Source organism: Coenobita brevimanus, chromosome 6 (assembly GCF_032717465.1).
Source record: "Coenobita brevimanus isolate Jiangsu-jjx chromosome 6, ASM3271746v2, whole genome shotgun sequence".
Taxonomy (NCBI): domain Eukaryota; kingdom Metazoa; phylum Arthropoda; class Malacostraca; order Decapoda; family Coenobitidae; genus Coenobita; species Coenobita brevimanus.
In genome coordinates, this window is record NC_136959.1 from 22,682,252 (window position 1) to 22,754,340 (window position 72,089).

The window sequence follows — 72,089 nt, forward strand, 5'->3', positions numbered from 1 at the left end:
TCACATTCCCCAACCACCATACCATATTGCTCCACTTTCATACCATACTTCTAAATCACCATACTTCTTCACTGATGAGCAGTTAGCTATAATTTATAGGAGTCATGTGTGCCATCAGTTTGAATATTGCTTACCCTTGTGGAATGGATGTGGAGATGTTGCATTAAAACAACTAGACAAAATTCAAAACAAAGTTGTTTTAATTATTAATAACCTTGCTACTATAAACAAAAGATCTCCCCCTCAAGTTAGAAGGAATGTTGCCTCCCTTGTATTATTTTACATATATTTTTATGGCAAATGCTCTGACAAAGTTACGTACCTCTCTAGGCCTTCCCTCGTGCTACTCGAGCATCTGATAGTGCTCATGACTGAAATGTCACACAGACATATTGCAGAACTTCTGCCTATCAGAATTCTTTTATTCCCCGAACTGAATCTCTCTAGAAATCGCTTCCCCGAGTTGGTTCCCCCCAAACTTCAACCCATAGCTGTTCAAGTCCAACTGTTACAGATATTTTGTGAATGGAGGACGCCAGTAATTTGGTATTATTGTTTTTTTATTCATTTGTCTTTCCTTCCTCTGTTCCGTTATTAAAAAAAAAAAAAAAACACCATCACCATTCCACAACCCTCTACCATCATATCACACCCCACCACTATCATATTGCACCACCTCCATCATACCACACCTCTCCATTACCATACCACACCACCACCATTCCACTTCAGCCAATTACAATAACATGCCATTATACTGCATACCTCATCCCTTCTCCCTATTTTCAGCATAGAGGAGTATTCGCATCACGTAAGTTAAAGAAAAACAGAGGGATACAGAAGCATCATAGTAATCCCCCAATTATCCGGACGTCCAGTATCCAAACAACCCATTATCTGGATGCTGTGATCTGGCTGTTTGAATGTACTTGCTTTTGTGGCCTAACATACCCCTCGACCCATTCCTTATACATACCGTTGGTGCTGCCAGTGTGGTGGTGTTGGTGTGTTGGAAGAATACGGCTTATACCTGCCTTAGTCGTCATTAACAGTTGTAACAGACATCATCATCGTGTAACTGACATGAAACAAGTAAGCTTTGTAACTGGGACATAGAAAACCAACTAGGAGAAAAACAAGTCTATGTCACTGCATATGTTTAGAACATGTTGGTTTTTGCATTTACTTACCCACTCAAATCAGTTTAGATATGGTTTAATTAAAAAGAGTAAAGGAATATTCTGTTGATAGATTGTGCAATACTGGCATGTTATTTTGTATGCAGTCCCCTAGTATGGAGTCAATAGATCATCTTAATAATCATAACTCTCAGGTCATATTGGAACACAAAATCGTAGAATATGTCTGAAGTACAGCAATAATTCAGCTTTATAAATTACGGAAAAGAGGAACATGAAGGAGAGGGGGACGGTGAAGAGAGTGAAGTTAGACTGGAATGAAGAAGGGAGGGAGCTGAGAGAGGAGCTGAGTGCAAAATGTGTGTGTGTGTGTGTGTGTGTGTGAGAGAGAGAGAGAGAGAGAGAGAGAGAACAATCCCTCCGATGTCCAGATTAAAGCTGGACCCAGGCCTCCACTACACACCAGCCCAGCAATCAGCGTCGGGTGGCTGGTTTATTAACACTATCCAGCCAGGTTCGCCACACTGAGCTTGGTTCCCCCCCTCCCCCCTCTCTCTCTCTCTCTCTCTCTCTCTCTCTCCTTTCATTTCTTTCTTTTTAATCCACTGTATGGTGACGTTGCCTGACTTAGTTTGGCTGTCTCTTCATAACTATCGTCACCATCACTCTTACTCAGCACTAGTGTCATAACTGCAGATAAATCTGCCTACTAGTGGCCACCCTTTTTATGGCACATTTTTTTTTTCACGCATTTTACTAATAACGTACGCGGAGAAAAAACACGAAATATATTTATCTTGTGTTTCGGACCCACGGGGTATGGGTCATGCGTAGCACAGGTCGATAGAAACATAAAGGACTTGAGTTTATTTCTGGTATTTTTCTCCCAATCATTGTTCCATTTGTCATTATGAACGTCATGTAAGTTCTAAGGTTCATAAGTTCTTCCTTAAGAAACATTTAACATTCTCAAAAGTGGCCGGACAGACGATAACAATAGGAACATAAAATAAGGTACACATCAATAGCATATTTTACCATAATGTATCAGTTGACAAGTATGCCTGATATAGGTAGAAGGAGATAATCATTCCTTATTTTCCTCAGTCACAGTCACTGCCTAACATTGTCATCATTTTTCCCTCCTTCATCACCAGATCATGTATTGACTGGTCGTCTTCATCCTAACATGTCGTCATCGTGATATTTCTCCCCAGCTCATAACCAGATTACATTCTCCCCACACCTCATTAATCATTCACACTCTACTCATTCCCCAACCCCCGATAGGATATTGCAATTCCCTGTGTTGTCATTCCCTGTGAGAGATACGCTGTCTTTTCGCATGCCTAGCCGACATAATCAGAACTCTCTCTCTCTCTCTCTCTCTCTCTCTCTCTCAACCACAGTTCTTCCAGTTTCTTTATCCCAGCTCTTCTCTCCCGCCACTCAAGTCATCGTCTCATGTGCTTCATTACCTCTGCAAACGAAGTCAGTGGAGGTTGTGCATTCACCTATGTTTGTCTCTGTTTGTTTGTCCAGACGATATCTCTAAAAGTTCGCAATGAATTTCAATGAAATTTTGTGGAAGAGTCGGGCATGGGACAAGAAACAATTTACTAAATTGTGGGGGGGGATCCGGATCCGTCCCTAATATCTTCACGGATCCGGATCCTTTTTAATGACTGTCATTGGCGGAGCTATGCGCTCTTTGAGTGCTTTCTAGTTTTATCCTTGTACCTCACTCTCTGCTTTTATTTCCTTAGTATCTTATGAATAGTTTTAATGTTATTTTTTTTTTTTTTCAAGAAAACCAAGGAGATTTAGCGAGTATAACTTTAACAGTGAGACACCTTCGCCGCGTGAAATGTGTGTGTGTGTGTGTGTGTGTGTGTGTGTTAAAAGCCCTGCATCATATAGTATGAGGGAGAGTGGTATGTGAGTGACGCAGGACAGGGCCACATGACTCTAAGAGAGAGAGAGAGAGAGAGAGAGAGAGAGAGAGAGAGGCAATTTGCATAAATGCATCCTGCAGGTGACAACGTTAAAGAAGTATTTGCTTCGCAGGTGAAAAACTCTAGCGCTTTTTTAACTATTTTCTTCCCCATGCTTTTATCGAAACAATGAATTTTAGAAAAAGTCCTTGTGCTGTTGTATTTTCTGCTATCACTTGTTAGATTAAGAAGCTATGTGAATGGTGGTTCAATGAATTCCATAACATTTTCGCTCTAACAGAGTTATTGCAGTAGTGTTATAGTACTGATATGGATCGACGCAGATGCAGTCTTAATTCTGATGTAAACGATAACAGAATGCTAATTAGCCATCATAAAATGTCAGTATTTTTTTTTTTTAATGCAAGGAAGAAGGAACCAAAGACCAGGAGCTCACAAATTGTTCTCTCCATGAAAAAACAAAAACAAGATAACAGAGCCAAATTCAAGATCCGTTCACACCTAATTTCAAAATATTGTAATCCAGTTTTCCGGCTGTATTTACCTGATTATATGAATAATTAAACATGTCGGAGTATTGTCTAGCTTACCCAGTTTATTTTAAAAACTGAAGAGTAAAGCGAAATGGCTCGGTGAGATGGATGTAATAATAACTGATGAAATACGCTGACTGTACTATCTACCTGTGAAATTAACCCTAGTAAAGCCTGCCTACCTGTGAAATTAACCCTTGTAAAGCCTGGGCATAACGTCTGACAATATTCAAACTGACTGACAGGAATACAGGCCGGTATGTGGATAGGCAACCAAAATTATCTCGTTTCTCTTAGGTGTGGTATGAAGAGTACTGTACCCTTGATTATGGTATCATCACCCACTAATTCACCTTGTGTGGCTATTCTCACTACCCACCCTGTCTGTCCATCCCCACACAATTACCCATCATGCCAACACTCACACCACAATCCACCAGTACCCCTTCTTTGCCAGCTTCAACCACATGCTCTCTGTCCATCCCCATCCATTCATCCATCTTGTCAACGCTCTGTACTCACCAATACATCAATCTGCCCACCAAACCCCCAGGCTAAACATTGCATGAGCGTATAGTGTTTACCTGCGCAATTCCGCCAGCGTATTGTTAGGTATGTTCCCTCTCGTCCAGTCCACACCCAGAAGTGAAGTACAAGGTCAAATTTAGTAAAAGGACTCACATCCTTCCAACGCAGGAATTAAGTGTGAGTGGGAAGTATCTGGCCTCTGGTTCATCTTTGGAGTTACACACACACACACACACACACACACACACACAATGGTTCTCTTAATGGGATGGATAAGGAAAAGGATTTTTTTTTTTTTTTTTTTTTTTTTGACCGTGGCCATACAGGGACATTTTCCAACACTGGCAATCTGAGAGATAATAGCAAAACCACTGAAATTCATCATGAGATGGTCACACGAGCCATTTTATCACAGTAGGAAAAAAAAAGTGAGTGTCGTCATGCAAGTGAGAGACAAATGACTGTCTTCTTTCCTTTAAGTCCTACTGATACGCGCATGAATACACAATAGAAACAGTGAAATAACGATTACGAGGATGCTGTTACTGGTTATATTGATGCTAATGATAATGAGGCCGAATACTACTTACAAAACTTGTGTGAACTCGCAAGTAAGCGAAGTAAAAGGGAAAATTAGGACCTGAATAATAAAATGGTCAAAACTTAATCTGGAGGGGAACAATGAGGCAGGGGATAAGACTCAGAGAACCCCAGTATCTTCACCTGTTGAGTGTTGTTTTTCACGTTCTTGACAAGGAGGATATCAAAGTGAGGAAGTTCATGACCTTGATTGGGCGGCGGACTTAACTTAGATATAAACAAATGCTGGTCAAAGCAACATACAACCTTCTGCTTTTTATATTGTCTATTATATCCGTACTAATAACGACATCATGTGATAATGAAGCATAAAAATGAACATTACAGTTTGTGTAATTTAATACGAACTTTAGCACGCATTTGCCCCCGTTTGCTGCTGGAAGTCTTTTGTGTTCAGACGGACACTGTTAATACTCTTGTGGGATTGAATTTACCCGGCCAACCTGCCTTCTTTAACCATCTCCTGTTAAACTAAAATAATCTAACTTACTGGCCATTAAATGTAGAAACGAATCAGCACTCGAAAGGAGTTGTGGTTGCATTCATATGACAACAATCCCGGGTGAGCTATGTGGGAAAACGTGCTGCGACTATCTGGCAAGACTGTGTCAGGGGTCTCTTCTCTTCTCCACCTTTTTCCACACTGAATGAGGATAAAATAACTGTCTCTTCCGTGCTAGTTCTTTCACAAACAATGCTGTGGACTACTTTTGAAAGGTTAGAGGGACAGAATATTCTAACCAACGCAGCCACACCAAAAACGACATAACAGACTAGTTGGGCTACGCTAGGTGAATGTTAAGTAAGATGTGGGACTACTGTTTAAAAAGACTCGAGGTCAGTCCCAGGATGAGGCAGGGAAACAGTTGGGTATTTGAATTTCGATAACTCCTTGGATCAGGTGACGTATAATATTGTTAAGTTCTTGCTACCACCAGGCGAAATTACTGGGCTTAGTAAAGACGTTTTGTAGAGAATGAGGAGAATGCCATATCTAAGGTGCGGCCACACTTACCCGAAACACATGATCGACAAGATGAAACAAAACGCCGGTTGAAGTCCCTGCAATATCCAAGTCTGAACGATGGACGGACCCCTGACCCTCGTTTCATTTGGTCGATCACATATTTGGAGCGAGTGTGGCCGCATCCTAACCCATACATCGTGTCCCTCTAACATAAATCAGACGAAGAAGAAGAAAAAAGTTAAGTTGTACGTAGTTGGGCTTAAGTGTGTGTGTGTGTGTGTGTGTGTGTGTGTGTGTGTGTGTGTGTGTGTCAGTTAGGCAGAACACATGACGTGAATGTATTTGTATACTGTGTTGACATAGCACTTTCATTTCTTTTGCCCCTGTTTGCACTGCCTCCCGTAGGTGATGTTTAAAGCTGTGTCCACGTGAAGTGACTCAGCTGCGCCATTCTCTTTCCTTAAGCTTTATGCCATCACAACCTGAAATAAGACATGGACTGGAAGCGAAGGTTTACGTCATGAATCAAATATTTCATTTTCACATATGTTTGTTCCGTGCCTATGTCAGTTCAGTTTTTTACGATCACGTAAATGATCGAGTGCATAGCTTGTTCGTCAACCACTTGTGTATTCTGGCGATATATTAACTATGGTCTGTCAGTCGTGTAATAGGATATGTTTCGACTTTTACCTGTCAGAGTTCGCACCGTGGCTACATAGTCTCACCCATATACACCAACACTCAACATCAGCAAGACGCATGTACACATTTCCACACGGTCATCGTCGTCTAATGGTAAAAGTAATTACCTCTGAAAACTTGGGTAATTTATGCAACTGCTTTTAAATACCATCAATTACTTTTCCAGCAGAAAGAGTTAAGTGTTGGTGTGATGTGATCTAACTATATACCGGTAAGTGAGTTGCCTCAGGTCAACGCTGGCAAAAGTAACCTTCCTGTATTCACTCCAGCATGCTCAAAGGCATGAATAAACAATAAAAACATGCAAAAGTTTATGTAGAAGAGTTTAACGTACGTGTTTTATTCAGTGCTCTCGGCCACAGAAACGATAATCATTCCAGAAAAAAAAAAAAAAAAGGTACTGTCTCAGCACCCAATCCGTATCTCCAAAGTGTCACAGACGTTGCTTATTGGGAGGGTCTACAGGCACTTCTGGAGGGACTGAGCAGTAAGGTGATGAGATTGTGGTGAGAGGAGTCCAATGGAGAGAGAGAAAAAAATGACATTAAGCAAAAGGATTAATTGTATGGAAAAGGTCAAGTATGTGAGACCTCCAAGACGGTTTATGTGCTGTACAGTCGCCCTTAGAAGTGATGACAGAGTATCCATAAGTTTTCGATCAGCGATAATGCACACACAGTACAGAGTGACAGAAGCATTCTGAAACTCTGCCACTACTTCTTGGAGCGACTGTACAAGCTGCTTAAAGTTATTTACGATGGAAAAAATAATGTAGGCTTGTTCATCCGGTGGCTCAGTGAAAGGAGAGGAGGGCCAAAGATGACGATGAACATTGAAATGGCTTACGAGGGAGATTTTAGAGTAGGGAGAAATTATTTCTCAAATTACGTAACAAATTATTTCGTTTACAGTGCACTAATAATACACAACTGATAAACACTGAGCATATCGAAAACTTATATCATTATGTAAATCAGGCTCTTAGTTATGCAATACTCAGTTTCAGTAAACATGGTCTTATGCAAAGTACGACGAAAACTCGGTGTATTTTACTGGTACAGAGGCACTCGTATCATGGATGCCTAGCTACAGCACTATGAATGTTAACTATGTCCATTTTCAACTTAGTAGCTGTGTAAAGTTGAGGTACACATCACTGCAAAAGCTTCTGGAATCCTCATGCGTGTAAACTGTATACTTAGTTTGCCTAATATACAAGCAAGAGCAACATTTATCGGGACACTTGAACTTAACCATATTCATCGTTATTGCAGTTTGGAGTATAAGCAATAAAACGAAGCAAAAGAGAGTACTTTGCTGACAGAAGTGCAGTTGGTGGGACGTGGAGGTCTTACCACGTTACTCCACTTTTAGAGGAACTACACTGGTTGAAAATTATCTGAGACTTTCTATCAACAGTGTACCACAATATTTAATACACCGAGAAACAAGATTTCTGACTAGCCTTTTTACACTTCCTACTGCTCAGAACAAACATCATGCAATCATAAGGCAACTAAATCCACTTTATGAACCAAAACCAACACTAATTATAGTTCAAGGACTGTGTTAATCAAGGCTCTTGAATTATGAAATGCCTTACCTGCAAGTATAAAGCACAAAATTCCTGAGTTGATTATTAAGAATCATTGATTAGTTACCGACCTAATTATGACTTAACAACACACACTACTGCTTATCTTTACTCTGTTTGACTAGGTTTCTTAGAGTAAATAATGTGTGTATGTTGTACCCTTGGCGTTATCTATCGTTTTTTGTTTACAAACTGCATGAGCAGAAATAGCATAAGAAAACATTCACGACGCTCTTTCTCTCTCTCTCTCTCTCTCTCCCTCTCTCCTGTTCCTTCTTTTAATCCACTGAATGGGGTGAGGTTGCCTTATTTTCCTGTCTACCTCTTGATAATCTTCATCACAGTCACACTCATCTTCAACAGAATTCAGACATACCAGCAGACGTATAGATACAGAATGAGGGGTAATGGATAACAATGTGCTGTGTGACTTCTATCTATTTATCTATATACCTAGGCTGCTTCCCCCAAGGAAAGGGAGGTAGCCGAGACAGGACGACTCACTCTCCATTTACTCATCCATTCAAACACATTCATTCGCATCTTAGTGTGACTTACATAAGGAAAATACATGCAGACAAGAGTTTCCGAAAGTGTTTCGTGTGATACCGAGAGTAAATAGAGAAGGATGAAACAATGTGGTGAAAATCAAGGTTTGAAAAGAGTTAATCAGAGTAGGGAGTTGATACGAATTGCTGTCTTGGACTCTATCTTAAGAAAAGGTGTGTGAGGGAGTGTGGATGAGGATGGACTGAGTTATGTGATAAGGAGAACGTGGCGTATGACGTGTTTGTAAAATTAGAAGAAAAAGATAAAGAATGAGAGAGGAAGCAGTGGCAGGCAGGACATTACTCCCTTACTAATACAGGCACCAACACACGATCCCGTTAAATTAAAGCCTGGAGTAAATAAGCGTGTGCAACATGTGATGGGTATAGGTCAATATACACATCAGAGGAAGGGGGAGATATGATGCGTTGTTCTCAGGTTATTGGAGAGAGAGAGAGAGAGAGAGAGAGAGAGAGAGAGAGAGAGAGAGAGAGAGAGAGAGAGAGAGAGAGAGAGATTGGAAGTCAGTTGGCTACGAAAGGCAGAAAATAGGAGAAAATGGGAATAAAAAAAAAAAAAAAGCTCGCCTGGAAATAAGTTTGTACCAGCCTGAGTGAGAAAAAGGAATAAAGGATCACACACACACACACACACACACACACACACACACACATCAAGGATAAACGTGTCAGGAAACTTAGCAAACTGCGTATCAAATATGACCAAAAATAGTAAAATTATACGGTAATATTGGACAGAAATCACAACTATACATCGTTTCTGATTAAATCCATGTTATCAAATTTTTGCAACAATAATATTTACGAATATCAGAAGACCCGCCGACATGTAGTAAAAATACCCCCACTAATACCAATACACCAGTCCTGTATGAGACAGCCCTAGCATGTATTCAATATGGACGGTGGGTATTAGCGCCGAAGTGGTGACATGTAGAGAGGTGTATGATACGTAGGAGGACTATTGGGCCTTGAGAGCAGGCTGTGAAGCCTATGCCCAGGGTCGGACATATAAAAAAAATAAAAAAAAAAAGGTCGGGTTAGAAGTCACTGTCTTTTTGCTTTTCTTTACATTTCAGTCATTACTATTGTTATACCAAAAATGTGTAATGTTAGTATGTTACTGATCTGATCATATATTATTGTTAGTGATCTCGTTATGTATTTCCACTTATTTCTTAGTTTCTTCCTGCCCGTCATATAATTCTACATCACGTATGTACTATGGGGTATTAAATGTTCCTAACACCAAGCAACCATAATGAGGATCTGAATCATCTAATTTTCATCCCATTACATAGCTATATGCATCTCCTATAGATGTTTGTGGATTAAAATTCATATGATTATCATTGGACTCACTATGGTGTTGGAATGATGTAATGGCATTTTGTTCCTGGGTTGGTGGAAGAGACTTTTGTGCAGGATAGTACGTCACTGACTGAACCCATATCCTTCCCATCATCGTCACCATCATCCTTGACAACAATCCTTTTACTAATCGCATCCTTCTCTTGTCATCCTCAAGTAATATAATTTTCTCTTGATCCTCCATGATAATTGGGAGACGATGTGGAAGTGTGTGTGTGTGTGTGTGTGTGTGTGTGTGTGTGTGTGTGTGAACATTTTGTATTCCCTTTTCGTATTTATTTCACTTGCAAGCCTCTGTTTCACGGTGGTGCACATTTTCCTTTTTTTGGTCCCTTCTACTTTTCGCAGTATTTGAACTGCCCATCTCTCTCTCTCTCTCTCTCTCTCTCTCTCTCTCTCTCTCTCTCTCAACAGATTATACCTCTGCATACACCTGACAATTTTATATGCATTTTGCTCGAGATCCAGTTGTAAAGCTTGAAACTATTATTTCCCTTAATATAATGAGGTGTTGTGATGTTATAGCATTACACAAATAATGATCTGTCTATTGCCAGACGCCTTAATCTCGTAAGGGGTGGCTACAAACTAATCGCCTCCGTGTCAACTGGTCCTCCGCCATTTCACTGCCCTGCTCCCAGCTCACACATCCCTCCTTCATATACCCCTCCACTCCATCCCTCCATCTCATCCTTGGCCCCCCTTTCCCTCTCCCTCCCTCCACTTCACTCACATTCACTCGTTAAAAAATGAGGACCAGTGAACACGTCTTTCACTAATGATAATAATAATAATAATAATAAATAATGCTTGAAAGTCCCCAGGCCTGCGAGAGCTTGTAAAAAATGGCAATTTCCAAATTCAAGGGCGAGAGCTGAGTCCCGCGGAATTTTAGGAAAATCAATAAACCTTAAAAGCCATGATTCCTCGAGAAACCTAGGAGGCGCTAACCCCTTCCTGAAACTAATCTATCAAATTTCTACCTTATCTACCAGTTCCCAAACGCTAGGAACCAAATTTTCAAAACACAAACTTGCAACAATGCTCGTGTCCAGCAGTGTGACAAGCTGGCGAGTGGTTCTGTGTGCCGGGCTGGCTGACATTAATCAAATCCTAAGTACTTCACCTACACTGGCGTACCTTCAGCCCGAGGGAGCGTGTAGCAAACTAACTAATAAGGCGATTAAATAATATATTCAAAGCCTAGGAGAATCAGGTTGTATCAATGCCCTGACTTATGATTTTGTGATGTGGACATATGTGTGGTGTGCCTTGTGGTTCCGGATGCAAACATATGGTGTCATAAATAAGTGTTGGCAGTGCATTGTTTCTGTAAAGTGCGCAGTTGCCAGGTGGCTGCTGTCCTGAAGTCCCCACATGGTATAAGTGGGAACAGTTGGTTTGTGCAAGAGTAATGCTGCTAGGTGAGGAGTGTGAAGATTGTGGACTTTATACATAAACACAGCCCAGACACGTCCTTGCATTGCTGTAAGGACGGGATACTGATCATTCCAAGGATAAGCGTCTATGACGAACCAGCTGTTGTGTTTTATTTTAAACAATGGCCAGTAGGTTTACGTACGATAGGAGAAGTGATGACCGTGCAGTGGGGTAACTATTCCATTACGGTGCTAACCTGAATCTTGTACAGCATTGCCATTCCTTAACTATCCAGATGTGCATATGATGGACGCAGACCAGCTTCCAGGCTGCATCCTTGGTTGACTTGACTGAGGTGTCTGATCAAAGAGTGTGACTGACCTCAACCCCAAGGATGGTGAGCGACCTCTGATGATGTCCTTGTCTCAGAGGGATGAACGTTACTTTGGTTTGCTCCGGATCGAAAGACACTTGCCAGTGCTACTATGCATGTTAATGGGCTGCCAGTAACGTCTACCACAATGTAGGGAGAGTATAGTCACCAGCGTATGCGTATATCTTAGGAATATGTTGTACAATATCATTTGAAATAAATTTTCCAGAGCACAGGAGTCAAGACTGCTGCCCTGTGTAACAATCTCATTAACTGGGCACTCACAAGAAGTATGATCATTAAGCACCATTTGCATGGTTCTCTTCTGGAGATGGTCGTAAATATGTAAAATCAGATTACCACACACACCATGATTCCTCAGCTAGGTGGTGGTGAACTGGTGCCAAACTGTCAAAGGCGTCATTTATGTCATGTGCCACAATGACAGTGTTTTATAAAATATCAAGTGACTCATTCCATCTTGCTGATCTGCAAAGGAGCAGATTTGCTGCATATCTAATCTGCCTGAAGCCAACTGCTAGGGATAAAGGTAGATGGTGTTTATCATGGAATGGTATCAGTCTGGTTGTAAGTACGGATTGAAAAATTTTGCCAAGTACAGGGAGAAGTGAAACAGGTTTGGTTGATAGTCCTCACGATCTGCTCCGATGCTCTTTTTGTGAATTACTACACATCTTTTACCCTTCCATAGGACAAGCCATTCCATAGGACAAGACAGTCTAGCGATGAAAGAAAACTGTAAAAATTTTTAGCAAGGGATTTTAACGAGTAGTACGAGTCTCTCTCCCTCTCACTCCCCTTCCCTTTCCCCTTTCCTCTCCCTCTCCCTTCTCCCTCCTCTGTCAGTCTGTCTGTCTGTCTGCCTCTCTCTCTCTCTCTAGCCAATTTTCCATTCGTGTTTACCTCATCAGCAGGGAAAGTCACGCCCAGTCCAGCCTTCATTCATCCTGATGTCAAACACACACACACACACACACACACACACACACTCGCCTGGCCTTTTGGGTATTCATATTTTGTCCCGGTTCCCAGTGCAAAAATTTACACTTTTCCATCATACCAGCGCCACCGCAGCATCCACCTGCCACTGCACCACAATTGTTTTCTTTCTCTTGCAGTTTCTCATTTACCATTTTCTGGCTGTCATATTTTGTCCGTCTCTCTCTCTCTCTCTCTCTCTCTCTCTCTCTCTCTCTCTCTCTCTCTCTCTCCCTCTTTAATCATCTGTTGTTATATTCTCCCATCCAACTGTCTCTTTCCTAACCTCCTCACTCCTTGGTTCTGTTTTTTTTGTTTAATGCTTTTTTACCTAATTTCTTCCGCCTTTTTTTTTTTTTTTACTTTCTCTAGTGAACGTTGCCTTCATTTAGAGCTGCATAGAATCTGACATGGATGTAGTTCAGACTGTTATATTTCCTCTTTTTTTTCTTTTTTCCTGTATCTTTTCTCTTTGTGTTTCCTTTAACGTCTCTCATTTTTCTCTATACAGTAGTACCTTTCTGCTTCTATTTTTACAGATACTTCACTGTATTTTGTCCAGCCAACTTCGACTTCTTTCCAGCCACTTCCAGTAATAGATATTGTACTCTGGATTATTGAAACCTAGACTTACTTTTTTTCTATTTTTATTCAGTTTATTCTTGTTACCTATCCTTAGTTTATCTTTGTTTCAGAGTCAAAAAATTTGTTTTTGATTTCGAGAATCAAGAGTCAGAGCCAGGGTTATCTTTATTATTACCTCCGCCAGCGAAGTTGAAGCAGGTTATGTATTCACCAATGTTTGTCGTTTGTTTGTCTACACGATATCTCCAAAAGTTCTAAGTAAATTTCAGTAAAGGCTGTGGAAGGGTGGGTCTTGGCCCAAGAAAGAACAGATTATATTTGGGGGCAGATCCGGATCCGGATCTGGAGTCTATGTATCCCGCACACTATCTCCAAAAGTTCTCAATAAATTTCGATTAAATTATGTGAAGGAGTAAGCCATGGGTCAAGGAACAATTGATTAAATCTGGAGGCGTATCCGGATCCTATGTATTCCACACAATATCTCCACGGATCCGGATCCCGAACCGGATCCTTTTTAATAGCAGTGGCATTGGCGGAGGTATGAGTTCCCTGAATGCCCTCGTTATTATTATTATTATTTTTATTATTATTATTATTATTATCATTATTAATTATTATTATTATTATTATTATTATTATTATTATTATTAATTATGGTTATAATTATAAATATAATTATACTGTAATTATTATTATTATTATTTTTTTTTTAAATTTCTACAGTATCTTTTCCCAACTCCCACCATGCCTGTTTTCTCAAGCTACCTTAAATAACTTCTAACTTTCCTTCCACCATTCCCAATATCATAATTATAAAGTTTACTATCTTACCATCCTGCAGGACCCAACCAAAGCATTACAGGAGAGTCCAGTACGGATCAAGACTGAAGGACTCTGACCAAGAAAAAATCCTGTCGCAGTCTAGGAGTCCTAAGTACTGTATGATACCGTATGTGCCTCGAGGACCTTTATCGCGATTCATATGGGTTTTATAGACCTTCTTATATATAGGGGCTAAATACGAAGTCTGACAGAGAGAGAGAGAGAGAGAGAGAGAGAGAGAGAGAGAGAGAGATGAGGAATCCTGAGAGAATTTCGTCGTCGGGCATTAATTAGAAAAGCATTCCCAAACCGATTACTTTCTGAGAAGCTTCTGTGGGTCGTGACTGAGATCTGATACAATTTTTATATTTTAGTTGAGTGTAATATTACCTATATGATTTTAGCCTGAACGATATTATTTGCAGACATTTTAAATAACAGTTCAGGCTTTTATGTATTTTTTCCTTACACATATATATTCTTGTTCGCAGCATTTTCATGTCCTTATCCTTTGTCATTCTTATCTGTTTGACGGTATCCGATGTTCTGGAGAGGGTCCAAGCAGTACTGTCCCTATTAAGTAACAACTTTTCCTACCACTACCTCCCATCAACCCTAAAAATCCTTAAATTTTTCCTTACATATTAATATTTCAGCTTTCATTGTATTCTCCTACACTGTTATTCTTTTTCCCTACTTTTTAAGTCCCTCCTGGATGGTAATTCTGACGCATTTTCACACGTCTTCTCAACCTCCTCCTTTACTGTGCCTAAGCTGATCATTTCAAATTGATTCCTTTTATTTTCGGGGTTATCTCGGCTTTGTTTCATGAGTACCATTTCTTTTGACATGGCTTTGGACCCGAATGCATTCCTAAAAATCTTTCTCAATTCTCTTTATTTCGCATTTTTTCTGATATTATCTAGCATTTTTCTGTTTTTATTCCCTTTTTCCCTCTTCATGCATTTCCAGTATTCCATTTTCCTCTGATTTGCACTTTACCATCTATTATTATGCATTAACTATAATTATGCCTTCCTATCGTCTGAGTTATAGGACAGTTATAGGTAAAATGTTATTTTTTTATTCCCTGCCAACACAGAGAATTAATGAGATCGACTGGAATTAATGAGATCTACTGTGCTTCACCTGTCTCACACATAATGCCACCTGGTCCATCAGTTTGTACAAGACAAACAAAAGAGGAGGCATGTATGGAAGATATATTTAAAGAATTACTTAAGGATAGTGAGTGAAATTGTGAAAGGAGCATGGAAACGAAGAAAATTATACCACATAGAAGAAGAGATATATACGTAGAGAGAGAGAGAGAGAGAGAGAGAGAGAGAGAGAGAGAGAGAGAAGAGGCATCAGCAAAAACAACAGTAACAAGCATCACTTTTTTACCACCAGCGTGCTGTCAGCTGTCTTACTGTAATAGCCAAAAGGGATAGGTCTAGGTCGGCTCATAGTATCAGTATTAGTAATAGTATTAGTGTTAGTATCAGTATTTACACTTTAATCCCACCTCCGTATACGATGCCATAAGGTAAGTGTCACGAGGTTTTCAAGAATATCCAATATTAATGGATAATATTTAATAGTACTGAGAACAAGACAAATGAATTGTCTTGTGAAAATCAAGCAATGATTACTTTATGCTGGGTTGCTTCGCCGATTCTCTAAGAACGAGAATTTATAAACTTTCTCAACAGTACACAGCAGAGACTAATTCCTCACAATTGCTGTTTGTTAGTACTGTTAGCCTCTGGAGAAAGTGACTTCACCCCTGACAATCAATAACTAATGCTACTAATGATATCAGGTTGTTGCTGATGCATTAACTCCTAGATGGCACAATGGATTTTAAGCTTAATACAAAAAGACTGGCCTAAGTTCAAGTTATGAATAGCAAAGCGTTTATGCAAGCTAGGAGCTGCAACTAGAAATAAGCTTAATATGGAAAATAAAACACGAGTTTACATTACATTAAGCTCGAGAAAAAGAACTGTTAAATTTATTGATTACATTTCAAAATGAATTCAAAGTAAGGATATTGCACTCACTCGCTCACTGAAAAGCTAACTATTAAACCTGGGAAAAAAACGAAAAGAAATACTGGTCAAAGAGTGGACTAAGCAGATGACTGGGCGTCGTTACTGGAAGGACACTGCACTCGCTAAGTCTCTCGCCGATTCACCGTCTAGGTGGAAATTCAGGAACTGGACAAGGGCAGCACTGCTATGCTCTGGGCCCAACCAACCTGCTTTCACGGCGTACAAACCTTGCCTGACTTCAAATCGTGGGAAAGAGGCGAGCGTACCGCATTACTAACGGCTAGAATGAGCGAAACACGCCCATAATAAATCGCTCAGCGGAAGTGCTAATGTCTCGCACAAAGACGATCATTTATGACAGTGAAAAATTGTTATAAAAACACTCCCGACCGGGTAAATACGTAGCGATTAAACTGAACGATAAACACTGGGATTCCACTAGAGTTTGCTGTTTCCCACCAAATGATGTCACGAGCCGACTCGTGACATTACGCCCCATCAAAAGTTGAAATTTTTTTCTCAAGAATAAAATTTCAATGTACATTCATATAAATCCTAACTCAGTCACACAAAATTCACACTGTGGTGTGTGTGTGTGCTATCCTGCTACAGGAGAAAATCACAGTCGCCAGTGAGCGAAAAAAAAACTCGTATTTACGTTAATAGAAGCAAGCTTGAGGGGAAAAACTCCGTGACGATTGTGAAAAATCCTGTACTCAGGTCAAACTGAGCGAAAAGTTCGCTACATTTACATTAACAACTAATAGTTATGTAGCATGATGTATGTAATACATGGTGTAAGTGTGACAGTTGTGGTGTAACTGTGCCTACATGTAAAATCATGTAATACAAATTTTAGTCAATAATAACGAGGCAGAAGAGAAGGGGCGGCAGCATGCGACAGGGACGACCAGCTGATCTGCACGGCAATGCTGCACCCACCAGCTGCACCTGTGAAAGGAATTAAGGTGGAGCATCAAAGTGTCATTTCTCTCTCTCTCTGCCTAGCAATCAGTACTTATGTCATTATTAACCAGGAAACGTAATTCTTGAATTCACAAATTGCTTAGAACCCTTATGTGTTTACTGGTTAACGCTTATTAACTAGGAAATGTGCCAGTTCTTGAATTGCTCAACTCTCTTAGAACGGGCAGTTTACAAGTTAACCTAACATTATTAACCAGGAAACGTGTCAGTTCTTGAATTGCTCAAATCTCTTAGAACGGGCAGTTTACTGGTTAAGCTAACACTACACTTACGACTAATAACAGGAAGCTGAGAATCCCTACGCAATCTCGGGCAGATCACATTTTAACACCCACCGTGGGTGTGAACACTCATGTGGATATTGTGCATTCTCCGGGAATCCTCAGAGAGGCCCACAGCTCGAGACGTTCCACAAGGTAATTCATACACAGCCTCGGACTGTCTCTGCGGGGTTCTCAAACTTCCCCCTTAACTTACGGTACATATGTATGTACAGGCCCTGGACATACTGTGTCCTGTGGGGCCAACGGGTCAGACGTCAGGTCTACACTTTTAACTGGGAACCAGGCTGGTCCTTGGATTACTCAAATCTCTGAGAATGCCTATCTTACGGGACCCAGCATACCACAGTTGCCCGTGTTAGTTAGCAGTTAGCAGGCGAGACATCAGGTCTACACCTACTTCACCACTGCCCTGTCTCTCAACTGACTCAGAGATTATGGGTGTGGTTTCAAACGACGCAGGAAGGACGTGTCCCTGATTAGTGGTACGTGGACATACATTGCAGGAACACACAAAACTATCTATTTCTCGTCCCATCCCTGGCCAGAAAAAGTCAGCTCGGATACGGCCCTGGGTCTTCCTTTTCCCCATGTGACCTCCTGAGGCTGAACAACTACCCCATTCTAACACTGCTTGGCGGTACTTGGCAGGAACGACAAACTGCAGTCGAACTTCACTCTTCGGGTGTTCGTGACTCACGGTAGAGCCGTCCTTGTTTGCGAAGGAACTTGGCTTGACCTCCTCGTGAATACTTAATCACTCTACCCTTTTGCTTCTTTCGCACGACAGCAAGTATTGGGTCGGAGTGTTGTTCTTGAACAACAATTTGGCTACACATCAGATCTTGCAGCAATTCAATGGTCACAGGGGTGACACAATTTGGAGCTTCAGCAATGGCTCGTGTTACTGCAGAAAAAGTCTGAGTAGCGTCATCTTCGGTGCAAATATCCTTGGGACCGGGAATATTGCCTATGATAAGGTCAAATAAAGGTTCTGGCATGACAACCGCGACTGTCGTACCAGTGTAAAATGGAGATGCCACCTGGGTACGTGCCTCAGGGAACAATCTCACTGATCCATCAATAAGGTTAGCTTGGATCTGTCGACCTGTGTACTGCTCAGGCCGAACTAAACTCTGCCTGACAGAGCAACCTGAGGAACCATTGTCTCTCAGGACCTTCACAAACCCTGGCTGAACGAGGAAGGCACTGTTACCTGTGGGAGGGCCTGTGGAGGAAGCAGCTAGCCACTGATTAGGCTGATGAATAAATGATGCGGCAAACATGGTGCCCTGAGAATTTGATACTTGAGGGGTTGTACTCACTGCCTGGGGAGATGGAGCACTGGCCATCTGTGGAGGGGGGTTCACTGTCGCTGTGGGACTAGAGAACTGTGGGGGAGTACCCGTACTGGTAGGGACGTGACCACTGTGCTACTGCTGAGGAATGAAGGCTGCGTTTGCCTCCTGCCTCCTATTCACTTGAGCTGGTGGTGAAAAGGACAGTCCCGACGGTCGGTTGCGTGGCTGATATTGCTGCTGGTTAGGGTACCTATTGTATCTCTTCCACTCAGGTTTCTGAGTGTTTTGCCCCTGGTCCTTCCTCTGTGGTTTTGGACCTTGGCCATTGTCACAAATCAAATTCGCGACATTTCCCTTTTGTGAGAAGCCACGAACTATTAGTGGAAAACTCACTGTGTATCGCTCAGTTAACCGTTTCTCTCTCCATTTCGGGGTATACTTTTCAAAACATTCGTCACTGTTTCAAAAGTGACCGATTTAATGCACGTCACTAAGTGCTCTACTGAGCGATACTATTGTTTCTTTATTGTTCGCCCCTGCTTGCCTCAACTGTTAGCCACGCCTTCTTCCGGTGGCATGTGCGTCCTGCCCATACATCATATTTTGAAAGCAGTCGAGTGTTTGTTGTGACGGAGAGAGGTCCTGTGCTCCAGAAGTGTGAGAGGAGAGGTCAGCTAACACCCAAGCTCCACTAGTACAGTTCCCCAGTGCTCCCACCCTTGTTGGGTGATACACCGCATTCATTGACTAGTATTTCTTTTCGTTTTCCTAGACTTAAGAGTTTAATTAAAGTGTTTTTCCTAGGCGTAAGTATTGAGCTTTTGCGTGAGTGAGTGAGTACGATCTCTTTATTTGAATTCATTTGAAATGTAATGTTAAATTTATTTTTGTAATCAATAAATTTAACAGTTCTTTTTCTTGAGCTTAATGTAATGTAAACTCTTGTTTCATTTCTCCATAATTAAGCTTATTTCCCATATAGCTCCTAGCTTGCATAAACGTTTGCCTTTCATAACTGGTACTTAGGCCAGTCTTGTGTATTAAGCTTAAAATCCGTTGTGCCTCCTAGGAGTTAAGCATCAGCGAGAACCTGATATTATTATTAGTATTAGTTATTTATTGTCAGGGGTGAAGTAACTTTCTCCAGAGGCTAACAGTACTAAAAAACAGCAATTGAGTAATTAGTCTCTGCTCTGTACTGTTGAGAAAGTTTATAAATTCTCGTTCTGAGAAAATCGGCGAAGGAAGCCAGCGTAAAGAATCACTGCTTGATGTAGCAAGACAATCATTGTCCTTGCTCTTCAATATTATTGAATATTATTATCAATTAAATAATATTTAGCTTTTATTTATAAAAACCCCGTGACAGCCATTATTCTGAGAATGGTCTTGTTGCTGGGGTTCAGTCTGAGATGGTTTCCCAGATTTATCAGCTTTACTGTTCCAGGTATGCTGCTTGCGAGTTTGATACCTGTATGCAGTAAAGAATGCGTCAGCCTTCTTCACAATTTGGCTGGCATCTCTTACCTGGCAGATCTTAAGCTGACCCATAAGTTCAGTAGGCCACGACTTTTCTAGCTGCGTGCACAGCAAAAGGTCAATTATCCCCTCACGGGTAGAAGGAGTTTCATCTTTCTCCATCCACTCATCTAATTAAGCGGTAAGCTGGTCAAGAAACTGAACGGCAGTCTCTTTATCCTGTAAATGCGCCCTCATGAACTGACTCTTGGCGTCGTCAACTGTGAGACCGTACGCTTTGACGAGTGCGGCCTTCATCATCTCATACGTGAGATTGTCTCCACGAATTCTATGGAGAACATCGAGGGCAGGGCCCTCAAACAGGCTAAGAAACTGAAGCCGCTTAGCTGCATCATCCAGCTGGTAAAGTTGAGCCATGTCTTCAAAACGAGCTATGTATGGCTCGATTTGCTCGCCATCTTTGTATGGGGGAATCTTGATGTGTGGGGTCGCCATAACATGTGCAGGAAGAACGCTCGTGGAGCTTGGGCCAGGTGCACCAGATGTGTCTGATGCCAAGGAATCTCACTTGAGCTTCAGCTCTTCAAGTTCATGTTATTCGCGTGCTTCTCGCTCGGCACGTTCGTGTTCTCGTTCTCTGTCTCGTTGTTCACGCTCATATTTGCGTTGTTCTTGCTCGTATTCGCGCTCCTTTTCGCGTTCTCCACGCTGAATTCGACGCTCTTCACGAGCATCATTCTCGCGCTGCTGTTCGTAATTAAACCGAGAGAGGACAAACTCCTTAATTTCAGTTAGGTCTATAAGACCCATATCTTTGGCTTCCTGTACATAGACGCTGGTGGACATGATGCTAACTCAATCTAATAAACTAGCGACTCAGTACTGACTGCAATTTTTTTTCAGAGAAAGATGACAATAATCGAGAATAAAGAATATAGGCACAGATTAGTGGTGACCAGTTTTATCTAATTAAACTGGTAAAAAAAAAATTAAACAAACAACTGACTGTAAAAACTATTATGTAAATTAATAAAAATTAATCAATAATCACCAGTAAGGTAGTGCCTACAGACTTTAATGATAAATACCTAAGTATGAACAAGTGAGTATTATCTCGTGAATAGCTTTAGAGCTAGGAGTTAATATCCTGGAATGAGGTCGCCAATTGTCACGGGGTTTTTAAGAATATCTAATATTAATGGATAATATTTAATAGTACTGAGAACAAGACAAATGAACTGTCTTGTGAAAATTAAGCAATGATTACTTTATGCTAGCTTGCTTCGCTGATTCTCTGAGAACTAGAATTTATAAACTTTCTCAACAGTACACAGCAGAGACTAATTCCTCACAATTGCTGTTTGTTAGTACTGTTAGCCTCTGGAGAAAGTGACTTCACCCCTGACAATCAATAACTAATGCTATTAATGATATCAGGTTCTTGCTGATGCATTAACTCCTAGATGGCACAACGGATTTTAAGCTTAATACAAAATGACTGGCCTAAGTACCAGTTATGAAGAGCAAAGCGTTTATGCAAGCTAGGAGCTGCAACTAGAATAAGCTTAATATGGAAAATAAAACACGAGTTTACATTACATTAAGCTCGAGAAAAAGAACTGTTAAATTTACTGATTACATTTCAAAATGAATTCAAAGTAAGGAGATTGCACTCACTCACTCACACAAAAGCTAACTCTTAATCCTAGGAAAAAACGAAAAGAAATACTGGTCAAAGAGTGGACTAAGCAGATGACTGGGCGTCGTTACTGGAAGGACACTGCACTCGCTAAGTCTCTCGCCGATTCACCGTCTAGGTGGAAATTCAGGAACTGACAACAGCGGCACTGCTACGCTCTGGGCCCAACCTGCTTTCATGGCGTACAAACCTTGACTGACTTCAAATCGTGGGAAAGAGGCGAGCGTCCAACCGCATTACTAACGGCTAGAATGATCGAAACACGCCCATAATAAATTGCTCAGCGGAAGTGCTAATGTCTTGCACAAAGACGATCATTTATGACAGTGAAAAACTGTTCTGAAAACACTCCTGACCGAGTAAATATGTAGCAATTAAACTGAACGATAAACACTGGAATTCCACTAGAGTTTGCGGTTTCCCACCAAATGATGTCACGAGCCGACTCGTGACAGTGAGAAAATGTCAAATTGCTCTCGGTAATGTCATCTCAGGAAATGCCAGGTAAAATGTGTGTGTGTGTGTGTGTGTGTGTGTGTGTGTGTGTGTGATTATACTGTTTTGCAAAGAAAAAAGAACTAAATTCTTTGCTCCTGCAAATTTGTCCCTTTAACCCCCCCCATCCCGACGTTTTCTGGGCAGTGGTACGCCCCAGTCCCGACATTTTTGGACTTATTTTTTTTTGGCTCAAACATCCGCTTTTGGTGAGAAACATCGAAAATTCATAGAGAAATCGCTCACCTGAGGTTTAAAATACTCGATCCAGGTAGTAGTACCTCCTTACCTTACAGGGTTTTCTATCAGGCTGGCTGGAAAGAAAACGAGTTCTATGGGAGGATAACTATTCCACACCACTCATAAACGGTACTTATTTATTTATTTGGTACGAATTTATATGTAGTACAAGAGTATATTGGTTTTCAAACGTTAATATAGGCATTGTAAGCATTGTTTCACTCACTAACTCATCACCATTCCTGACCTTTTTTTGCCACATTACCTGATCATCATTTCTGACTGTTTCTTCCTCTAATGTTTGTCCTCCACATTGTCATCGATTGGGGAATCACTCTGGCCCTGAATTTCGTACCGTGGCATGACATGGCTTTACTGGCCAGGTCACTGATAACAGGTGAATTGCTGAGAAAAGGGTATGCAGGGGGAGGAGGACGTCATGCTGGGTAAGGCATTGTCCCTGCCTGGCATCTTGTAGAGGAAGGTGTCCCGTGTATACGTGCCAAAAATCACTCGCAAAAATTGAAAATTGTGCAAATTAAATTGAAAATTGTGCAAATTAGGGACCTTGCAATGTTGCCGTGTTAATTTACGTCTCCGGGATATGAGTGCACATCATGTGAGGACGTGAATTCACGTCTCCGGGACGGGGCGGGTTAAGAAAATTGAAAAGAAACACCAAGATCAATTCATTTTTATATGTCTGGAAATATTGTGTTAAAAAGAATGGAGGTCATAGGCGGAGGGAAATACAGATTTAGGGAGGCAGTTCTAAAGTTGACATTTTGCGTGCATGAATAACTGAGAGTATTGGTTAATTCTTGCATTAGAGAGTTGGAAGAGAGGTGAGAGTGCACTGCCAGACGGGTGCCATGAGCCCCCCTTATTGTAGGAGGGGTGCAAGCGGATAGTTCAGAAGAGCAGTGGCTCCTGGTAGTAAAAAGATAAAGATGCAACACTGCGGTAAGAAATAGAGAGGCTGAAGTGTGTCAATAAGAACAGATGGAAGCTTTAAAAGGGACCGTCAGTAACCGCTGCTACAGAAAGAGCAGACATCAAACCTGAGACGAGGGCACGGAGAGATGAATAGAAATAGTAAAAGGGCAGTTTGGAAATTAAAGATTAGTGCCGGACTTGTCAGAAAGCTCTTGAGATATCAACTGCGATGGCAAAGGCTTTGCTAAGGTACCGAGAGGAAAATTACGAGTATCAAGAATTGAAGGTGAGAAGATCGGCTGGGGTGTATCCTTTCCAGTACATGTTGACAAAATAGGAAGAAAAATTTGCCTCGGTATCAACAGGTGCAGTACCGAGGACCCCCACAATTGTTAATCAGTCTCTCGTCATCGTAGTGAAAGTGTAAATACTGAGTTAACGCGGTCGGTCACGTCATTCCCTATATCATCATCATCATCATCTGGATCTCCTTTCCCACCCTAGGAGTCCTCTAATACTAAATATATACGTGTCTATCACAGCCAGCACTGACAACATATACTACCACTACCACCACACAACATGTCTAATACAACCAACACTGACAAATCTCTACCAACAGTGCCACCACCAAAGCGTTGCCGCAAATCCTTAAGTAGCATCGGTTTTCTGAATATTCTGTACTGAATTGGCACCCAGTTTTATTCCACTGTTACCTTATAATACCATGAGTTTTGTGTTGTTTTAAAGCCTAGTCTCTCCAATGTTATTTCTTTCTGTCATTTTATTGCCTGACGTAACATCCAGTAATTGGTGGCCCAGACAAAAATCCCTCCAAGCTTTCTTGATTTGTTCAGTAACAGTCTCCTCCCACAGCACAGCACCCTCCACTATATTTCCTACTTCTTTTCATTGTTGTAGTTTTCTATTCCCTATTCTTCACCCAACCTCAGTTTAAGAAGAACATTCAGAGAGTACATACCTCCACAAAGCAGGACCATACTCCCTTTCATTTTTTTTTCTTCTAATGACTGATATTGCACAAAATTTAATCATTTCCATTTCTAAAAGTCCTCAGTCTGATGCATTTGTATCCAGTAGTTTTTCACAATACCCTATTGCTGACAGACAGACAGACAAACTGAGCTAAAACATACCCTTGGCGGAGGTTACAGCACCAACTGCTTGCACACAGGCATGTCAGTACTGTTTATGAGACGTGAAACATCACAAGTTAATCCAGCAGCCATCCAGTGCTGCTGCAACCTCAGTGCCTATCTCAAGTGCTCCAACAAATAACAACAGAGGCCTAACTAAGAAAACTTAGTAGATGGATCAAAGACGACTGAAGACATTACACCAGTTCCTGCTAAAACATGAGACTACAGCCGCTTGTTACAAGAAGTCAAATTCAGAGAAAACAAATGTTATCTACTGTACAATAAAAAACAACTTGACTGAAATATAATAGACAAGGACATCCATTCACATCCTGCACATACACGTTTTATCAAAGGCAGCGACAGTATAAAACACAATGCATATCAGGCAAGCACGGGCGTTTTCGCACACTCCTTCCCCACACCATCTATGAGTTATTACCCAGTTTTGACATCTATATTCCTACCTTCAGTTATTAATCCCTCATACGATTCTTGCACGCTTTGTTGACCACGGTTAGCCCTCGGTGAGTCGATAATCAAGATCAAGATTAATAAGGATGTCATACCTCTGCCTTTCCCTTCACAAGGTAGGGATGGGTAGGAAGAATTTTGGCTGATTCCGGGTGCAGACTTGTTCGAGTTTCACGCCAGATTTACTAAAAAAAAAGAAAAACAGTTCTGCTTGTGTGTGTGTGTGTGTGTGTGTGTGTGTGTGTGTGTGTGTGTGTAAATTTGCAAGTCATCCTACTTTGTGAATTTGTTGGCCGGACGGATAGATTGGTGGGCAGATGGATGGAATGGGTTGGTGAGTGGGTGGGTAGGTGAGAAGGTAGGCTGTGTGGGTGAGCAGGGTAGGTGGGTGTGTTGGATGGGTGGTTGAGGTATATGGGATGGATGGGTGAGGTAGATGGGATGAATGGGAGAAATGGGTAGGGATGATGGCCAAGGTGGGTAGGAGGATGGGCAAGGCGAGTGGGTGGGGGAGGGTAGAGGATAGTTCATGGGGATTAGTTCCATGGTGTGAGTAGGTCCATGAGAGGAACAGGTCCATATGGGAACTAGGTCCATTGGCTAATAGGACCAAGCAGAAACATGGGTCCAATGGGTTAAGATAATGTCACTGGGGAAACAGGTCCACGGGAGAAAATACGTCCAAAGGAAAAAATGGGTTCAAGGAGAAAAGAGGCCGACGGGGAAAAACGGGTCCATGGTGAAAACAGGTCCAAGAGGGAAAATAAGCCAATGAGGGGAAAATAGGCCTAATATGGAAAAGAGGTTCATGGGAAGCCACAGTTCAACAGTAACACAAACTCCACATATTAGGAGGGTTCACAGGCCTTACTGGAGTGATAGAACAGATTACTGAGACAAGGCTGTGATTAGAGGAGCCCAACGGAGAGGAGACTGGCAGAGTAAACAGAATGAATATCTGTAAAAGATCAGATATGTTGGAACTCTCTTCAAGGCGATCAGGTATGCATGTTGGTTACCATACAGGCTACTCTGAGTTAGTAAGGATGGAAGAGCCATAGACTAGTTCGCCAGATGGATCACTGCATGGAGAAGAGACTGAAAGGTAGTGGTGAATACTGAAATAACCTTTGGTTAGAGCAGGGAGGAAGAAAAAAAGGATATGCCACATTAAAAGTAGTCACAGAATTTTATAAAGTCGGTAAAAGTAGGCGATAAGTAAACACAGATTTATTATAGTCTGAGAACAGCAAGGGGGGCAAAGCCAGAAAGATGTCGGGAATCCACAATATCCAAACTCACGAACGCAAGAGCAAGATATATTTGCATACATCCATGCAACGCCAACTTTGACTTGGAAAAGAGTGTAGGGAAAGAAGGAGGATACACAAAAGGAATTGCTGCCAGTCTCCTCAGGCAAGTGAGTCTCAATGAAGAAAAGAAAGTTTGGTCAGAAATGGTGAGGAAATTAAACGAAAGGCCTCGAACATTAGAGAAATTGATAGAAACAATTTGACGGTAGTGTATCAACTCATGAACTCACTGAGTGTTTAGGTTTTCGGATGAAAGTAATGGGCATAACAAAGTCCCTGGGAAGGCATGTGTGTGTGTGTGTGTGTGTGTGTGTGTGTGTGTGTGTGAGAGAGAGAGAGAGAGAGAGAGAGAGAGAAAGAGAGACGGTGGAGGTTTTGAAAGACTGTGGGAAAGTTTGATGAGGTGTGTGCGTGAGGGAGGTAAGGATTATTCGAGCGTTAATGACTTGAACAAGTAGTAAGTTCACCCAAAGGATAACATTTTCACTCACACTGAAATAATTGCACACACACACACACACACACACACACACACACACACACACACAACTGGGAGGAATGGCGTTGCTGGCTGGTTTTGAAAGTTTGAGTATATGAATTTTTCACAACTCGCGCTTGGGTGAACTGCACTAACGTTAGACTTTCAGTACATATTAAATGCGCACTCAGATAGATAGACAGATAGATAGATAGACAGATAGAAATAAGCAAGGCAGCCCGTAAACAGCACTCGGTACTCACGAGACCCTATCTTCTGTGTTGCAAGGACGGCTCAGTCGGCTGGTGTGGGCGTAGTTGTGGCAGTGGGAGTAGAATACGATTAAATGATGCAGGGTACATACTGACAACAATGAAATAGCCGTAACCGTAACCACAATACACGAGCCATGGCCCGACGGAGTGGATGTGGAACGATACAAATGGACCAACATACTTTCAGGGAATATGAATCGTCTACTGTATGTCAGAGAGAGAGAGAGAGAGAGAGAGAGAGAGAGAGAGAGAGAGAGAGAATGGATATTGAGGGGAAAAAGTCGATATATGGTTTGTAGGCAGATGTGAATGATGAAAGATGGGGACGTGCAAGGATGAGTTACCGTGCTTTAGAGGTAGTGTGTCTGTCTCCCATTCTGCTTGAGTCTTGAGTTCGAAAACAAAGTCATGCTGAATATATGACCTTTTTTAGGGCACGGTAGCACTGAGGTAAATTATTTTGGTTACTGTCAGGCAGGTTTTTTCAGATCTAAAAGACTCTCGCCCAGGAAGGTACAATGGCATATCGTGTCCAGTGAGTGCTGGCAGCATGTCTTGTCATTTCACTGAATTTTTCACACCAGGTCAGTTTATATAAATAATGCACACACACACACACACACACACACACACACACACACACACACACACTCAATACATCTCTTTGGTTTTGTCGTACATCACATTCCGACAACCATCCCTCTTACTGACTCGTACTCGGCCAGCATGGAAGAGCTTGATTCTGGTTAATATTCACTCTCCGAGGATGAAGTTCAGTCTAGCAGTGGATCTCAGACAGCCTGAAGAAGAAACTTAATATAGGGAGGCAAAAGGGCGGCATTTATGGTTAAGGGGTGCAGGGATTTTGATATAAGCAGGAACGTTTAGGCGGGGAGAAGGAGTGACAAATAATGGCCTTAAGGGAGGAAATGGATGAACGGTTTTGGAGAGAATGATAAATATGTCATATGAGAAAAAGGGAAAGGGGGGTGAACGGATAGAGAAAACAAAAGTGGAGAGGGGTTGGTTAATGAGAATGAGGGAAGTGATGGGGAGGGGTATGGAACAGAGAATGAAAGGGAAAGTGTGAATAATGAAAGCATTTTATCACAGGAATGGTGTTTAGGGGAAAGGGCTTAAAACTGGGGCTGGAATGCTGGAATGTAATGAGGAGTGGAATGAGTTGAAAACAGTTTCGGGGGCATGGTGCGGGATGAAAGGAGGTTTGGGGCAGGGAGAGTTGAAAAGACAGGAGCGTGGGAGGGACAGACGAAGAGACATTTTAGGACTTTATGAGGGGTAGCCACAAACTAATCGCCTCCATATCGCCCAATCCTCCGCCATTTGGCTGCCCTTCCTCCAAGTCACACCATACCATCTCATATAAATCACCACTCAGTCTCTCCATCTCTTCTATGGTCCCTCCTTGCCTCTCTCCCCCTCACTCATATACACTCTTCTAGTTAATCTCTCATTCTCCATCCTCCACACATGGCCAAACCATCTCAGACTATTTCTCTTAACACTCAATCACATCTGCATTAATATGTCATTTTATTTAATTAAGGTTTCAAGAGACAGACAGCACACGGGTAAAGAGTATAAACACACACCTGAAATACACGCAACAGGTAAGCAGATTGATGCAGTGAATTAGGCGGCACAAATGAAGGTAGATAATTAAGGAAAAACATCATTACATTTACATACGCAGATACACTGACCGCGCAGGATAATAACTCACACACACACACACACACACACACACACACACACACATACACACACACACACACACACACACACACACACACACACACACAAAGCCATTATAAAAGTGTTGTGTGTGGCAGTAACAACACATTAGTCAGCCTGTGTGTGGCTCTGTCATCACCCCCGTTGTGGCACGCTGGGAAATATACAATTCGTCGTGAAATGCTCTCATCTGTGTTGGCGTACCATTATCGGGATTTCAGCGATTTTTGTCAAATGCGTGCAATACGGAAAAACTGTCGCCTTATGCTTTATGTTATAATGTGGGCTGACATAGACTAAGCCATTAAAGAAGAGTCGATATTGAAAGAGAGCTAATATTTACAACCTTCTTGAGGGGACGAGGGGGTCTATATTAGCCAATTTAATAACTGTATAGTAAACGTATACCGCGTTTTGGCAATATTTTTCTTCAACCTGGACTGATAAAGAAATAAGCACTGCAGCTGATCAGGAATTCATCAGGTGACCAGATTTATTGGAGCTAAAAGCGGGACGCGCGAGCGCGCGCGTGTATGTATGTATGTGTGTGTGTGTGTGTGTGTGTGTGTGTGTGTGTGTGTGTCTATCTATCTATATATCTAGACAGATAGATAGGTAGATAGCCAGATAGATAGATATAGATAGATAGACAGATATATATACATAGATATTGACTAATGTGACAGCGACCGCTGCTGCGCTACACCTCAAACTGAGGCTGCTAATCAAACACTAACGTCTCCTACGAACTCCGAACATACCGTAAAGTACAGTGAATGGGTCGACCAAAGTTACCAGCTAGTGAGCATTACTATCTATCTATTGTTACATAGCCTATGATTTCATCATCCTTTGTGTAATTTTAACGCTCAGTATGCTGCATGTTTGATCACGAGCGTGTTCTGCCTCAGTTCCCCCCTTCTACCGTTATAGTAGAGTAAGTCGTTCTCTCTGTTGCTTAGAGCGGGATTATCAGCTCTTTGTCCCCATGGCTTCATTTGCGCGTCCTGCTTACAAGTTGTATCAGGCTCTGCTGGCCCCTATATAATGAGCTCAGTCTCTGCATCATGGCCACTTAGATCTGCTCCTCATTTTGTTCACATCTCTGTCCTCCCCTGTACAGATATTATTATTGTGAGTGCTCAAGAAGTCTCCAACCATCTAGCAGCTGTGTGTAATTTGAGTATAACTGTTGTTGCATTTTTTCTTGTACTGTATAGCATAAGTTTAATTTGTAGGCCTAGTGAAGTTTTTGTAATTCATGTAGGGATCTTTATGTCAGTCATTTTTGATAATAGTTTGTATCTGTAATAATTTATCTGGCATTCACTGAGTATTATCTGGTATCTCATTTTATCAGGGCTGACTTAGATAAATTTACTCTTGCTAATTTCGTGTTAATAGAGGCTATTGCAGTTAACCATATATTTAACCTGTTTATTTGCCATTACATTATCCTTATGAGTTCTGAATGTTTTGTTGTTAGTTTGTGCATTAAACTTTAACTTGTAATTTTACCTAACTCTTTTGTTTTGAACCTGGAACTTTACGGGACAGTAGTGACTCTTCGTATTCTCACTTAAAGTGTACGTTATCTTTCTCTGTTCCGTAACATAAATTTGACGACCTCATATCAGGATATTCAGGATATTATCATAAGGATATTGCTTGATATTTTGTGACTGTGATATATTCATGATGGCTACTATTTCTACACTTGATGAAGCCAAAGATTTTTTGTCAAATGTGCAAACAGTGTGTGATATAGAAAACAGAACAAAGAATGAACTTAAGCTTGTTGCTCAACAATTGGGAATTGCAGTTCACTCTCATCATTCTAAAGATCAAATTGTTGGCATGATTAATAAAAGCTTGTTTAATGTAACTCCTCCAAATGAGCAAACGCAGATTGAATTAGCTAAGTTACAGCTAGCCCTGCAGGAGGCTCGTGTGAAGGAAGCTGAATTTCAAGCACGTGCTAAGGAGGCTGATGTTAAGGAGGCAAATGCTCGTATTGAAGAGGCACAGGTACAGGCTCAGGCACAAATTGAACTTGCCAGGATTCAGGCAGACCATGAGTATCGCATGAGACAAGGTGGAACTGGATCATCTTGCTCTGATGATTTTGATGTGGCTAAAAATGTTAAACTTGTCCCTCCTTTTAATGAATCTGATTTAACAAAGTATTTTCAGTTGTTTGAGAGGGTAGCTACAGGTTTTAATTGGCCTAAGGAGTATTGGCCAGTACTCCTTCAAACTGTTCTCACCGGTAAAGCTCAAGTAACTTATGCATCTTTGCCTCAGGATCAATCTGATAATTATGATGTAGTTAAGAGCTTGATTCTTAAGGCCTATGAGCTTGTTCCTGAAGCTTATAGAGTAAAATTTAGGACAACTTATAAGCAAGATAAGCAATCCCATGTTGAGTATGCAAAAATCAAAGAAGATTTGTTGGAGCAGTGGTTAAATTCTAAGAATGTGGATTCTGATTTTGGTAAATTTAAGCAGATGATTTTGCTGGAGGATTTCAAAAGGTGTATTAGTAAAGATGTAAGCCTATATCTTGATGAGAAAAGAATAGATAATTTGTCTGATGCTGCAGTTTTAGCTGATGAATATGTTCTCACTCACAAGAGATATTCTAGAGAAAAAGGGAAAGCTGAGAGTAAGTACGTTGCCTCTACTCAGAGTACAGGTAACAGGAAAGAGAATAAGGATGATGTTTCTCAGGGTAAATACCAGCTTCACCTCTAGATTTCAGAAAAGTAAATGTACTTATTGTAGTAAGCTTGGTCATACTACGGAGAGATGTTTCAGGAGACAGCGTGATGTGAACAAAAAGGAGTCTTTAAATATTCAGTCAATTGGTCTAGTGTCCACTCTTGAGAGTTCCCAGAATTCTTTAACTGAGTTAACTGAACCTGCTTTGAGGGGTAACTTAAATTCTCATGATGGAGCTCCTCTTTTGAGCAGTAACGTGGGTGACACTCTCAAGAGTTCATGTGCTAATTTCCTGTCTGATGGTTTTGTCAGTCCTCTGGACAGTAATGACAGGAAATCAGTTAAAATATATCGTGATACAGGTGCTTGCCAATCCCTTATGCTGACCAGTGTTCTAGGCTCTAATTTTAATTCCTCTGATGAAACTGTAATCTTACAAGGTGTAGGGAATAATTACTTCTCTGTCCCTCTGTGCAGAGTGAATTTAGAGTCTGGTTTTGTTAATGGTTCCGTTATGGTTGGGTTGGTTGAGACACTCCCAATGTCAGGTGTAACTTTCTTACTTGGAAATGATATTGGTGGAAGTCAAGTGTGTCCAGCTCCTCAGTTGTCTAGTGAGCCAGTGGCTGCGTCCCAGGATTGTGATGTCCCAGATGTGTTCCCTGCATGTGCTGTCACTAGGGCTAAGTCTAAAGTTACTGGTGATTTAGAGGATAATAATGATGATGATGTTATCCTAGCTGACACTTTTCTTGCTAATTTGGACCACTCACCAGATGAGGCAGTACCCCGTAGTGTTGATAATTTGTCTCGTCAAGAGTTGGTTGAGTTGCAGGTTGCTGACCCTGAGTTGAAAGGTCTAGCTAACTCTGCTGACAGTGAAGAAGAGTCAGCCGGTGCTTCTACTTGTTATTATGTAAAGTCAGGAGTACTTATGAGGAAGTGGAGACCCCCAACAGCATCAGCCGACCGTGAATGGGAGGTTGTACATCAAGTTGTCATCCCTCGTGTTTGTAGGCAGGATATCATTAGAGTGGCTCATGATTCCAGTTTGGCAGGACACCTTGGAGTGAGGAAGACTGTGGCACGCATTTTGAAACACTTCTACTGGCCAGGTATCTTCAGGGATGTTTCCTGGTATTGTAAGTCTTGTCACACCTGTCAAGTTGTGGGGAAGTGTAATCAGACCGAAAAGGTTGCACCTCTAGTTCCCATTCCTCCTTTTGAGGCGCCTTTCACCCGTGTGTTGGTGGATATTGTGGGCCCTCTTCCTAAGACTTCTTCAGGATTTTTATGTGTTGACCCTGATTGATATGGCTACTCGTTATCCTGAAGCCATTCCACTTAGAAACATCTCAGCAAAGAACGTGGTTAAGGAAATGCTAGGGTTCTTCACAAAGTTTGGTCTGCCTAAGGAGGTACAGTCAGACCGGGGAAGTAATTTCATGTCAAACGTTTTCAAGCAGTCTCTGAAAGAGTTGGGCATCACCCAGATCACGTCTTCAGCTTACCATCCCCAGACCCAAGGAGCGTTGGAGAGATATCATCAAACACTCAAATCGATGCTCAAGAAATACTGTTTGGAACATCAGAAAGACTGGGATAAAGGTCTTCCATTCGTTGTATTTGCTGCAAGAGAATCTCCAAATGAATCACTGGGCTTCTCACCCTTTGAACTACTGTTTGGCCATGAAGTAAGAGGACCCCTTAAGCTACTCAAGGAATGCTGGCTGTCGGAGGAAGATGACGTCAACCTGCTGGAGTATGTGATGAAGTTCAAAGAACGGGTGTCCACTGCTTTACAGCTGGCGAGAGAGAATTTAGGAGCTGCTCAGGAGAAGATGAAGACTTGGTATGATAAGAAGTCCAGGTTACGCCACTTTCAGCCAGGAGATCAGGTTTTGATTCTGCTACCAGTTCATGGGCAACCTCTTCAAGCCAAGTTTAGTGGTCCTTATTTCGTGGAGAAGAAACTCAGTGATGTCAACTATGTCATCGCCACACCAGATCGTAGAAAGAGCAAGCAACTATGTCACATCAACATGCTAAAGTTATATCACAGGCGGGACGAAAATAATCCAGTCTGCACTGTAGCTGTTCCACCCGAGTCTACAAGTGAAGTTCTCCCATGCAGCATGAGCCTGAGTGATAGTTTGGGGAAGAATCCTGATATCATGAATGATCTCCAAACTAAGCTTTCTCATCTACCTCCTAAGGAAAGGCAGGAGTTTTCGGCATTACTGCAGGAGTACCCGCAAGTGTTCCGTGCTACTCCAGGAAGAACCACTGTGTTGATGCATGATGTCGATGTTGGAGACGCAAAGCCAATTAAATTGCCTCCTTACCGTGTGAACCCAGTGAAAGTTCCTCTCATCCAGAAGGAGCTTGGCTACCTGTTGGACCACAAGATGATTGAGCCCTGTCAGAGCGAGTGGAGTTCTCCTGTCACTCTGGTCCCTAAGCCAGGTGGGTCACAGCGGCTTTGCATTGACTACAGACGTGTTAATCAGATAACTAAAACAGACACTTACCCTCTCCCTCGTGTGGAAGATTGCATAGACAAGATCGGAAAGGCTAGGTACATAAGTAAGCTTGATTTGTTAAAGGGATACTGGCAAGTACCTATGACTGAACGTGCTAGGGAGATTTCATGTTTTGTAACACTAAGAAAGGTTTTTGCATGTTCTGTAATGCCGTATGGTATGAAGAATGCACCAGCCACATTTCAGAAGCTCATGAATGTTGTAACAGAGGGTTTGGCAGGGTGTGTTGTTTATATTGATGATGTATTAATCTTCAGTGACAACTGGAAAGATCACCTATGCCATGTCAGTAATTTTCTTGACCGTTTAGTTCATGCTAATCTTGTAGCTAATTTATCAAAGTGTGAGTTTGGTCAAGCTGAAGTTCAGTACCTTGGGTATGTAATTGGTGATGGACATGTTGCACCACCAGGAGCTAAGGTTCAGGTTATAAGTGATCTTCCCAGACCTAAAAGTAGGAAAGAGCTACAAAGATTTTTGGGAATGGTAGGTTATTACAGGATATTTGTTCTTAACTTTTCTATTCTTGTATCACCACTTACAGACCTACTGAAAAAGGGAGTTAAATTTGTCTGGACCGATAACTGTGAATCCTCTTTCAACAAACTTAAAGCTATTCTATTAAGTCAGCCAGTGCTCGCTACTCCAAATTTTGCTAAGCCTTTTAAGATGGCTGTTGATGCAAGTGATACAGGAGCTGGGGCTGTTTTGCTGCAAGAGGATGATCAGGGTATTGAACACCCTGTATCTTACTACAGTAAGAAGTTCACTCCACCTCAAAAGAACTACTCCACTATTGAGAAAGAGCTTTTGGCCTTGATTTTGGGTTTACAGCATTTTTCATTTTATTTGTGTTCTGGTTTTGACCCCATAGTCATTTATACCGATCATAACCCACTGAAATTCCTTAGTAAGTTTAAAGATAAAAATCAGAGATTGACAAGATGGAGTCTACTTCTTCAGGAGTATTCATTAGACATACAACATGTCAAGGGGAAAGAAAATGTTATTGCAGATTGCTTATCTAGACTTTAGACAGATTGTTTTAGAGTAATAAGAAATTTCCTTTGTAAATTTCTTTTTCTTTGTGGGGAGGTGTTACATAGCCTATGATTTCATCATCCTTTGTGTAATTTTAACGCTCAGTATGCTGCATGTTTGATCACGAGCGTGTTCTGCCTCAGTTCCCCCTTCTACCGTTATAGTAGAGTAAGTCGTTCTCTCTGTTGCTTAGAGCGGGATTATCAGCTCTTTGTCCCCATGGCTTCATTTGCGCGTCCTGCTTACAAGTTGTATCAGGCTCTGCTGGCCCCTATATAATGAGCTCAGTCTCTGCATCATGGCCACTTAGATCTGCTCCTCATTTTGTTCACATCTCTGTCCTCCCCTGTACAGATATTATTATTGTGAGTGCTCAAGAAGTCTCCAACCATCTAGCAGCTGTGTGTAATTTGAGTATAACTGTTGTTGCATTTTTTCTTGTACTGTATAGCATAAGTTTAATTTGTAGGCCTAGTGAAGTTTTTGTAATTCATGTAGGGATCTTTATGTCAGTCATTTTTGATAATAGTTTGTATCTGTAATAATTTATCTGGCATTCACTGAGTATTATCTGGTATCTCATTTTATCAGGGCTGACTTAGATAAATTTACTCTTGCTAATTTCGTGTTAATAGAGGCTATTGCAGTTAACCATATATTTAACCTGTTTATTTGCCATTACATTATCCTTATGAGTTCTGAATGTTTTGTTGTTAGTTTGTGCATTAAACTTTAACTTGTAATTTTACCTAACTCTTTTGTTTTGAACCTGGAACTTTACGGGACAGTAGTGACTCTTCGTATTCTCACTTAAAGTGTACGTTATCTTTCTCTGTTCCGTAACACTATCTATTGCCAGACGCCTCAATCCCGATTGGGGTGGCCACAAACAAATCGCCTCCAAGTCGCCCTGTCCCCCGCCATTTCACTCCCCTACTCCCAACTCACACCCCCCCCTCTCTCATATGCCTCTCCACCCCATCCCTCCATCTCATCCTCGGCCTCCCCCTCCCTCTTTCCCCCTCCACCTCACTCACATACACTCTCTTCGTCAGTCTTTCACCCTCCATCCTCTCCACATGGCCAAACCACCTCAGTGTGTTCCTCATAATGCTTCCTATCACATCCACATCCACACCACAAAGCTCCTTTATATCCTCATTCGTCAGTCTGTCTCTCCATGTAACTCCACAGGCTCCTCTTAAATAACTCATTTCCACTGCTCTCACTCTTGACTTGCGTCCTTCCAACAACGTCCAAGCTTCACTTCCGTACGTTAGAGCTGGTATCACAATACTGTCATGTAGTAACTTTTTCACTTCCATGCTCACTTCCCTGTTTCTTATCACTGCTTTCAAAGAACCAGCAACCTTTCTTCCCTGCTGTACCCTTTCAAGCACTTCACCCTCCAAACCTCCATCCTTACTCATCACACTACCCAGGTACTTAAACGTACTCACATTTTCCAATTCCTCACCATCCAACCTCGCTGTACATTCACTGACTTCACCTCTCTCAAAGACCATCACTTTACTCTTCCCTACATTCACCTTTAGATTCCGTTTCTTACACACTCTCTCAAACTCTTCCACCAAGCCTTGCAGCTCCCCTTCGTCCTCACTCAACAACACAGTATCATCTGCAAACAACAGTACAGGGAGTTTCCAAACACTATCCTCTCTCACCAGGGCCACTCCAACATCCACTACCCTACCTTGTACCTCTTTTATTACCCCATCCATGTACAGATTGAACAACCATGGAGACATGGCACATCCCTGTTTCAACCCAACCTTCAAAGAGAAAAATTCACATAGTTCACCATCCACACGCACTGCAGCCTTCGCACCATCGTACATACTCTTCACAGCATTCAACAACTTCCCATCTACTCCATATATTCTTAACACTTTCCACAATCCTTGTCTATCCACTCTGTCATATGCTTTCTCCAAATCCATGAAAGCGCTTACAACTTCTTTCCCTTCTCTAGAAACTTCTCCACTAAAGATCTAAGAATGAATATCTGATCTACACAACCTCTTCCCTTCCTAAAGCCTCCCTGTTCTTCTCCAACTAATTTCTCTGTTCTTTCTCTAACTCTGTCAATAAGTATCCTACCATACACTTTTCCTATTATACTAAGAAGACAAATGCCCCTATGATTACCACACACTTCTTTTTCCCCTTTTCCTTTGTACAAGGGAATAATTATTCCTGACTTCCAATCCTCCGGGACTCTACCTTCCTCCCAGGCCAATCTGCACATCTTCCACATCCATTCTACTACTATCTCTCCCCCATGCTTCAGCATTTCACCACACATTCCATCAATTCCTGGGGCTTTCCCTGATTTAACTTTCTTCATTGCTTCCACAACTTCTATCCTACTGATTTCTTCCTGTTTTCTCACCTCCCTCCTTCTCCCAGCCATTCCCCAGCCACTTATACTCGCATTACTTCCATCCTCTACGTTCAACAATTCCTTAAAGTGTTCTCTCCATCTGCTCACTTTTTCTCCCTTCTCCACTAATAATCTACCATTTTTATCTTTCACTCCCCTGCTAACTTCACTTCCACCCTGTCTTACTCTTTTCACCTCTCTCCAGAACATTTACTTACAGTCTCTCCACTTTACACTCAAATTCCTTCCAAATTCCTCATCCACTCTCTTCTTACTCTCTCTTACTAATCTTTTCACCTCTCTCTTTCTTTCTACATATAACTCTCTCTTCCGCCTCTCAACCTCTTCCACGCCCCTATTTCTCATCCATTCATTGTATGCTTTCTTCTTTTGTGCCACAGCCTGTTTCATCTCTTCAGTCCACCACGCTGTTCCTTGCACCCTCCTCCGTCTTCTCTTCCTTCCACACACCACATCACATGCTGCACATATTTCTTCTGTAAATATTCTACACACACCTTCCACGTCTCCCATCTGCTCCAATTCATATTTGCCCAATCGTTCCTCCACTTCTCTCTTATACTCTGCCTTTTTCTCATCCTCTTGTAACCTTTCCACTCTCCTTGCAACTACTCCTTCCTCTCGTCTTTCCCTTCTTCTATTCCTCCATCTTACTTGAACTCTAATTCTGGCCACCACCAAGTAGTGGTCAGAAAGTCCAGTCCCCCAACCTGTATAAACTCTTGCATCCATTACACATCTTCGCATCCTTTCATCCACACACACATAATCAATCATTGCCTTCCTTTCATTCAGTTCACCACCCACCCTTCTCATCACTTGCCATGTATACCTGTGGATCAATTTATGCCTGAAGAGGGTATTGGCTATCACCAACCCCCTCCCAGCACAGATGTCCACTAAGGCACTCCCATTCTCATCTATCTCAGCAGGCACACCCCACTCACAAACTATTCCATCGACTTTCACATTCCCAACTTTACCATTCATATCACCAATCAAAAACACTCTCTCATTCCTTCCAAACTTTTCCATGCACACTTCTACATTTGTCCAGATTTTATATTAATAACTCGGTATTTCATTTGGTTAGGATTATGTATAATTTCTCTATTTCATCCGAATTTCATAAAAGAAGGTTATGTTATATCTAATGCAATAGTAAGTTTCTTAAAGCGGGACAGTTAAGATAATCTGCTCAAAAAGCGGGACATTCTAGTCACAATTAAAAAAGCGGGACAGACGTCCAAAACACGGGACTCTGGTTACCTTAGGAATTCATGACAAATACATCCTTTGTGGCGGCGTGTTTTTGTGGGGACAGTGCACTGAAATGTCTGTTTGTTGTTTGGACGAAATGTTTTGCCAATATATTTGCACCGCAATTAGATAGGTTTTGTTGACCAATTTGGTGCTGACCTAAAATTTGTGGAGCAACAGTTTTCAATGTTTTGTCCCAGCCTCGACGCTTCGTGTACTCGAACTGCGATTTTTCATTTTATAATAATAATAATAATAATAATAATAACGAACTCTGTAACTGTCCTGCAGACAGTCATTAATGTCCACCTACTGTTTCGGATGGAGATCCTTGACTAACGGTCACTAAGACATGAACAGGACACCTCAGTAGTGTTCATAGGTCATGGCAGGGTACACTCTGTAGTAATTTAGTGGAAATTGGTCCAAGTTCCATATTATCTCAAAAGTCTGAGTTTACAGTTCTTGCAATGATCCTGACCCCATTTGGCAGATTTGGATTTTTTTCTTTTATCTACACTGGCCCAACCCAGAACACATTACCTGGGACCGTCAAAATTCTTGCTCGGTCTTCAGTTATCCTAGAAGTATCGCAAGACTCTGAACCCGAAATTTTACATTTCTTACCATGACCTTGACCCCGTTGAGGAGATTTGGATTACTTTTTCTATCAGCAATGGGCCTTGCCGGGACACATAACCTGGACCCTTCAGTTTCCTTGCACAGTCTCCGGTTCTCTTAGAATCGTCGCGGGACTCTGAGGCCGGAATAATAACTAGAACTCTGTAACTGTCCTGGAGACAGTCACTAGTTTCCATCTACTGTTTCTTATAATGACCTTGACCCCATTGGAGAGATTTGGAATATTTTTCTATCGGCAATGGCCCATACCAGGACACATAACCTTGGCAATTCAGATTCCTTGTGCAGGTTCCACTGAAATCTCCAGTAGACACGACCAACTTATCTCAATTGCAACATAATACTGATATGACACTTTCTGATATGCCCTAACGCTATGCATACGGGATTTGGATTTTTTCTATCAGCAATGGCTGATTCCTCGCTCGGTCTCCCTGGAATCGTTGCGAGACTGAGGTGGTAATAATCATAACAGTAATACCAGTGAAAACAATAGTCTCCACCTATTACATAGGTGGATAATAATAATAATAATAATAATAAAAATAATAATAATAATAATAATAACGGTAATCATCATCATCATCATCATCGTTCACAACATAATACTGATATGATTGTTTCTAACATGCCCTTCCACTGCGCATTAAGGATTTGGATTATTTTTCCATCAGCAATGGCCCATGCCAGGACATATAACCTGGGCCCTTGAGATTCCTTGTGCAGTCCCCGGTTTTCCTGGAATCGTCGCGAGACTCTGGGGAGGGAATAATAACAAGACCAGCTAAAAGAATAGTCTCCATCTATGTGATAGGTGGAGTTTAATAATAGTCATGAAATGCTGGCAGTGGAGGATAATGATACTGTTGCGAATATGACCTCCATCGACACACTTTCTCTGTAATTCCGGTGCTGGAATATAGACTCGAATAGAAAGAAGAAAGATGTCAGTGTTTGTAAATAAAGTATACTGGGAAAAATAATTATACCACTGAGCTCTCTCTCTCTATCTCTCTTGCGCTGGTTTTCCTTTCTTCCATGTCTTTCTCACCCGTCAGCTCTTACTGTGTTTCAAGCTTACTCTTTCTCTTAAGTACCTCATATTACGGTCTGGACTCTTTTTGGTGTGAGAAGTATTTTTTTTTTCCATAGGCTCTTATGCTCGTCTAAGGAGTCCCTGTAGAGGCTGAAGGCGTTATTAAGGTTCTCAGACTTTCATTTATTATTATTATTTTTTTGTGTGTGAGTAGATTCACTTGTCATTCTGCTTGTCCTTCACCCTTTCTTACTCTATCCCCTTGCTTATAATTGCCCTCATATCCATCTACTTTCCCTTTTCCCTTCTCTATCCATATTCTCCTTCCTTTTCAACTTTTTTTTTTCCAGTTTCCCTGTTATCTTCCTCTTCTCCTTTATTTTGTTTCCTCCTTAACGATTTTGTCTCGTTTCACCTCCTCTTCCATATTCTTCCTCTCATTCAACGTTCTTCATTGCCCTCCTTCTCACACATTCTCCTTCCTCTAAGTTCATCGTCTTGTATTTTTCCTCTTAGTCACTTAATTCTTTCAATCTTTACCATTTTTTTCTTCAGTACATGTTTCCCTCATTTCGTCTTCATCCATGTTCCCTTCCTCATAACCATCCTAACCCACGCTCCAGACTAACCCGTTCCTCTCCCGCCACACACACTTTCTCAATTTCACCTCTCCGTGCTGGACACGTTTTAGTTCATTGTTCAGAGGTCATGACTAATGTTCATATGTCATGCCTGTCGTATCCAACTTTCCGAAGCATCTGCAGTTGTGAAGGTCTTAAGTCAGGCTTAGTTGAATCCCCCCTCCCCCATCCCCCATCATCCCCCATCTCTCTCTCTCTCTCTCTCTCTCTCTCTCTACTAGTCCAGCAGCTGTTGAGAAGTTATGAAATTGAAGTAATGCAAAGCAAAGGTATACGTTTACCAGCAAACCACATAATTTATGAACACACTGGGTCTAAGGAAGATGTTAGCAAGTAGCCTGTGGTGTTAGGAAAGTTCCTCCTTGTCTCTTCCTAACATGAGATCGTTTTCCATAACACATGTATGTTAATATTTTCAGATGTTCTGCCAACAGTCAAATTTATATAATGTCTCTGTTGTTTGACTTTTATTTTTATTTTTACAGTTAATGAACAAAGGAAAGAAAAAGAAATTAAAAATAAACTTCCATTCACCCGATTACATGTGTCCTCCATTCATTAAAAATCTGCAAAAGCTGGACTTGAACAGCCGTAGGCTGAAGTTTGGGTCGAATCATATCTTGGGAAGCGACCACAGAGGAACTGTTGGGGGAATAGAGGAATTCTGATAGGTAGAAGTTCTGCAATATGGCAGTGTAACAGCCAAGTCAAGGGAGCTACCAGATGCCCGTGCAACGCGGGGGGTTAGGCGTGGAGAAGTGGCACAGTGGATGCAACATCGTCTGAATATTTGCTATAAAAGTACAGTATCTGTAATACAATGCAAGGAAGGCAACATTCCGTCTTACTTGTAGGGGAGGTAGTTCCTTTGTAACTGATAGTCTATTATTATTTTTATAACTTGGTTCCGAATTTTACAGTGGTTTTAGTGCAACCTCTCTACATCCACTCTACAAGGGTGAGCAATATTCGAGCTGAGAGTGCACAAGACATGTAAATTATAGCTAAATCTCCTCGGTGAAGAAGCCACGAATTATGTACAATAATCCAAGTTACTTGAGGCGGTCTTAGCAAGTGATTTAACGTGAAAGATCCAACTGAGGGTATTGTTGTGAAACATCAAGAATTAAAATTCTTTTAGTGATCGGAATATTTGTTGCATTGTTAATACAGGAATCAGGCAATATCTGTCTATTGGTAAATAGGATGTATTTGATGTTCCCAGCATTAAATGAGATATTATTATTTTGTCCCCAGTGATCTTAAATAGGACAGGAGACTGCAGTACTGAGTTGGGAGTTAGAGATATCAAACTCTGTGAATGTCTGGCCATGTGGAAAAGAACTGTGAAGCGTTGTTATCTGCATTTGCATACATGGGATTAGCCTATGGATGACAGCCAAGAGATCATTAATATGAGGAACAGAGCTAAAGCCTGAGCTGATCCTTGTAGCACACCGGCAATATTTGCGTGGAACCTGGAAGATATAATTTATGTTCTCACTTTGTTCTTATCTCTGCCGGTGAGATATGAAGGAATCGGTGGAACTAAAGATGATAGGCCGTAGCAGTGGAGTTTGGCTAGCAGGGAACAGTGCCAAAATCTTTAGAAATGAAGGGTTATTGCGTGGATTTCTCCTTGTTGGTCAGTTCATTGATGGATTATAGGAGTAATGAGACTGAGTACGAGTATATCAACGGTGGATCTTTCGTGGCGAAAACCATATTATCTGTCACCAGCTAAGTTGTTGGAATCAAGATGAGTAAAATATCCTTATTGATTTCAGTCTCACATACTTTACCAAAAGAAGATGTGATAGCTATTGGTCTGGAGTCAGTGGGGTTAGAGGAACTTCCTTTCTTCGGAAATGAGTGGATAATGGCTTCTTTCCAAGAATTAGGGAATGATTTTTTTTTTTTTTTTTTTTATGTGTCCGACTCTGTGCATTGGTTACACAGCCTGTAACCAAGGCCCAGTAGTCCTCCTACATTTCATACACTTCCACATGTCACCGCTTCGGAGTTAACTCCAACCATCCATATTGAATACATGCTAGGGCTGTCTCATACAGGACTAACGTATTGGTATTTGTGGTGGTATGCTTACATGTCGATGGGTCTTCTGGTAGGTCAGTAAAGTTTTCTTTGTGAAATTCTAATCCTTTAACTGTTTCCTGCCCCAGCAAGGATTTGAACCTGGGTCCATTAGAGCTGCAGGCCACGGCTCTACCGATTCAGCTACGCCTCCCCAAGTACTTATGCATCGTCCGAGGAATTTAGCTAGAACAGGAACAAATTGTGGTGAACATTTTTTTCAAAACTATCGGAGGAATTCCATCTGGATCTGAAGCTTTGTTGGTTGGTAACTTGTCTAGGACTGAATTTACGTATCTAGTCTGTATCTTCAGTGGAACAATTTCGGGAGAGTCAAGTTCTAGTACAGGGACGTTCTGACAGACTTCCTCTAAGGTAGAACTTCTGGCAAACGTACTGGCATGAATGTTAGTTTTTCCACGTGGGTCATTTACAGTGTTTCCGCCTGAAGATTTTTGTGGAGGAATGGGTGATGACTTATTAAAGTTACTATTGAAAGAACCGAGAGTTGGCCAGAATATTACTTTATACTGTTTTTAGAATTATTTACGGTAATAGTCTGGACGCTTGGTTGTGAAGAACGATTGATTTGACTAGACTTGTTACTGCTTTTGTGTGGTCTGTAACAATTTCAAATTAAGTGAAAGGTTAGGTAGGTTGCTTTTAACATTAAGAGTTACTGTATATGCTAAAGTAATTTGGATCGTTGCTTTGGCACATTTGCCGTCGAACCATTTTGTGAGTCGGATCTTTTAGTACATTGTTGACAGGGTATGAGCAATTCCACACCAATTTGCATTAAGTCATTAATGTTAACGTTTGCCTCAGCACAGAAACTAAACATTCTGAACATAGTAACGACTCTTTCTCTCTGAACACAATTCTCTGTTTTATGTATTCCGTCATCTTTCCCGTTCACTATATTCCTGGTCAGTTAACTTTACTTCTTTCTCATAAGTTTTCCCCAACATGTTCACACATCCTTCCACTTCTTTTGGTTTCCTTCTTTCCTCACTTTCCCATCACAGTTTTCTCACATATCATCCTAATCAGCTTTCTGCTCACTTGGAAAAATCTCTTAATGAAGCATGACATAATGATCCCTGAAAGTGTCCCCTCAGTTAAATACAACAGACTGTATGATCACATCTCAATCTGTTGCTGGCAAAAATTTGAAGATCTGCATTTCTTTAGTACTATCCTCACTGCTGTCTTTTAAGCACTGATTGTTTATAAATTTACCCTTGCAGATACTGCCAAACTAGTACTGAACGAGGCATCCATGGCATAAAGCAATATAGACGGTGGATGCTAGAAACTGCGTGATGACGTACGAGTGTGTGGTGTCAGTTATCGATCCATGGATGGATTGAAGGACATCTGAACTTGGTTTCTTACTAATGTTTAACCCTGTTCTAGAGAATGCTCAAAAGGAAATGAAAAGTTACACAAGAAATAGGGAGCATTCTGGGCGTGGAACATCCGAGCTCACCAACTAGTCAAAGGACCGAATATTTGACTTTGCCATGTTGCCTAATTTTTCAACAGATTCCTCACAAAATCAGATTACTTCATTCTTGCCTAACCTTTAACATTTCCACCAACTTTGGCTCCAATGAAATAAAAAACTAAGTTCACTTTGCCCAGTTCCTCTGACATTTCCTTCTGACCTTGACCCTTGAATGATGCCCAAAATCGAATCCCTTTATCCATGTCAAAACATGAACTCTTCCATAAAGTTCAGTTCACATCGGAATGAAATGTGACCTTGATCTTAGACCTATTATTCACGAAAGGAATGGATTGGGTATTCCTCAGCTCATCCACTAACTTTGATCCTGATCAGATCAAAACTGTGTTAATTATTTATTAACACACAGTCACATGGATGTAACTTTGACATTGTTTTGTGACCTTAACCTCTGACTGAATCCCTTCGTTCTTTTCTGACCCTAAATCCTTCCTTTAAGTTTGGTTCAAGCCAGATCAAAACTCGATGTGATCTTGAGCTTTAACCAGTTGTTCCCAAAACGAAATCATTATATTCTTGCCTTGTCCTCACACTAGTCACGAAACGTCTAAATCGGACAGAACTGTTTATGTTAACATTATCCTTTGAACTAGTGTTCTCATAAACGACATATTTACTCCTTGTCTGACCCACAGCCTTTCCACCGTGTTTAGCTAAAATCAGATCAAAACTGCATTATTCTGTTAGCAGACAGTCACACGGGCCCATCTTTGACCTTGTTTTGTGACACTGACCTTTGACTGATTATTCTAAAAAAATTATTCGATTCAACCTTGCCGTACCCTAAATCCTCAACCTCTAGAATGGAAATACAATACACCAGTGTAAACCAATTTCGTTTTGTTAACGTTTGACGTTACACCTGTTGTTACAAAAAACTGTTCCTCTATTCAATGTCTATCCGTCAATCCCTCAACTGTCTGGTTGAGGTTGAATAAAAACTGTCTGAGTTATACTATTACACACATACACACACGTGTATATATATATATATATATATATATATATATATATATATATATATATGATGAAAATATGAAATGTGTGTGTGTGTGTGTGTGTGTGTGTGTGTGTTAGGAACCATGCTTTCACTCAGGCTCAAGTCTATTTGAAGGTCATTGTCTAGGAAAGAATTCCGTCTCTTTTAAGGCTGAATAAACTAGAGAGAGAGAGAGAGAGAGAGAGAGAGAGAGAGTGAGGTGCCTTTCTATTCTGTCCTCCTGTTAACTTCTGTTAACTTTATTTATGCTACCTGTCTGACATTTTCTCTTTTTCATAGCGTTTTTTTTTTTTCATTTCATTACATACTTGCATCCATCTCATTTTTCTCAGTACTCTTTTATCTTTAATCGCTTTTTATGACATCAGCGTTGTTCCTTCATTTTCCTCCTCTTCTTTTTTCTCTGTATGTTCTTCTCATTCCCCTCCTCTTTCTTTGCATTTTCTCTTTTTTTCCCCTGCTTGTGTTCTACCTCATTTTCTCCCTTGCTCGCTGAAGGAGAACCGACGTTATATTTTGAACGGTATGTGTGTGTGTGTGTGTGTGTGTGTGTGTGTGTGTGTGTGTGTGTGCCTACCTATCATTGTCTACCTCTGCGTTAAAACCAAAAAAAAAAAAAAAAAAAAATCTGACCCTTTTTAGCCATACTTGGTGGTAGGGTTAACGTCCAGGGCATGAAGAAACATACTTTTTTTTTTTTTTTCCAGAACAGTAGGTCAAATGCTAAGGCCACTGCCCTAGGCCGAACCTTGATCTGGCAAAAAGAGCCTGGAGAATTTTCATCCAGTGCAGGCCACATCTGGAGAAGGGTTGAGGGTAATATATGAATAGACTTATTTTTCAGAACACTGTCGAAGGTACAGGCCGCAATGCAAGGTCAAAATTCGACCCATTTTCTTGGCTTTATTAAACTTAGATAGGGTTGAGGGCCAGCCAAAGAATTAATCCAGTATTACCGAAAGCAACACATGCAAGTTCAAGGTCACAAGGCAAGGTCCATTTGAGAAGTTTTATCGATTTAAACCAAACTTTGTGGAAAGGATGAGGAGAGGGCAAAATTAAAGGGGGATTCGATCTTGACAATAATCACCCAAAGGCCAAGGTCACTGGTATAAGTCAAAGGCCAAGGTCACAGGGTACTGTCATCTCTATCATTTTTAATTTGATTTGAGCCAAATTTGTTGCAATTGTAAAGGGTCAGGCAAGAACGAAGGATTTAGGTTTGGAGAATAATCAGTCAAATATAAAGGTCAGAGGACACAAGAACAACATTCGACCCTGTGTTTCTGTGTTGACAAAAATTCTAGAGAAATTTTGATATTTGTTTTTACAATAACAGAACAGAGGAAGGAAAAAAAATGATTTAGATTAAACGTAGTGAATGAGTTGAGGATTATAGAAGAAGCTGACCGACCGTTTTTTTTGGAACAACAGGTCAAAGGTCAAGGCAACATGGCAAAGGTAAATTAAAACAGTTTTTATTCAGCGTAGACTAAGCCTTTTTAAAGACGTAGAGTAAAACACGGATAAGAGATTTCATTTTGAGAATATTCAGGTAAAGGTCAAGGGCAATGGTAAAGGTCAAAGATCAAGGTCTCGGGGCAAAGTGAGCTCAAACATCTTCTGGTCTGAACCAAAGTTGTTGGAAGGGAGAAGAGCTTGGCAAGAATGAAACAACTTGATTTAGAGACAAGTGTTTCGAAGGTCAAGGTCGCAGGGCAAAGTCAAATATTAGGTCCTCAGATCACTAGGTGGGGGCGAGTGCTGCTTTCTTTGAGTGCTCCTTCCTGCCTTTGTAACTTTTCTTCTTCCTCCACTTTTCTTTCTCCTACTCTTCATTTTATAATTTTTGTTCTCTGTCCGGTTCTGTTTCCTTCTCCTCCTCCCTCTTGGCGTAATCATCATCACCTTTCCACCACCACCTCCTTCTCCTGCTTTTCAGCCCTATAATGTTTCCTTTCTTACAATGCTCGTCAGCGACAGTCTAGTGGACCATTCTGTACCATCTATATCTGGAAATGCGGTATTAAACCTCAAGCGTGATGAGTTAACATTTGATAATTTCAAAGGATCTTTAAAAAAGACAAAGGATACCTTTGATAGTTGCACCCATCCCTGCAACAGAGTAAGTGAAAAGAAATATTTGTTTACGGGGAGGGTTGACCTGAGGGGTTTCACCTTTACTAAGTCCTGGTCTTGGGGAAGGTCTAGCACTGCCTAGCACTGTGCAAAGTTCTGTGCAGTATCTTGGGAAAAGTGACTTGTTTGACCAAAACCCTCATCACTTCCAAAGGTCAGGATGCAGGATGTGGCTTACCCGCTCCTATTAACAATTCATCCCTCACATTTACAGCACTCTTCTTGGGAGGCACCACTGAAATATCTCTGCTGACACCACAACCTTTGCCGTTCACTGCATTTCAGGAAGACTGGGGAGGAATATGGCAAAGGAGTGGATTCATGAGCTGACTGACTAACTGTGGAAAATCTTGTCGAATCTTCCTCTTCTGTGGCTTCTATGGATCTAGGCTACTAATACTGATGTCATTGGTAAAATTATATCCCATGCCCTTCTGTCTCCAGGCTCATTTACCTGTATTCTATTTCCTGCCGTGTCTTGTTCCTTCCAGTGTTTTTCAGTATGTCTGCTTCTTTTCCGTTCGATTCAACTTAAACTCTTGTTTTGGCGTGTTCTTTTCATTCGTCACATATTTGTGTGTGTGTTTTTTTTTCCTTTTTTTCGGGGGCCAGGGGTTCATTTGACAGTGCCCCCTTCAGTCTTTTCCGGATTCCAGTGACCTTACTTATAATGCAGTTTTGGCTCTTACTATATTTTATTTTTTCGTTAAACTGTTTCCTTAAACTGCTGCATCCTTTCCTTTTCTCTTTCCTTCGTCTGGGTCCCTTTATATTCTCCTCTGTACTGAGGTGTCACATTTCTCCTCTCTCTCTCTCTCTCTCTCTCTCTCTCTCTCTCTCTCGTCTTGTTATCTTTGTTTATCAGCACTCTAAACCAAGATCCTACATTACCTCTTAAAGCAGAGATTGTTTGCCATCACAACACACCGGCGCTTTAAGCAACACAACACAGATTTGTTATTAAACCTTCCACTAATGCAACACACAGAAAGCTCATCAAAACATACTCACACTGACCTAGCCATCTATCACTCGTCCAATTTTTCATTCCTCCTCTTTCCCTCTAAACCTCTGCCTCTTCCCATTTGCTTCTCTCTTTTTTATTCAACTCTCCCAATCCTTTTTCTTCCTATGCCATCTTCCTCTTCCTGGTCTCCCTCTTCTCTTCCGCGTTTCTCCCTCTCTCTCTCTCTCTCTCTCTCTCTTCCCGTGAAACTGGAATCCACTCGGCACTCACCCCTGGTCCTGAATTTTACTTTCTTAAAAAAGAAAAAAAGTCAGTGTTGACTTTTTGTCTTTCCAATCCAGCACATTTTTCCCGCGACAATTTTCGCTCTCATTTTTGCTACCAGTTTCTTCCTTAGCTTGAGTTTCTCTTTCAATTTTTAAAAATCTATTTCTTTCACATTCACTGTTTCCCTTGTTGGAACAGTTAATCAGTTTTACATATATTCATTGCGATGCTAACGAGGGGCCTATACGCGGTACTGAATGTGTACCCTGGTTTGAGCACGCAGCTCCGGCGTCCACGTAGGGGCCAAAACTCATATTTCCCTGCACCTCGCCGTGGGGAGAAACCTAGTTCGACCATGGAGAGATGCTGCCTATTACAAGGGGACGCCGGCTCCCTACACGGTGTAGGCTAGTTACTGTACGGTACTTGTAGGACTGCCCCACAAACGCAGCTACTAACCTGAGGCCGACTGGTGTGCTTGGTAAGACAGACCAGGGGTAGCAAAACAACCACAACACCATATGCACTGGTGTTAGATAAGGACGCCGTTACGCTCTGGCGCCCATATACCTGGGCGTCAGAGCTGCCTTGACATACAAACATCTCTCAACTCCCTCCCCCTCCTACAAAAGAAGGATGGTGCTTTGCAGTGTCAGCACAATCCTCCAATCTTGGAAACACTTCAGGTTTTCTTACCAGAGGATCGGCAGATATTCCATCCTGCCTGTCTGTTTTGTTCCTTCTAGCCGGAGACACTGGAAACAATCCTGGCCACAAACATACACATAACTAACGTGTAAAACTACATACACAAAATGGTCAGTCAAGTTCAATCGGAGCAAAGAACAATTGTACATTGTCTGTGCCAATCTAAAACACACACACACACACACACACACATTAAACCTTAAAATGAAAGTGCGGAATCAACATTAAATAAAAAAAAAAACTTCCACAGAGATGACACATACGGAAAATCTTACAAGGACCCATTATATGAATAAACACGTGGACTACAGAGCTACAAACTGTCCTCTACACGCGCAGCCTCCACAGGATAAACACAAGAGACTAAGTACATAAACAGGTCAAACACTCCACACTCCAGCAGAAAGCACAGAAGAGCACAGAAAAAGTACATAGAACCGACTGGCCTTGTCTTTATCATATACAAAAGCTCAATTAATAACACCAAACAGCAAACAGAACAACCAACTACCATGACAACACTATATAAACAACCCATACATGTGGATGTGTCCTGGAGCTCAATCAGAAACAGCTTTGTGGTACAGCAGACAAAGTTTGAGCCCTTAGCCACTTAGATAGTGGCAACAACTAAGAGAAGAGAAAGGCTGCATACCGCATATTCAGTTCAAACTGACTACATCCACCTGCGTAGGAGGATCATGTCACCTTGTAGACAGGACTAAGTGCAGTGAGGCACTCTGAATGGAAATTATGTAAGGAGAATGCCAGGTTCTTCGGCAATGTAGAAAACTGATTGGGTATAAGATTGGGCCATTCCTTGATGCATACAGTTTGCAGAACCCTGGTCATAGGAGAGCAGACATTCTTAATTCCCACTTCTCATTAGCATTCACCAGAGGCGGAAGGCGACATCCCTGAGCCAGGCATTGCCTACAGAGGGTGTGACTTTAAAGAATGTTAAGTGCACCAAAAAAGAAGTTTCCAAAAGGATAGGCAAATAAGTGCTAACAAATCCCCTGGTCCTGATGGCTTTCGTCCAAGAGTCTCGCATGAAGTGGGTTACCAAGTCGTCCCTCACCTGGCTGCCATCTTAGATACGTCGGTAGCTACTGGAGAAGCACTACTGAACCGGAAGACAGCAAATGTGATATGCATTTTCAAAAAGGGAGATCGCTATTTTACAAGAACTACCAGCCAATTTGTCATGCATCTGAGAGGTATAATTGCAGATGGGATTGTATAGACTCAAATAAATTATTGTATGGTTCACAAGAAGGCTGTAGACGGCATCATTTGTTTTAAACCAATTTGACTGAATTCTTCACTGCATACTCCCTGAATATGATCAGAGCAGGACAATTGACATTCTTTCTTTGGACTTCCAGCGTGAGCAATAACGTATCTCATCTAAGGCTGAAGACAGAAATTCGTACCTTGGGATTTCAGGCAGAACTTGCTGTATGGAGGGAAAACTGACTGACTGATCGGCACTAAAGGTACTGGACACCAGTTACAAGTGGAATACGGCAGGATTTAGTTTTAGGTCCATTATTATTTATTTATTTATTACGCCAGTAATATGGGTGTGAGCATCATCACGCAAATCGCAAAATCGGCGGACGACACAAAGCTAGGAGGCAATGCCTCTTCATTCACAAAGACAGACCTAACTATGAACTAATTTACAGTAGGGCAATAGTCTCAATGTTGGCAAATGCCGTTCAAACCTAGGCAAGTGTAAGGTGATGCACACTGGTCATGTAAATCCAAGATCCAACTACTATTTGTTCAGAGGTAAATATAGCAGCACTGACTTTAAAAAAAGGCAAAGGTGAACTAATCAGCAGTAACCAAGTTATCCAAACAGCGCACTGAATTAGAGAATAAAGCACAGAGGCTTCCAGGTTATATAAAGATGCAGTTTACGACCAGAAACAAGGAGACCATCCTCTCTCTGTACATCAATTTGATGGCTACATCTGGAATATGCAGTTTAGGCCACCGACTTTGATATCACAAGGCTTGGAAGAGCCCAGGTTTAAGCGAGAAAACTGATATCCATCAGACATACGTGATGCCATAGAAGGTTGCTAATACTGAGCCTTTTCTCGTTAGAGACTAGGCGTTTATGTGAAAGCTAATTGAGGTTTTCAAAACCACTTGTGGATTTGAAAACATTATTGTCACAGCAACAAGACATCAAATCATCGACTAGACTGAAGCGTTGCCACTGAGATACACAAGGTAATTTTTTCACATACAAGATCTGCAGTACCTGGAACCTGGTAATAGCCGAGGTAAGTGACAGTTCCTTGATAGAGCTGTTCATATCTGGGGTAGACAAAGTTTGGTAGGTCTCTCGCAGTGGTTGATATAATTTTTTCTTCTTTTCTGTAAAATTCCCTAGCCAGGTCCTTTTCCTCCTGGTTAGGTGCACTTCCTTTTCCGTGTCCGTTTTGCAGGTGCGAATGGTGGTTTGGTGAATTCCCTGAACTAGGACCAGTGGACCATATACCTGTGCAGGACAAATAAAGATCCTTGGAGAGACTGCAACATCCTCACCAGAAATGCGCTACCCTGGTGCGGGCTCGAGCTGCCGTCCTCACGGTCGTGAAGCGCGAGCACTACCACTGAGCTCTTCTGGCCAGGGGAAAGCCTTCATCTTCACAATACTTTACTATAACTTGTAAAGGAGCCATGTATATGTGACAGCTTCATTCAGAATACCTCTATGGTACGAGTCGTAAGACTTTATGATGTACTACTTGTCACTGCAACACTCTCTCTCTCTCTCTCTCTCTCTCTCTCTCTCCCCACCAACACTGTCGGTGCTATACATTCTCTTTAGTCTCTCATCCTGTGGTTCTCTTTAGTCTCTCATCCTGTGGTTCTCTTTAGTGTCTCATTCTATGCTACATGCAATGCCCCCGCCCATGTCCACATGAGCCTCGGTACCTTCATCCCAGACATTTAAACCACCACTAACCAGCTCCGGCCCGCCATTGCCCGCCGTGGTACCCTTCTGGCAAATGTAATGGCATGGCATTTAACTTTTCCTTAATTGGGTTATCGCAGCTCTTCCCTACTCTGCTGATTACTTCCTCTGATTTACTTGTGTGTGTGTGTGTGTGTGTGTGTTCCCCTTTGTCTTTTAATATGCATTTTTTCTTGCTTTGATGTAAGTTTTTGTTCATTTATGCGCTGTCTTAACGTTTATGTTCATTATATCACTTAAAAATTTCTGGCTTATGCTTAATCTCTTAATCACTGAATATTTATTTCGTCTCTGTCTCGCCTTCTTTGCCTTTTCTTTATCTTAGGCCTTCTTCTTCACCACTAGCTACTCTTTTTTTTTTTTTTTCTGACTTATGGTTTGTTTCTCCCGGTTTGTTATTTAATTTTGTGCAACCTTCAAGTTTTTTTTACATGCTAATTTTGATCCTTCCGCCACCTTTAATTATTCTCTGTTTCGTTCTTATTAAGTTCTCAGAATTTTGGCCGGAAACAGTCATCAATCAAGATCAAGGAATGAAAAAATGATGACTTGTTGGAGTAAGGTGCGCCAAATGTACTGTAATGATTTAGATTAACAGGGGAACATTTTATTAAATTTGGGTGAAGAAAATCAAAGGTCAAGGTCAATATAATGATACTCCAAAAAATCACTACAATAACTATTCATCACAAACGGATAAAGAAACGGACATGGGACCAAGACCGTAATGTTTCCGTATAGAAAGCACTATCATTTCTTAATACAACATTCGCGTTTAGTCTTGAACTTTGTCAAAAGATGAAGGTAAAAACTCACCCAATGTAACAGTAAACTTTGAAACGTTAGGGAAGGTATGTGTGCGATGTGTCAAGGAGAACATGGGAGACTGTCAGGAGTGAAAGGACTGAGCTTGCTGGTGAGTCTCTCGAGAGCGTGGAAGGGTTTTGGTACTTGGGAGACCTGTTACGTGCTGGAGGTGCGGCTGGAGCTAGCTCTGTGGCTAGAGTGAGGAGTGGTTGCAAGAAGTTCAGGGAACTGTTACCTCTCCGACACTGAAGGAGCTCTCCCTCCATACTAAGGGATCTTTGTATGTGGCACGTTAGGAGCGTAATGTTGTATGGTAGTGAGACCTGGGCAGTAATGGAAGAGGATATTCGCAAGTCGAACATACAGGAAGGACATTGATTAGATGCATGTGCTGTGCATCCTTGTACGCCTAGGGGGCTGGGTTTGCAATGGAAGAGTTGAGAGGAAGGATTGGAGCGGATTGTATAGGCGTTTTGATGACGAGAGGTAGATTAAGATGGTTTGGGCATGTGTAGAGGATGGAGTATAACAACTGGGTGCAGAAAGTGATAAGTGTTAATGCTGGGGGCAGGGCTGCGAGAGGAAGACAGAAAACAACTGGAACGAGGTCATAGAGTGTGACCTCTGGGATAAGGGACTGAACAGGGAGGCTGCCAGAAACTGAGCAGCATGGAGAGCTGCCATTAACTGACCAAGGCAGACGCATGTAATCATTTTGATGCATTTATAAACGAAGCGAACTAAACGAAATACCATGTACAACAAAGAAAAACTTTCCTTCCCCACTCCTCTACCCACCACGGAACAACAAGGGGTGATCATATACCAGAGATAACCAGTGCTGGGAACACTCCTAATAAAAAGTAGCGGCGCTCCCATTCCCGTTACTAGCTTGAAAAAGTAGTGGCGTTACTGGTATCGCTTTAATACGAAATGTAGCGGCGCTCCCGCTCCCGCTACTTCGGATAAGAAAAAGGTACACAAAGGAAAGGTTAACAAAAATCTGTGATATACCAATACACTAGATACTGTTTTGATAATATTACTCAGTCTGAATGGTTATGCTGTGTACCAGTAATGTCAGTATATACTTATACTGAAAAAAAAAAAAAAACATTATACACATGTCGGTGTCACTTTAATGAAGCTTAGAGCCGAAGGTACAGGAAAAAGCTATTTACTGTATAATGTAACAAATGTTCTTTTACATTGTTACCTAGTATGCCTATTGAAAGTAACATATGTAAATAAAAGGCAAAAAAAGGTGGCCAAACATTGATACATATTATATAGATTTATTATATTTTCAATTATACGTATTTAAGATGTGTACGAAAACGAAAGTAATAATGAACTGGGGCTTTCTTTTAAAGGCAAATTATGCAATAGTAATGTTTTTTTCCTTTACTTTAAACTGAAAGTAACATACTGTTACGAAATAATTAGTAAGAATTAGTCTGAAAGTGAGAGTGAGGGAGACAGCAGGAGTTAGAGACGGGGATAGTTAGAGGTGTGTGTGTGTGTGTGTGTGTGGAGCACCTTTGCGAAGCAAAGGCGCAAGTTGCAAGTTCAATATTCTGGTCAGTACAGGGATCAGGTTCCATAATAGGAATTGAAGTGCAACGAAATTTCAATAAATCACAGTCTGCTGACCACGGCAGAATAAACTGAGACTGGCTAGTCAGGCTCGCACTCCGTCCCTGTGCTGCTTGCCAAGCTGCCAGTTACTTATTTTAAATGATCGATAATTAACTAGCAAATTCCTGTCTAATTATTGCACATCACTAATTAATAAATTACTGATGTAATGTAGAACAAACATCATTATTTGACAGAATTGACGAAAGTATTATTTTTCGTCATTAATAAATACAACCAAACCGTCGGCATATCTGTATGTACTCACCGACTCCAGACCTGTATTCGTCGCGTGAGTAGCGAGGAGCGCGGTAACGAGTGAGTACAGCCAAAAAGTAGCAGCGCTCTCAGTTCCGCTACTGGCTAAAAAAAAGCAATGGAGTTACTACCATCGCTATTAAAATAGAGGCGCTATGTAGCTACTAATAGAGGCTCTATTCCCAGCTTTGGAGATAACACCACTGGCAACCCCAGAGTTAGTGAGGGAGTATACGCAGGTTACCACCGAAGGAACCAGACAAGGCTGACAGTATGACCACCAGGACCCCCAGTGCCCACTTAACCCTAGCCAACAAGTGACCAGCTGATTGACCAGGCCAGGACCAACCAGGCCGCCCACCTAGCTAGAATAGGGGACCAAAGAGGTGTGTTGCTAGTTGCTGGGGGCATAGTGCGCATAGCTCAACCCCCAGGACTCCCGTTTCCGAGCACTGCGGGACGCCACTACGGCAAACACTTGGCGAGGCAAAAGCCCTGCCAAGATGGGGGATGGGCAGGGATGAGCCACTTACCCAGCAAGTCCCTCTACCAATGATGCAGGTGGGATGCTTGGTCAACGAGTCTGACAAATGCCGAAGCCCACAACGGTAGGAAGGCTTCCAGGGTAGGTGGCACGGCCAGCCACACTTCAAGCCCAGACACCACGTCAAGGTGACCCTCAACCCCCCCGCGGGGTAGGAAGAGAGAGAGAGAGAGCGAGAGAGAGAGAGAGAGAGAGAGAGCAACTACTCCTATTGTTAAGGACAGAATTCGAGAACGGGCAACAAGTCACGATAGGTCTGTTAAGTTCCCCACCAACTCTCTCTCTCTCTCTCTCTCTCTCTCTCTCTCATACACACAAAGCTCTGCTTCACGGAACTTCCTTCCAGGATTTCGTCCAATTTCCACGCTGCTAGATTCTTGCTTTGTCTTCCACACGCAAGGTACCTTTATCCTGTTAATTTAAATATTTCTTTGCCCTCCCTTCGTGAGGATCCTGAATTTCACTCTTTTTCCATTTGCCTTAATTTACATTTCCTCTGTTGCCAGTCCAACATAATTTTTTACCAGTTCTTTTGCTGGTTTGCTGTGATCTTCAGCTTGCAATGATGAAGCCATCTCGGTAAGCTACACCATTTTCCATCAAAACAGCGGATTCAGCTTCCAGTCTCATCAGGATTTCTTGGTACCATTCACTAACTCTTCTCTCATTTTTCCAGTTTTAGCATTTCTTCTGTGTAATCCTCCCAACCCAAGGAAGCAAGACGGCCCAACTCGGTGCCTGGCATCCGACCTTAAACCGGTCCAAACCTCGGAGGCGCAGGACCAAGCTGTATGGCGAAGATGGTCAAACACATCGACCCCATATAGAAGTGGGAAAAGATGGAAGACAAAAGAAGAGACAGTACTTTTTCTTGGCATCAGTAAAATCCTCTTTCACTTCGTTGTAATGTTGGCAGGGTTCACCAACTAATATTACTTCCACATTACCTCCACCTGTCTGTATGTTTTCTTAGCACGATTCCATTTTTTTCTTCTCTTTTAGACTTGTTCAGTTTCTCACCGTTTGGTCCCTCCAGTACCGTTACCAAACTTCCCTTTTCGTGCTGTTGCATGTCCTGTCAACTCTTCCATCCTCGTCAGTTTCGTTTTATCTCTCAACTGCTCCTCTTCCTCCTCCTCCATTTTCATCATTGCCAAGTATTTTATTGTTCGATAATTTTCTTATATCATGCTTTCCTTAACCTTCACCTTTAACTACTAACCATGTGAATTTCTTACTGTGATTTTATTTACAGGTTGGGAAGAATAAATTACTTAAATCAGAACTGGAAATATATAGTAACGATGTAGTTTTTATGGCTTATATCTTGCTGTGGGAGACAAGAAACTTGTGGGGGGAAGGAAAGTGGTGTGGGGAGATTAGAGTGGTGTGTGAGAGGGGAAAGAGGTGTTGGGAAAAGAGAGTGGTTCAGGGGAAAGGAGAGTGGTGTGGGGAGAGGAGTGGTGTGGTGAGAAGGGAGTGGTGTGGGAGAGAGGAGAGTGGTGTAGGGGAAATGAGAGTGGTGTGGGGGAGAGGAGAGTGGTGTGGGAGAGAGAAGAGTGGTGTGGAGGAGAAGAGATGTGTGAGGCATATGATGATGGAGTAGGCTGCGGCGGGAATTTAGTGAGGTGATGGCTATTAGCGGTGACTTAGGAAAGGGAAGTTGTGCTGGTGTGTAACGAGGGGATGTTGACCTTGGAGTGATGTGCCCTCACTCCAACCTCCAACTCCCATTCTACTTTTTTTTTTTTTCCTTCAGGCAAATCCCACGCCTCAGGAGGAAAGGGAACGACCATGCTAATTACACAGGGATAAGGCAAATTCTACTTAAGTGCCTGAGGACGTAATATGGCGAAAAAAGAAAGGCAATAAGTGAGACTCATAGCCCTGGATTATCACTTAGACTCATCTTGCAGCTTCCCCACCACTTTTCAGTCTCTGTCTCTAAATTCTCGTGTGTAAATTCAAACTGAAATATTGTTTATTACACACACATACACACACATAGATAGATAGATAGATATAGATAGAAAGAAATATAGATAGATAGGTGTGTGTGTGTGGGGGGGGGGGTCGTGAATGTGTGTGCTCTATATTGTGAATGTAGAAATATGAATGAACACAGAACAATTAGCATGAAGCACAGAGACAGAGAGAGAACAGGCAATTACTTAGGTGTGTTGCACATGAGGAACGTGGGCTATGGTGAAAGAAAGAGATTTGCAGGCCATGGAATACTTCTTGAGGATTGAAGAACTTCTGCAGGATAAAAAGATTCCAAGCTGCAAGTAGAACGCTTACCGAGGTGGGTGAACATTTTTTTTTTTTTTTTATGCGAGGAAGAAGGAACCAAAGGCCATGAGCCCGCAGTAACAGTTCCCTCCAAGAGAAAAACAAAATACAATAGAGAGCCAAAATCAAGATCCGATCATTTTGAGATGCCTGGACACACTGCGTTTGAAAGACTGGAGATCATAGGCAGCAGGAAATACAGACAGAGGGAGACAGTTCCAGAGCTGACCTGTTGCATAAATGAAAGAATGGGAGTAACGGTTAACTCTTGCATTAGAGAGTTGGACAGAAAAGGGATGAGAGTTTGCTGCCAGACGGGTGCTACGCGCCCGTCGTAGAGGTGGAGGAATGCACGCAGACAGTTCAGAGGAGCAGTGACCATTAAAGTAGCGATAGAAAAGAGATAAAGATGCAACAGTGCGGCGAAGAGACAGAGGTTGAAGGGAGTCAGTAAGAGGAGGAGAGTTAATGAGACGAAAAGCCTTTGACTCCACCCTATTGAGAAGAGCTGTATGTGGGGAGCCTCCCCACACATGAGAGTTGTACTCCACATAGGGGCGGATAAAACCCCTGTATAGAGTCAACAATTGTGCAGGGGTAAAGAAAGAGCGGAGTCGGCTTAGCACACCCAATCTCTTGGAAGCAGATTTTACAAGAAATGTAATATGATCTTTCCAAGATAAGTCCTGAGTAAATGAAACCCCAAGCATGTTCAAGGATGATGCAGGATTAAGCTGAATATTATTAAACATTAGTGGGTATACCTGTGGAAGATTTTGTCGGGTTGATAGGTGTAAGAACTGAGTCTTAGATGCATTAAAGACGACCTTATTATTTTTACCCCAGTCAGAGATACGAGCCAAGTCAGACATTAGGTGTGCCATAGCCTCATCCCTTGTTTGTTGAAGTAACTGTTGAGATGGGCGTTGCGGGAGCCGAATGGAAAGGTGAAGGGTGGAGTAATCAGCGTATGAGTGGATAGGGTTAGATGTACAGCTTAGAAGGTCATTGATGAATAAAAGGAAGAGAGTTGGTGATAGGACAGAGCCCTGAGGAACACCACTGTTGATAGATCTAGGAGAAGAACGATGGCCATCTACAACAGCGGCTATAGAACGACCAGAAAGGAAGCTAGCGATGAAGGCACAGATAGAAGGATAGAAACCGTAGGAGGGCAGTTTGGAAATTAAAGATTTATGCCAGACTCGATCGAAAGCCTTTGAGATGTCAAGTGCAATGGCAAAGCTTTCGCCAAAGTCCCGAAAGGAGGATGACCGGGAGTCTGAAAGGTAGGTGAGAAGATCGCCAGTGGAGCGTCCCTGATGGAACCCATACTGACGATCGGAAAGAAGGTTGTGATAGGAAAGATGCCTTAAAAATTTTCTATTAAGAACTGACTCGAAAACTTTTGAAATACAGGACGTTAAAGCAATTGGACGATAGTTGGAGGGTTGGGAATGGTCACCCTTCTTTGGGACTGGCTGAATGAGAGCAAACTTCCAGCAAGAAGGAAAGGTACAAGTTGACAGACAAAGGCGAAAGAGTTTGCCTAGGCAGGGTGTAAGCACAGAAGCACAGTTCTTGAGAACAACAGGAGGGACCCCATCAGGCCCATATGCCTTGTTAGTACTGAGGCCAGAGATGGCAGAAAAAACATCCAATGAAGAAAATTTTAATGTCAGCCATGAGGAAGTCAGAGGGGGGAAATGATGGAGGAACAGCACCAGAATCGTCTAAGGTGAAGATTACAGGAGGCAAACACGAATGACACAAAAGAGAGCGGCCAAAAAGAAAATGAGAAAAGCCAGTAGTGACATACTAAAAAGATGCAGGACAATATATTATGACGGAACAGTGTAAGAATGAAAGGAGGGAATAAAGGTGCCGACAGGACTGTTAGGAGAGCCAGGGAATGGGTCGGGAGCACTACCAAGAGAGAGAGAGAGAGAGAGAGAGAGAGCGAGAAAGACTCTTCATTTCTGCTTTACTAACGACAGGATTCGAAAATGTGCAACGTCTCTCTCTCTCTCTCTCTCTCTCTCTCTCTCTCTCATTTCACAAAGCTCTTTTTTTTTTTTTTTCTATGAGACTCCCTTCTAAAACTTCATCCTTTCTCGTAGCTGGACTCACGTTTTTCTCCTCATGTAAACTGCCTTCTTCCCTGTACTTTACGTCTCCATTTTCTTTTATTCTGAAGGCTCTTGAGTTCTCAGTTTTTTTCCATATAGCTTTAGTTTGTATCCATCACTTCTTCAAAATATGCTATGCAGCTTAACCAGACTTCCTTCACATGTCACTTTATTTCATTGAGATCTTTTTAGATTACAGAGATTATGCTATCTCGGTAAGTTGCATCCTTATCCATAAAAGAATTCAGGTCCCTTTGTCATCAGGATTTCGTCTCGCCACCACAAACCTCGATCTGCTTCCATTTTTTTTTTTTTTTTTTCTTGGTAATACAGACTTATCATCTCTTTCACTTCTCCTTCAGCCCCTAGGCTGCGGTGGCCTTAAACATCTATGTCCATGGTGCGGGAAAACCGATTAAAATAAAGGAAATCGTGTTTTCATCATGTGCTTTGACCTACTTACACCTAACCAAACATGATGACATTTTAGTCAAAGTTTACACTCCACACTGACGATTCGCGACCCACTCTTCAGGCATAAGCATGTGGGCTAGTAGGCGTGAAAAATGACCAAGAAGTTCATAATATTTCACGCAGCTCTTCCAAAATGTGCGACGCAGTCTACATACGCAGCCGAGGGGTCAAAGCACAGTCCACCGACCATTTTTTTTTTTTTCTTCCGGCTCTCTGTATGTCTCCTAATTGAGTTAGTTACCTCACTCCCTGCCTCTTTCTATCTCCATAACAAAAAAATACATATTTCTCTCCAGCACATTTCCTGTCAACTCTTAGATCCTCATCATCCTCTAGTTTCATCTTATCACTTGCTCCTAATGATCTTTCTCTCCTTCTTCTTTTTTTTCTTGATATATATCAAATACCTTTATTTTAATTGATAATCCTCTTCTAAGAGTTTCTTATCAGTTTTGACACTTCTTTGTTTTTCACTCACACCAAGCTGCCAAATGGATGTTTCCTTTAAGAAGTCTATTTACGGGTAGGGAAGTAGAGCCTATGCAAACATATCAATACTGGGAATATAGTAATGAGATGGATAGTTTATACAAACATAATATCAATGTTAGGAGTATAATAAAGCTGCAATATTTATGATGTACTCGTAAATGCTGCTAGAGGAAGAGACGAGACTTGCGAGGGAAGAACAGACCCTAAAGAAATAGAGACTGGAGAGCTGCCATGTTGGTGCAGTGAATTTGCTGTGATCCACTTAGGTTCGTATAAAGATCAGTGATCTCTACTACATAACACCAGGTACCTTAACTATTAACAAGATTTTACGGTGCGTTATTAACATCCTTTATTCTATGCTTGCACAGGTGATGCTTTCTTAATACATAGAGCTGTATGAATATGATATTTTTCTCTATGCTTCAGCTAGGCAATTTCTAGACATACAAAGATCAGTAACGAGTTTCCCGACTACGCTAGATAGATTAACACCGGCAGTGTTAACTTTTTTTGTCCGCGGTTTTTATGACTGACAGAGTTCTGGTTCAGTTTAAAAGACTGATCTTGATACCCATAACTGTGGTTGTGTGGTTCCCATTGGCATTCTGTCTTGGCTCACTTCCCGATGTGCATCAGAAGAGAATTGTTGTTCCTTTAAATATACACTACATAAAAATGAACAATAATTTGGAAAACATGCAAGTTCTGTGACATTATACCATATTCTAATTACCTCACATTGCATTACTAAAGTACTGCATTGCTTATTTCAACAAAACATTGTTACACACACACACACACACACACACACACACACACACAAAATAACATTCACTAAGGTTTATGAAACGCTGTATGTTAAGTATATCAGCCGTGACAAAACCTAAATAATAATAATATGCATTTTATAAAATGTTTTAACCTGCAGTATCACAGGACAAATGGTAAACATATAAAATTGTATCTATATGAAATATTTGATTCAGTTTATATTATGATGGGACAAAAAGTAGATGCTGGATGGACGGATGGACATAACAACTTCCACAACAGATATATATATATATATATATATATATATATATATATATATATATATATATATATTGTTACCGAACAGAGAGAGATAATGAACACTTCAAATGAGAATACTAAAATCACTACTGTCCCGCAAAGTTCCAGGTTCAAAACAAAAGACTTAGGTAAAATTACAAGTTAAAGTTCAATGCTCAAACTAACAACTAAACATTCAGGACTCATAAGAATAATGTAATGGCAAAACAGGTTACATATATGGTTAACTGCAATAGCCTCTATTAACACGAAATTAGCAAGAGCAAATTTATCTAAGTCAGCCCTGATAAAATGAGAAAACCGGATAATGCTCAGTTAAAGCAAGATATAACATTATTACAGATACAAATTATTACTAATACTGGCTGACGGCATGGAACCAATATAAATCATAAAAACTTTACCAGGCTTACAAATTAACACCTTAGTCTATACACTACAAGAAAAAATGGTAATAACACTTATACTCAAATTCTACAGCAGCTAGATGGCTGGAGACTTCCTGAGCACTCACAAAAATAATAATATACTGTACAGGGGAGGACAGAGATGTGAACAGAATGAGTAGATCTAAGTGGCAACTAAAGCAGAGACTGAGCTCATTATATAGGGGGCCGGCAAAGCTTGATTCAACTTGTAAGAAGGACGCACAAATGAAGGCATAGAGGACGAAGAGTTGACAATCCTGCTCTGAACAACAGAAAGAACGACTTACTCTACTATAAGGGGGAGAAGGGGGGAGTGAGGTAGAACACACAAGCCTGGTCACTATGGAAGCCACGTGGCGAATTGTGAACAAACATGCAGCATACTGTACATTAAGATCATACAAAGGATGATGCAATTATGAACAAAACTGTATCATAAGTTAGAATTATACAAGGGATGATGAAATCATAGGCTATGTAACACCTCCCCACAAAGAAAAAGAAATTTACAAAGGAAATTTCTTATTACTCTAAAACAATCTATCTAAAGTCTAGATAAGCAATCTACAATAACATTTTCTTTCCCCTTGACATGTTGTATGTCTAATGAATACTCCTGAAGAAGTAGACTCCATCTTGTCAATCTCTGATTTTTATCTTTAAACTTACTAAGGAATTTCAGTGGGTTGTGATCAGTATAAATGACTATGGGGTCAAAACCAGAACACAAATAAACTGAAAAATGCTGTAAACCCAAAATCAAGGCCAAAAGCTCTTTCTCAATAGCTGAGTAGTTCTTTTGAGGTGGAGTGAACTTTTTACTGTAGTAAGATACAGGGTGTTCAGTACCCTGATCATCCTCTTGCAGCAAAACAGCCCCAGCTCCTGTATCACTTGCGTCAACAGCCATCTTAAAAGGCTTAGCAAAATTTGGAGTAGTGAGCACTGGCTGACTTAATAGGATAGCTTTAAGTTTACTGAAAGAGGATTCACAGTTATCGGTCCAGACAATTTTAACTCCATTTTTCAGTAGGTCTGTAAGTGGTGATACAAGAATTGAAAAGTTAAGAACAAATCACCTGTAATAACTCTTTACGTTTCTGCCCGGAATCGTGCTAAGTCTGTTCTTCGCTCTGCTAAAAACAATTTCATCCGAACTAAATGCTCTCAACTCTCCAACTCGAATTCTTCCCGCTCCTTCTGGCACCTTGCCAAAAACCTTTCTAACAACTTTACCTCATCATCCTTCCCTCCTCTTCTCTACTCTGATGGTTCTGTAGCTATTTTTTCTACTGATAAAGCAGATCTCTTCGCACAGACTTTCTCCTCCAATTCCACCTTAGACGATTCCAGTGCTCTTCCTCCATCACTTCCCCCCTCTGACTTCCTCATGGCTGACATTAAAATTTCTTCAGCTGATGTATTTTCCGCCATCACTGGCCTCAGTATTAACAAGGTATATGGGCCTGATGGGATCTCTCCTGTTGTTCTCAAGAACTGTGCTTCTGTGCTTACACCCTGCCTAGGCAAACTCTTTCGCCTTTGTCTGTCAACTTGTACCTTTCCTTCTTGCTGGAAGTTTGCTCTCATTCAGCCAGTCCTCAAGAAGGGTGACCATTCCCAACCCTCCAACTATCGTCCAATTGCTTTAACGTCCTGTATTTCAAAAGATTTCGAGTCAATTCTCAATAGAAACATTTTAAGGCATCTTTCCTATCACAACCTCCTTTCTGATCGTCAGTACGAGTTCCGTCAGGGACGCTCCACTGCCGATCTTCTCACCTACCTTTCAGATTCCTGGTCATCCTCCTTTCGGGACTTTGGCGAAAGCTTTGCCATTGCACTTGACATCTCAAAGGCTTTCGATCGAGTCTGGCATAAATCTTTAATTTCCAAACTGCCCTCCTACGGTTTCTATCCTTCTATCTGTGCCTTCATCGCTAGCTTCCTTTCTGGTCGTTCTATAGCCCCTGTTGTAGACGGCCATCATTCTTCTCCTAGATCTATCAACAGTGGTGTTCCTCAGGGCTCTGTCCTATCACCAACTCTTTTCCTTTTATTCATCAATGATCTAAGTTATACATCTAACCCTATCCACTCATACACTGATGACTCCACCCTTCACCTTTCCATTCGGTTCCCACAACGCCCATCTCAACAGTTACTTCAACAAACAAGGGATGAGGCTATGGCACACCTAATGTCTGACTTGGCTGGTATCTCTGACTGGGGTAAAAATAATATGGTTGTGTTTAATGCATCTAAGACTCAGTTCTTACACCTATCAACCCGACAAAATCTTCCACAGGTATACCCACTAATGTTTAATAATATTCAGCTTAGTCCTGCATCATCCTTGAACATGCTTGGGGTTTCATTTACTCGGGACTTATCTTGGAAAGATCATATTACATCTCTTGTAAAATCTGCTTCCAAGAGATTGGGTGTGCTAATCCGACTCCGTTCTTTCTTTACCCCTGCACAATTGTTGACTCTATACAGGGGTTTTATCCGCCCCTGTGTGGAGTACAACTCTCATGTGTGGGGAGGCTCCCCACATACAGCTCTTCTCAATAGGGTTGAGTCAAAGGCTTTTCATCTCATTAACTCTCCTCTTACTGACTCCCTTCAACCTCTGTCTCTTCGCCACACTGTTGCATCTTTATCTCTTTTCTATCACTACTTTAATGGTCACTGCTCCTCTGAACTGTCTGCTTGCACTCCTCCACCTCTTCGACGGGCACGTAGCACCCGTCTGGCAGCAAACTCTCATCCCTTTTCTGTCCAACTCTCTAATACAAGAGTTAACCATTACTCCCAGTCTTTCATTTATGCAACAGGTCAACTCTGGAACTGTCTCCCTCTGTCTGTATTTCCTGCTGCCTATGATCTCCAGTCTTTCAAACGCAGTGTGTCCAGGCATCTCGAAATGAATGGATCTTGAATTTGGCTCACTATTGTATTTTGTTTTTCTCTTGGAGGGAACTGTTACTACGGGCTCATGGCCTTTGGTTCCTTCTTCTTTGCATAAAAAAACAAAAACAAAAATCTTTGTAGCTCTTTCCTACTTTTAGGTCTGGGAAGATCACTTATAACCTGAACCTTAGCTCCTGGTGGTGCAACATGTCCATCACCAATTATATACTTACCCAAGGTACTGAACTTTAGCTTGACCAAACTCACACTTTGATAAATTAGCTACAAGATTAGCCGAACCAAACGCTCAAGAAATTTACTGACATGGCATAGGTGATCTTTCCAGTTGTCACTGAAGATTAATACATCATCAATATAAACAACACACCCTGCCAAACCCTCTGTTACAACATTCATGAGCTTCTGAAAAGTGGCTGGTGCATTCTTCATACCATATGGCATTACAGAACATGCAAAAGTCTTTCCTAGTGGTACAAAACATGAGATCTCCCTAGCACGTTCAGTCATAGGTACTTGCCAGTATCCATTGAACAAATCAAACTTACTTGTGTACCTAGCCTTTCCGATCTTGTCTATGCAATCTTCCATGCGAGGGAGAGAGTAAGTGTCTGTTTTGGTTATCTGATTAACACGTCTGTAGTCGATGCAAAGCCACTGTGACCCACCTGGCTAAGGGACTAGAGTGACAGGAGAACTCCACTCGCTCTGACAGGGCTCAATCATCCTGTGGTCCAACAGGTAGCCAAGCTCCTTCTGGATGAGAGGAACTTTCACTGGGTTCACACGGTAAGGAGGCAGTTTAATTGGCTTTGTGTCTCCAACATCGACATCATGCATCAACACAGCGGTTCTTCCTGGAGTGTCACGGACCACTTGCGGGTACTCCTGCATTAGTGCCGAAAATCCTGCCTTTCCTCGGGAGCTAGATGAGAAAGCTTAGTCTGGAGATCATTCATGATATCAGGATTCTTCCCCAAACTATCACTCAGGCTCATACTGCATGGGAGAGCAGACTCAGGTGGAACAGCTACAGTGCAGACTGGGTTATTTTCGTCCTGCCTGTGATATAACTTTAGCATGTTGATGTGACAAAGTTGCTTGTTCTTTCTACGATCTGGTGTGGCGATGACATAGTTGACATCACTGAGTTTCTTCTCCACGAAATAAGGACCACTAAACTTGGCTTGAAGAGGTTGCCCATGCACTGGTAGCAGAATCAAAACCTGATCTCCTGGTTGAAAGTGGCGTAACCTGGACTTCTTATCATACCAAGTCTTCATCTTCTCCTGAGCAGCTCCTAAATTCTCTCTCGCCAGCTGTAAAGCAGTGGACAGCCGTTCTTTGAACTTCATCACATACTCCAGCAGGTTGACGTCATCTTCCTCCGACAGCCAGCATTCCTTGAGTTGCTTAAGGGGTCCTCTTACTTCATGGCCAAACAGTAGTTCAAAGGGTGAGAAGCCCAGTGATTCATTTGGAGATTCTCTTGCGGCAAATACAACGAATGGAAGACCTTTATCCCAATGTTTCTGATGTTCCAAACAGTATTTCCTGAGCATCGATTTGAGTGTTTGATGATATCTCTCCAACGCTCCTTGGGTCTGGGGATGGTAAGCTGAAGACGTGATCTGGGTGATGCCCAACTCTTTCAGAGACTGCTTGAAAACATTGGACATGAAATTACTTCCCCGGTCTGACTGTACCTCCTTGGGCAGACCAAACTTGGTGAAGAACCCTAGCATTTCCTTAACCACGTTCTTTGCTGAGATATTTCTAAGTGGAATGGCTTCAGGATAAGGAGTAGCCATATCAATCAGGGTCAACACATACGAAAATCCTGAAGAAGTCTTAGGAAGAGGGCCCACAATATCCACCAACACATGGGTGAATGGCGCCTCAAAAGGAGGAATGGAAACTAGAGGTGCAACCTTTTCGGTCTGATTACACTTCCCCACAACTTGACAGGTGTGACAAGACTTACAATACCAGGAAACATCCCTGAAGATACCTGGCCAGTAGAAGTGTTTCAAAAGGCTTGCCACAGTCTTCCTCACTCCAAGGTGTCCTGCCAAACTGGAATCATGAGCCACTTTAATGATATCCTGCCTACAAACACGAGGGATGACAACTTGATGTACAACCTCCCATTCACAGTCGGCTGATGCTGTTGGGGGTCTCCATTTCCTCATAAGTACTCCTGACTTTATATAATAACAAGTAGAAGCACCAGCTGACTCTTCCTCACTGCAAGCAGAGTTAGCTAGACCTTTCAACTTAGGGTCAGCAACCTGCAACTCAACCAACTCTTCACGAGACAAATTATCAACACTACGGGGTACTGCCTCTTCTGGTGAGTGGTCTGAATTAGCAAGAAAAGTGTCAGCTAGGATAACATCATCATCATCATTATCCTCTAAGTCACCAGTAACTTTAGACTTAGCCCTAGTGACAGCACATGCAGAGAACACATCAGGGACATCACAATCCTGGGTCGCAGCCACTGGCTCACTAGACAACTGAGGAGCTGGACACACTTGACTTCCACCAATATCATTTCCAAGTAAGAAAGTTACACCTGACATTGGGAGTGTCTCAACCAACCCAACCATAACGGAACCATTAACAAAACCAGACTCTAAATTCACTCTGCACAGAGGGACAGAGAAGTAATTATTCCCTACACCTTCTAGGATTAGTTTCATCAGAGGAATTAACATTAGAGCCTAGAACACTGGTCAGCATAAGGGATTGGCAAGCACCTGTATCACGATATATTTCAACTGATTTCCTGTCATTACTGTCCAGAGGACTGACAAAACCATCAGACAGGAAATTAGCACATGAACTCTTGAGAGTGTCACCCACGTTACTGCTCAAAAGAGGAGCTCCATCATGAGAATTTAATTTACCCCTCAAAGCAGGTTCAGTTAACTCGGTTAAAGAATTCTGGGAACTCTCAAGGATGGACACCAGACCAATTGACTGAATATTTAAAGACTCCTTTTTGTTCACATCACGCTGTCTCCTGAAACATTTCTCCGTAGTATGACCAAGCTTACTATAATATGTACATTCACTTTTCTGAAATCTAGAGGTGGAGCTGGTATTTACTTCCTGAGAAACATCATCTTTATTCTCTTTCCTGTTACCTGTACTCTGAGTAGAGGCAACGTACTTACTCTCAGCTTTCCTTTTTTCTTTAGAATATCTCTTGTGAGTGAGAATATATTCATCAGCTAAAACTACAGCATCAGACAAATTATCTATTCTTTTCACATCAAGATATAGGCTTACATCTTTATTAATACACCTTCTGAAGTCCTCCAGCAAAATCATCTGCTTAAATTTACCAAAATCAGAATCCACATTCTTAGAATTTAACCACTGCTCTAACAGATCTTCTTTGATTTTTGCATACTCAACATGGGATTGCTTATCTTGCTTATAAGTTGTCCTAAAGTTTACTCTATAGGCTTCAGGAACAAGCTCATAGGCCTTAAGAATCAAGCTCTTAACTACATCATAATTATCACATTGATCCTGAGGCAAAGATGCATAAGTTACTTGAGCTTTACCGGTGAGAACAGTTTGAAGGAGCACTGGCCAATACTTTTTGGGCCAATTAAAACCTGTAGCTACCCTCTCAAACAAGTGAAAATACTTTGTTAAATCAGATTCATTAAAAGGAGGGACAAGTTTAACATTTTTAGCCATATCAAAATCATCAGAGCTAGATGATCCAGCTCCACTTTGTTTCGTGCAATACTCATGGTCTGCCTGAATCCTAGCAAGTTCAATTTGTGCCTCCTGAACACGAGCCTGAGACTCAGCCTCCTTAGCACGTGCCTGAAACTCAGCCTCCTTAGCACGAGCCTCCTGCAGGGCTAGCTGAAACTTAGCTATTTCAATCTGCGTTTGCTCATCTGGAGGAGTTACATTAAACAAGCTTTTATTAATCATGCCAATAATTTGATCTTTAGAATGATGAGTGAACAGCAATTCCCAATTGTTGAGCAACAAGCTTAAGTTCATTCTTTGTTCTGTTTTCTACTTCACACACTGTTTGCACATTTGACAAAAAATCTTTGGCTTCATCAAGGGTAGTAATAGTAGACATCATGAAAAAATCACAGTACACAAAATATCAAGCAATATCCTTATGATGATATCCTGAATATCCTGATAAGAGGTCGCCAAATTAATGTTAGGGAACAGAGAGAGAGAATGAACACTTCAAGTGAGAATACTAAAATCACTACTGTCCCGCAAAGTTCCAGGTTCAAAACAAAAGACTTAGGTAAAATTACAAGTTAAAGTTTAATGCTCAAACTACAACTAAACATTCAGGACTCATAAGAATAATGTAATGGCAAAACAGGTTACATATATGGTTAACTGCAATAGCCTCTATTAACACGAAATTAGCAAGAGCAAATTTATCTAAGTCAGCCCTGATAAAATGAGAAAACCGGATAATGCTCAGTTAAAGCAAGATATAATATTATTACAGGTACAAAATATTACTAATACTGGCTGACAGCATGGAACCAATATAAAACATAAAAACTTTACCAGGCTTACAAATTAACGCCTTAGGCTATACAAGAAAATATGGTAATAACACTTATACTCAAATTCTACAGCAGCTAGATGGCGGGAGACTTCCTGAGCACTCACAAAAATAATAATATACTGTACAGGGGAGGACAGAGATGTGAACAGAATGAGGAGTAGATCTAAGTGGCAACTAAAGCAGAGACTGAGCTCATTATATAGGGGGCCGGCAGAGCTTGATTCAACTTGTAAGAAGGACGTGCAGATGAAGGCATAGAGGACGAAGAGTTGACAATCCTGCTCTGAGCAACAGAAAGAACGATTTACCGTACTCTACTATAAGGGAGAGAAGGGGGGAGTGAGGTAGAACACACAAGCCTGGTCACTATGGAAGCCACGTGGCGAATCGTAAACAAACATGCAGCATACTGTACATTAGGATCATACAAAGGATGATGCAATTATGAACAAAACTGTATCATAAGTTAGAATTATACAAGGGATGATGAAATCATAGGCTATATATATATATATATATATATATATATATATATATATATATACAGTATATATATATATAATTTTATCATCGTACAGAACATCCATCATATGTGCTGATTAAAAAATTGTCAAATAAAATACATCATAATTACTCAAGTTTCATAACCACTGTAGGTCTACTTCAGAATGAGTGTTTTATGTGCAAAATACTGTATTATTGCTTACCTAATCTGCAGTCGCTATCACGGATGATTGCAAGTGTCATGTTTGGTGCTGTACAATAGAATTCACATATACTCATCAAATATACTGTAGCTCCAATACAGTATATGGGTTTTAAGTATATCAGGTATTTACTGTATATGCATAGTGTTCTCAACTAAACCTATATCATCTCTCACAGTTGATTACAAGTGTTGTACTTGCTGTTGCACATAATTCACTGTAGTGCATGTACTGCTCATAGTTTTTTTGGTCTTTACTGGATATTGTTTTTGCATGATACTGACATCTTTCATTAAATTATGATGATAATAATGAGCTGGCAACATTGTGGCATTTTTGAAGTTATTACAATGAATGGAAATGTTACCCAATACAACTTTCTCCCTTACTGAGGAGCTACTCAAACTTAAATCAACACTTGTCTTGAAGATTGCTTCTGCTTTTGAATGGAGATCTGATATAGCTGTGGATGGATACACCAGAATTCATTTCTTATAACTAATGTAGTGAAACAAAAGAAGATATTTTCAGTTATATACATTTCGTCTTTGTTGCATATAAGGTCCTACAATCATTAACTTTGCATTTTTTTTTTTTTCAAAGTAATCCTTAGCCCTATACATACACCCAACATTAAATTGCCCATCAAGTGTAGTATGTAGCATCT